At 39.6% G+C, this 72,089-nt stretch overlaps 2 protein-coding genes and 2 long non-coding RNA genes across 6 annotated transcripts; 2 read left to right on the top strand and 2 right to left on the bottom strand.

The window, feature by feature from the left end:
- The first annotated feature begins 13,998 nt into the window (after positions 1-13,998).
- LOC113106810 (uncharacterized) lies at positions 13,999-14,467 on the top strand. The gene is made up of 3 exons (XR_003292581.1): positions 13,999-14,133; positions 14,263-14,264; positions 14,327-14,467. It is a non-coding gene; the product is annotated as an uncharacterized LOC113106810 (long non-coding RNA).
- Positions 14,468-19,472: 5,005 nt separating this feature from the next.
- LOC113106809 (uncharacterized) lies at positions 19,473-22,048 on the top strand. Its single transcript, XR_003292580.1, has 3 exons — positions 19,473-19,510; positions 20,856-20,937; positions 22,005-22,048. It is a non-coding gene; the product is annotated as an uncharacterized LOC113106809 (long non-coding RNA).
- An 8,260-nt stretch (positions 22,049-30,308) lies between these two features.
- Positions 30,309-39,220, bottom strand: LOC113107868 (gastrula zinc finger protein XlCGF8.2DB-like). Of its 3 annotated transcripts, none has more exons than XM_026270658.1 (3): positions 38,782-39,220; positions 38,467-38,523; positions 30,309-31,852 (listed from the first exon to the last, which is right to left on the bottom strand). In XM_026270658.1, exons 1-3 carry the CDS (start codon positions 38,966-38,968, stop codon positions 31,008-31,010), a joined length of 1,089 nt encoding a protein of 362 aa, XP_026126443.1. In that variant the 5' UTR covers positions 38,969-39,220; the 3' UTR covers positions 30,309-31,007. The 3 variants fall into 3 exon arrangements, with proteins under 3 accessions (XP_026126443.1, XP_026126444.1, XP_026126445.1); XM_026270659.1 differs by having other exon boundaries at positions 38,467-38,514; positions 38,782-39,218; XM_026270660.1 differs by lacking the exon at positions 38,467-38,523 and having other exon boundaries at positions 38,782-39,219.
- Positions 39,221-41,409: 2,189 nt separating this feature from the next.
- LOC113107867 (zinc finger BED domain-containing protein 1-like) lies at positions 41,410-44,287 on the bottom strand. Its single transcript, XM_026270657.1, has 3 exons — positions 43,184-44,287; positions 42,344-42,948; positions 41,410-42,253 (listed from the first exon to the last, which is right to left on the bottom strand). The coding sequence occupies exons 1-3, from the start codon at positions 44,034-44,036 to the stop codon at positions 41,798-41,800; spliced, it is 1,914 nt and encodes a 637-aa protein (XP_026126442.1). The 5' UTR covers positions 44,037-44,287; the 3' UTR covers positions 41,410-41,797.
- Positions 44,288-72,089: the final 27,802 nt, after the last annotated feature.

Genomic DNA, 72,089 nt, shown 5'->3' with positions numbered 1-72,089 from the left:
ATTCTCCGGTGTGTTGCAAGAAAATGTGCAGAAGTGTTTAGGTTTTATATATTGACTTGTGTTTATGTTTGCTTTTCATATAGGAACATGGGAGGTGTTGACATGTCTGATGCCCTCATTGGGTATTATACCGTCCTTCGAAAAACAAGAAAGTGGTACCGGTCTCTATTTTACCATTTTGAGGACATCGCTGTTGTAAACGCCTTCATCATTCAACAGCAGCTGGCTAAAATGAAACAAAAGAAGGCAAAAAGTCAGAGGGAGTTTCGAGAAGCTCTGGTCAGTCAGCTTGCTGACTGGATGCCACCACCTGCACCACCTGCATCCTCTGCTACACCTGCTCCTCCTGACTCCCAGCATGCCTGCCACAAGCCAAAGCACATCTCTAATTCAAAACGTGCTTTCAGAAGAAAGTGCAGAATGTGCCACATGAAGACACCAGTCTTCTGCCCTGCCTGTGATGCTGCTCTCTGTTTCCTGCCAGAACGTGATTGCTTCAACAACTGGCATGACAAGAACAGCCTGTAACACCAACAAATGTAGAGTTGTATATAGTTGTGTTATGTAGTAATAATATAAATATGCATGTATATAGTTATTTATAGTAATAGTGATCGTGAGATAGTAGTAATAGTAGTAGTCAAGTCAAAGCTTTTATTGTCGTAAGCACAGTGAGGAAAACAAGTTTCCCTGTACAATGTGGTTTCAGTAGTAGTTGTTTTATTGTATATGGTCATATTAATTTTTTTATATGTCATATTTATGGTTTAAAAAAATCATTTACAACCTATCTAGAATGTTTTATTGCTGTTTGAATAAAAAAAAATTGTAAATCAAATCAGTTGTCCATTACAAATCATACAAGGAGCATGACTACTACCTAGTGGACATTGTTGGTATAGCGACTAAAAATAACACAGAAACCTCATTTTTTGTGATATCAATGTCAAATTTGGAACACAACTTCTTTAGACTTAAGGCTTTTCATTTGACATGAAATTAAATTCAACACATATTTTATTTTATTTTTTTTTAATAAAATATAAATAAATATTAAATTACTTTTTTTATTACAACAAACTTAAACACCTATAACTTTTTTGTTTTAAATTGTATTCAACTTCTTAAAAACGAGCCCAAAATTAGGTTCATATTCCAAACCATTCCAGAATTACATTAATTTGAATCTGGACACCCCCTTTTCAGCTCTACCCCCAAAAAGGGGGGTGACACTTAAGGGGTTAAGAAAAAATAATAATAATATGCAAAATAAACACAGTATAACCACAAGTATAAACAGTAAACAAAATCAAAAAGAAAACAAACAATTTTCTTCTCTCAATAAAACGAGATCGTCATATTCTCCCTGCTGACACAAACAGAAAGCGGTCACTACACCCAATCGGAACCAGACGAACAGTCCCCTTGCAGGAATGTAAGCAAAGGGTCAACAGCACAAAGCGGAAGACAGCAGCAACGCAGCAGATCCGATACAATTTAAATTAGAACGGGATGAAAAGAGAGTGAACGAGAGGGAGAACCCTATAGCGAACACAAAGAGAGACGTTACTAATAATGATACTTGCCCTTCACGAATTATAATTACATTTAAAACACTTAACGTCGAGGTATCACCCCAAATAGAAAATATACAGGCACAGGTCTATTAATCAGCCCACCGACAACAATGGGGTAGAGGAAACCATACCTAGACAGCATGCGGCAGCGTCAACAGCACAACAACGGTAGTACAATATGCGTTCATACAGATGCACATGGACACACTCATACCTGAGAGGCAACCAGTCACTAAATCCACTAACGCAGCACCGAAAACATGCCGACACCCGGACAAAACAACACTAGAAAGTTTTAAAAAAATGCTTTAATAGCCCACCAGTTTGCAGATTACACCCCGTTACAGCACAGCACGCTTACCTGTAACCACCGTAAACACAGGCACAAAGGGGGAAAATTGGACGTGACGCACCACGGCAAACAACAAATCAACCCTTATATTACGGATACTGATCGCTGATAGGCAAATCCGGCTGTCAATCACCTAATCTCATTACACATGGTTTCTGATTTGAGAAGGTCCTTATAATTATTGTATCCGTGGCTTGTTTGGTTAACATATTTATAAAGCTTAATGCTACTTCCGAGAACTTGCTGATGTCAGAGGAACCTGCTCGGAACATGTCCTAGTCTATGCATCAAGAACTGCATGGCGGTGGCATGGTCCAATTTGCCAAAAGCCAGTAGTTAGCGAGCTTTGTAGGCATTTTTAAACTGAGAGTAGCAATAATCCAGTTTATTCCGAACTTTGGTTGGACATGATACATGTTGATAAAAGGTAGGCATAACCTGCCTGAGGTTGACTTTGCTAAAATCCCTTGCGATAATAGAAGCAGCGTCAGTATGATTATTACCAGTTAACATGCACCTGGACATGGGCTTACTGAACTCTCCTTGTTTGCAGGTATCAATGTTTATGAATAGATTAAATGAAATGGGACAAATTTAATCTTAACAAACTATATATCATTATAAATATCTAAGCCTCAAGCATTGATACAGATTGCTGTTTTTCAATTGAAAGCTTATAAAGAATGTATTTGCTACATTTGTGTAAGCAGCACACATCAAAACATGAAGAATCAAAATGCAGTACATACCAGATTCATAGTAATAACGAGTCATAAACACATCCACAGCTGTAAATCCTGTTTCAGTTAGGAAGGTAAGGGTCCACTGAATGACATCTCATGGAGCATGTTTAGTCCAACGAAGCAATAACGTTGTAATATGGATGATAATTCCTTTTTTTACGTTCAGTTCTACAGGGACAGTATTGTTTGTGCCCAATATGGAATAACTCGTACTTAGAAACTGTGTCTTGGTAGTAAAAAAACGGCATGGTTTTGTAGCATACAGTGTCACAAACTGATCCAGTGGAATAGGTGGAAGATTGTTTATTTGATTTATGGCGCTCTTTCGTGACAACTCATGATGCACACTCTGATGCACCTGTCATCTAATGGAGGTGATCTGCTTTTTCTTTATTCTTTTCTTTTTTTTTAACATTCTTTATTTAGACCCTTTGCAAACACATGACTACGACCATGTGACAACTCCATGACGGATGGCAGAATCACCAAAATCACAAGCAAAATAGTAGTAGACGAGCGGGAAGTTTCAATCACTTTAAAATAACACTAAACTTTATGGCTTCTTCTATTGAACAAGCTGTTGTGCCATCATCGGTCGAATTAGGGCATCTGGTAGGTGCTCAAAAAAATGGTATTTGGAGAAGTTGGAGATTGCAGGATTGGATATCGATCCTTACCTTTTTCCTCCGTTTTCACGGACCTCATTCAATCGCTGAGTCTACCCGACTTCATTCCACATGATCTGTACCACTATGTGGTAAACTGGGTAACGTATCCCCATACACTGGTGCTGATGTCAAAGCTTTTAAAAGTCTGGATGCTTATCAGTTCTTTGTAGTTGGCTGGGTTACAGGTACGTGATGCTGGGTTCAGGGTGGTGGGAGGTAACTCATAATGACAAAGGTAAGACATCAATCTAGGGTTTATTTTGTATTAATATCTAAGCTTTACTTAAGTAAAGACTTACTTAAGTAAAGACTTTACTTAAGTAAAAACACGTAACTGTCACACTGTTTGGTCTCTGTTTCCCTAGGTGTCCAATAGTGGGCTCACTTCCCCTTAGGCACCTCACCGTAGGCACTACAATTCCCACTAGCCTTGTCCCTTCATCACAGTAATTGCACTCCTGTTAATTGCACCAGGTTCCTTCACTTATTAGTCATTAGCCTCCCTATATTAACCAGACTTTTCCTGTTGTCTGCATGGAGTCCTTTCCTTCCATTTATGTCCATACCCAGTCCTCTCGTTTTCTGAGTTCCTTTTCCTGTTCTTTCCTTGTTTGTTTGTTTGGATAGATTCTGGTTTTGACCCTGGCTTGTTTACTTCTCTTTGGATTACCCTAATAAACATTACTGAATTTGGATCTCTCGTTCCCTGTGTTTCACTGGGTCCCAAACGTCACAGAAGGACTCCATCAAGACAAGATCCAGCGGTATGTTTTTTGATGTTTCCTCCCCAGCCACTGAGAGGGATAAAAGGAGTGGTTTTGAGGGAACCCGCCTGGTCATTTTTTGTGGGACCAGGGGAGGTCGCAGAGGAGTGAGTGGTCGAGAGGAGGTCCGGCATCGCTCGCCACCATGGCCCCCCTTTGACCCTGGGCTCGTGAGGGACGGATCGGAGCCACCGTCTGCAGACGGAGAGGCGAGAGGAGGCACACGGCCGCCATCCCAGCACTGCTGCACAAGATGGCCACCAGCCCAACCTCACGACGCAAGATGGCCTACAGCCCACGCCACAGCACAAGATGGCCGGCCCAGCGCCACTGCCCAAGATGGCCGCCGGTCCAGAGTCATGGCACAAGATGGCTGCTTGTCCAGCGCCTCTGCACAGAATGACAGCCACAGTTGACCATCCAGAGTGAAGTCAGGTTCCCGTTGACCTTTGTAATGTATTTTTGTCTGCCATGGATCTAAGGGATTAACACAGTCTTGGGGTTTTGTTTCCAGAAGATAGACTTTATTTCAGAGAGAAACAAAGCCGAGATATTCTCTGTGAGAAGATCTCCCGTATCCTAGGTTGCATCTCATTATATACCCTATACAGGGCGTTTCCAAATGGTCAGACTTTCCTTATGCTTGCAATTTTAATACCTCCCTAGAGAGGAGAGGCCCCTACTTGTTTTGGTGTAAAGAAAGGCCCTTTCTGCATGTCTGACCACATGTTTCTCATCAGTTTTGGACATTCCAGCACGTAAGCATATTCCTTTCTATCCTTTACCTTTAGGATTATAATGGAAAAACAACTAGCAACAAAAATAGCTAGATTCACATTATTCTTGGTTGATTAAAATCTTATTAATAAAAATCTTCCACATATTCTCCCCTTTGAGACTTAATAAGTCTCACATTTGATTATTCTTATCCAGAGTGCGACTCCATAATCCAGTCATATTAGTTACACTACCTAGTGACTAAATAAGTCAAATGGATTATCACCAGTGCCTAGATTATGAAATTCCACTCTGAGGGATTACTGGACCAAACATCTCTCTCCTAATTTGACAAGGAGTGAGTAAAAGATCCAGTCTCCCTAATTCCTTCTTTAATAGTAAACATTTTTAAAAGGATGAATGTGCAAATGGTTCAGCATTTGCCTGGTTATCACAGTTATGTATAAAAGGCATAAAAATACATACATCACATCACACATTGAATATCACAAGATTATAAGAGTTGATCTTCAGCTTAGATACCTTATGTATCAATTTCCCATTATCTTGACATCTTTGAATTTAACTTGCTTAGCTGTGGCTTTGACTAGTGACCTCAATATAGGAAGTATACAGTAAAATAGTAAATATCCTGTTAATAATGCAATTCCTAAAAACTTTCCCAATTTAGTTATAAAACATGCTCCTATTTTATTATCTTTTCCAACATTTTCTTTATCTACCATTCTTAGCCTTTTCAATTTGATCATTATTTCATTAAATGCTCCTTCTTGAGCAGTATTATTTGGTATATAAATACAGCATTGTCCCCCAAACATAACACGTACTTTTCCTTCTTCAATTTACAAATAATCTCGAGCTTTTCTATTTTGCTCCTTTCAATTGCTCTATTCTCCCTTCTATCCTTCCTACATCCATATTCCCCTTCTCATAACCTTCAAATTCTTCATCTACCATTACTTGACATTCTCTTTCCACTTCTTCTTTCCTATTTCTTGGCTCATATCTGCACCCAAGTATTTTGATCTCAGTAGCAGTCCCATCACTCTCTCATTCCATCTTCACCAGGGAGACTCTTTGCGAGTCGTTGCAATGGTCTTTCCCTCGTTGTCAAGGGTAGGTCGTTACTAGCAAGCCCTTCATTCCTCACTTCATGCTGTGTGGAGTTGTTGAAGCTGGTTGGCGTCTTTTAAGGTTAGAGATGTGAACTCAGGTGTCACTCTGTAACAATTTTGCTGATTAATGCAAGGCTCTCTCTTGAGATCATAACTGCACCCTCACTGGTTCTCTTTGATGGAGCGAAGCATTCCTTGGCCTTACTGGAACTGCTGTCATCTGTAAAAGGAAAACCTCTGAGATTTTTGTTAGTGTTATCAAGCATGCAATTTTGTTCATCTTGCCATTTGTTCTTCTTGGTGTGACCTGTGGAAATGTAATGTGGGTTGAGGGCTGTCTTGGCCCCTTTTTGAGTTTTCACAATTCCAGTGCTGTCTTTACAATAAGAAAAGGGTGAATACCCATTTTTTATAATATAACAAAGAATTTGGTTTTACTCCGTTTTTGGCATCATTACTATTTGTAATTCATTTCAATTTTATTCTCAACAATTTGCTTATTCAGTTATCTCTTTGTTTTGTAAACTGAGTTCCAGTATATTACTCGATAATTTCCTATCTTGCTCTGTAAAATAGGCCTTTTGACCTGGAAAACACTCAACCCACTTTATTTATTTTAACAGTCAGAAAGACAATATTTTATCCTTTTGACACAATCAGCTCCATCATGATATATGCTGAAAAGAAAGTTAAATGTGGGGTGGACAGAGCAAGCTTGCTTTGGTCTGCTCTGCCTTCCCATGTTATACGCTGCGCATGTGTGGCACTGTTTTTCTTTCTGCCACAACAAAGACCTAGGTACAGACCAGGGAATTTAACCAAATTCATCCATGGTCATTATTTTACTGGGCATAAGTTTGCCCTGTGGGCCCACATTCAAATTTGTATACAGCTGTTTTGGCAAATTGATTGAATTGCCTCAGTGTCTCGTCAGACACTCTCTTTCATGCCATACAACACCATCATTCATACTTTTTCACACACTTTCACTCCCCTTTTTGGCCAAAAACGTATTTCTTTTTATTTTCCATTTCTTTTTCCAAAATCTAATAGATTAATTTGTTTAGAATATTATACCTAGGCATTGGGCATTTGAGAGAGCCAATTATAATTGCTCAAATGTCACTTGTATGTCTAATTTAAAGTTTAGTCAAATACTTTTTTGTTATTGCTCATGAGCAACTCTGAGAAGAAGATTGGAGATCTCTGTAAATCTTGGATCCATGGCCATCAACATTTCCATCTGGTTATCCCCAGTGATGACAGTATATGTGATTTCATGATTTTGGATCTTTGGAATAATTTTTTATTCATTATTATTTTATTCAGTTTTACCTTAGAAAATGACAAAATGGAGTGACCAATATTTCTTTTTTCTCAACAATATATATTTTTTCTATTGTTCATCAAGATACCCTTTTTTATTTATTTCCTTTTTTCCCAAAGAGATCAGCATTGTTGTCAAGTATTCAGTTGTGCATTTTCCCCTAGTTGTTCAATGAAATAGGCCTTACTATGCCAAATCCAGCTCTGTGTTTATCTGATTGGTGAGTCAAGTACTCACTTCTGTCTGTCAAAAAAAAAAAAATTCTTTAAGACATAAGGCTGGACTGGTACCTATTGAAAAGCAGATTGAGAGAGTTAGTTAAAACACAGAATTTAGAGAAGTGCTGTGAGACCAGTGAATAATCAAGATTAAAACATAGTAAATAAGGTAATGAAATAAAAACACGGGTGTGGTGGTCTTCTGCTCCACCCTGGTGGGCTTCTGTCTCGACCACACGGATGTGGTGGGCTTCTGTTTCGACCACATGGATGTGGTGGTCTTCTGCGCCGCCCTGGTGGGCTTCACGTTATGTCCTTCCTGGACTTGTGTTTGTTGTTGTTGTTTTTTTTTTTTTTTTTAGAGTTCCCCGTATTCCGAGTTTCCGTTCCTGTTCCTTCCTTGTTTGTTTGTTTGGATATATTCTGGTTTTGACCCTGGCTTGTTTACTTCTCTTTGGATTACCCTAATAAACATTACTGCATTTGGATCTCTCAGCTTACGTTACTGCTCTGCACAGTTAAAAAACAATGCAGTTTTATTCCTAATAAGAATATTTATTGTTGTCAGCCACTTTAGCATTCTAAATACACAGTATGACCATTAACTTTACACTGAGCTTACATACAAGTAAAAAAAAAAAAAAATTTATTACACAAACGAACACGAACTCATGTCAAGTCACGTGCAAAGGGTCTATATGTACTGTATGTATGTGTTTTATGGGGAATGCCAAATTATTCTTATTGTATTTTTCTAGTGCTCAAATAAATCACTTTAATGATGTCTAAGTTTCTGTCTATTGTTTTATAATTGAAAAAAGTTTTTCAATACAGTTGGCAAATATTTTTTATATTGGGGTTGAGTTGTGGGCTAGACATAGTCTCGGAAAAATGGTTGCAGGATTTACAATTTTTCATGGTATCTTCTTCAGATTTTAAATGTAAACTCATGAGACATATGACTTTCAACCCATTACTTTTCTAGATTACTCCAGGACTGATTATATGTATTTTTATGTCAAATTATAAAAAAGGATCAGTGTGTTTTTTTCAAGGCACTTCAGTGTCTATAACTTTAAATTTTTTTGAGCATTATCAACTCTGGTTGGTAAAAAGTAAAGCCAACTAAAATTATGTGTGTAAGGAACTGTTACAAGTTAGGTAAGGCACTTTCAGCTGTGAGTCCCATAATGGAGGGTCTGGTTCAGTGTTAATTTCGTTGACGAAGACTATGACGAAAAATATTCGTCAACTAACCTTTTTCACGGACGAAAACTAAATAAAAACTAAATAAAAAGTCAGATATGATGACGAAAAACGTGACGAAATATAACTGACACTTTAGTCAACGAATAAAAATGAGACGAAAGTATATGGGAGGGACGAATGGAGAAGAGATCCAATCAGAGCGAATCTTTGAGGGTAGGTTGATCTATTCAGAAGCAGCCGAGCCATTTTAAAAAGCTGTGGCAAATGCAAGCGCAACAGCTAAACAAACGCAGCAGCAGTTACACAGAAAAGAGAACAAAGATGAGTTTGCAGAAATTCGCACAGTTTCGAGGACATTTTCATAACAGTTAAGTTGTTTACACAGGGAACTACACTGCGACCAAAATGGTCGCATATGCGACCTTTTGAAATGCCATTGCGACCCAAATTTTTATGGGGTCGTAAATGTATCACTGATTATTTTTGTACCTACTTATGTGTAATGCTATGTTTTAATATGAGCATTTATTAAAACAGAAATGTGTATTTTAAGAATACGTTTTATAACGTGCTCCGAGCTAGAGTCCTGCACGGGTTCGGGTACCCGACGGGTGACCCGCAAATTTGTCTGAAACGGGTGAAAAATATCCAACTGTGTCGGATATGGGTGCGGGTCGGGTCGGACACAGGGAAACACTGGTCTAAACACGGGTTCAAAACAGTCACGTGCAAACGTAAAAATAGGCCTACGTTCCACGGCGCGAACGGCTGCATGAGTCATAGTTAACAGTAGAGCTGTAGTCAAGTCCGGCCTTGTCGAGTCCAAGTCAAGTCCAAGTCCAGGACTAGTCGAGTCCGAGTCAAGACCGAGTCCAAAGAGGTTCGAGTCCAAGTCAAGTCCAAGTCCAAAAGTTTTGAGTCCAAGTCCAAGACCGAGTCCAAATGAAAGAAAAAAGGGTCCTCTTCAAGACCACATACTTAACTACTGATAATGTTAGTGATGCGAGAGAAAGCATATCTCCTATTCTAAGAAAATCATTTTACATTATTATTTGTAATGATCAAAAAGCATGTGCAAAGTAACAACTCTGTAGGACAGGGGTCTCCAAACTACATCCTGGATGGCCAATGTCCTGAAAAGTTTAGCTCCAACTGGCCTTAAAACACCTGGAAGATTAGTGTGTCTAGTAAGAGCTTGATTAGGTTCAAGTGTGTATAATTAAGGTTAAAGCTAACAGGGGCATTAAACAAGATCCCGGGCCCTATGCATAGGCAGTCCTGATGGGCCCCCATGGCCCCCACCCATGAAAATATCCAGGTAAAAAATATATATTTCAGATTCATACTTTTCAAGGGCCCTCTCTTCCTTTGGGGCCTTGCTACTGGTTTTACCCCCAGTCCGACCCTGGGAGCTAAACTTGGATAAACAAACAAAGTTTGGAACTGTAAGGTCAAATAATTTTTATGTACTTTATTTTTTGTTGACATTATATCTGTGGTCAAAAATGTATATGACAGATGCCTTGGCACAGTGCACAGACACACGCAAAGCTCGGGATATGACAAATGCGCGCAGCAAGGCTAGAATGGATACGTTTGGCTCTACTGGACATGCGCACATAAATACAGCGAAATTTTTGTCATACTGCTCTAGGGCTTGCATAGACTAGTCGAGCTCTGTCGGAAACAATCGACTACTCCAGCATGCATTAACCATAATGCATACAAAGTGTTTGCAAGTGCGACGTGAATTTTAGAATTACAATATTGCGTGGAGCTGTTACTATAATATGACCTTATCTATGTTGCATGTAAAAATAAAATATGTAATGTAATAATTAGGGTTGTGCCTGAAGCCGAATACCTTATTCGGAATGGCACGAATAATGGCTTAAAAAATGAATAACGCTCATGGAATAATTCTGCCTGAATAGGCTGAAGCTGACACAGTCTGGTGTTTGCTAAATAACAGGTGAGCCAGGGCATCAGCGCCAGAAGTGAATGAATGTAAACTTTATGAGTGAAAAGAGCGCAAATCATACACCGCATTGTTGTCGCCTCTCTGTTTATCTCTCAGAAATCAGAGCGTTGCAAGAGTAATTTTACCTATAATAATACATCATAGCTACACGTTATATTATTAATATATATTTAAAAGGCAAATATTGAAAGCTTAGCCATGAGACGAAAATATATGGGAGGGACGAATGGAGAAGAGATCCAATCAGAGCGAATCTTTGAGGGTAGGTTGATCTATTCAGAAGCAGCCGAGCCATTTTAAAAAGCTGTGGCAAATGCAAGCGCAACAGCTAAACAAACGCAGCAGCAGTTACACAGAAAAGAGAACAAAGATGAGTTTGCAGAAATTCGCACAGTTTCGAGGACATTTTCATAACAGTTAAGTTGTTTACACAGGGAACTACATGAAAGCCATGATACGAATGAATTGAATAAGCACAGCGCGCTCACCAATCAAACAGCAGCGTTGCGCGTCTCAGTCTCTTAAAAACCAAATCATTTCTCTCTCAATAGTAGGCTAATAATCAGCTTCGATTCGGATACATTGTCTACTTGTCCTACATGTTTGCATATTTACCTTTTGCTGGTTTGCGCGGAACACACACATCTGTTTAGTGAAGTTCATTAACATTAAGACTCGCTCAAAGTGTTCTGCGTAATGAAAATGTGTGCATTGAATGGATTCAGTCGTGTTCAAATGATCACTAAACGTTTGTCATGACATCTCTCTGCTTGCATGATAAATATTATATTAGAAATTAATAATTATTTCAGTTTAACACGACATACTTGTTCAGTGATAACTACGAAAAAAATATATAAAAAGTCATAACAGTCTTATCAAGTAACTGTACGCGATGTTGTATCCGAATGCAGATAGGAAAAATTTTGTGATTGTTACAGATACAAATACTGGCTGTTACATGAAAATGTAAATATGTAATGTCATATATAAAAATTACATATGTAATTGTTGCATAAGGCTATACATTAATACGCGTTTATTGATAAAAAAAGAGGCTATCTAGGTGTAGACGTAAATAAAACACAATCTAACAGGTAGAAAATTAAATTAGAAACATCTAAACTTTTCAGGTCGCAGTAAGTGCACCGCTGGTCATGCACATCCTTTCCCGGAATAATACTGAAAGCTAAGGCAAGATGGAGAAACAGATGATCATAGTTGTACAAGGATAGCCATTTTTTAAATGAATCTATTAGCAGAGCTACTGCAAGTGATTTTAAGTGCTGGAAATCCATTTATTCTTTGCTGAAACTTCTGCGTCATCACGGAGAGCGGGTCATGGTTGCCCAGCAACAGCAGACGCCACTGGAGCGCGAGCGCAGATTACAGAGTGCTTTGGAAATAAGGAGAGCGGCGCTTCTAGCGTTTTCCACACGTTTTCAGTCGCGACATCATGCAAATGTGGTTTTGTTTTGAAGGAGAAATTTTTTATTTTATTTTTTTGCTGGACTCGGTCGTATGGAAGGCATTTTCTGCCAAATTTAAATAAATAAATTAAATGATTAAAATGAAAATTAAAACCAGATTAACGATTTCATTACAGAAAACTGTACGCAAAATATGTGACAAAATTGAGAATTAAATTAAATGATTTCATTTCCACAGTGACATCCCTGTCAAATTGAAACATAAAATGCAATTGGTGATTTCACATTTGATTTTCAATACAGTCTCGAGGCAAGACTGCCAATATTAAAATGAAAAGCCAAACGTGAAAAATAAACTCCAAACACAGTTACAAAGCTCTTTATTAACGCTCACGCAATAATGGTGACACAATTCAAATTTAAATGTAAATTTTACTTTTCATTTTAACTCCTCTTTTATTTCACAGTTTTCATTTTCGTTTTCATTTTCAAAGACAACCTGCATGCAAATTCTATGTTAATGAGTGGGTGTGGCTCAATTACGCTGTTACGTGGAGGAGCTAAAATGGCGGTTATGGCCAGTATAGCAGCAGAATTAAACCAGCTAGCAAACATTTCGGATGATGATGACTTCATTTTGCTACGAGTTGAATCTATATTGGATACACTTGGACATTTTGCAGCCGTCACAAACTCCGATGTCGATCCTCGAGTTATAAATAGTCTTAGTGAGGTTGTGCAGTGCCTTCAAGTTCGGTAAAACTGGCAAGATATTCACAGATTCGACTTTTCCGGATCAATAACTCGCGAGCCAAACGTTTTTGGTACACGAATTATGCCTCTTTTTACTCGTAGTGATGTAGTAAACGAGCTACAAGCGAGTTTGCCTGAAAACAAGCTTTCCTCCGCTCTGTACAAAATACGTTGATCTCAATGCGCTGGCGTCTGAGAGACAAGTCCTAAGGGACCGTCTGCAAAGTGCGAAACGCGAAAAAGGTTACTAATAAAATACTTAATAACTTCACAGTAACACACTGTAGTGTCACCAAATTCAGTTCACACATCACTGCTCTCCTGCTGCTTATACTACAATGTTGGTTTTAAAAATAGTTGCTTTTGCACAATTTTACGATTTTTTTTATTATGAAAACGTCAATAACGTTACTGTAACACACTGTACTTTCACCAAATTCAGTTCACACATCACTGCTCTCCTACTGGTTATACTACAACACTTATATTGAAAATAGTTGCTTTTGCACCATTTTTATGATTTTTTTTTATTATGAAAAACAGTTAATAACTTTACTGTAACACACTGTACTTCCACCAAATTCAGTTCAAACATCACTGCTCTCCTGCTGGTTATACTACAACACTCATTTTGAAAGTAATTGATTTTGCAAATTTTTATGATTTTTTTATTATGAAAAATAATTAATTACTTCACTGTTATTGAACATAATAGTTAATAACTTTACTGTAACACACCGTACTTCCACCAAATTCAGTTCACACATCACTGCTCTACTGCTGTTTATACCACAACTTTGATTTTAAAAGGAATTGCTTTGGCACATTTTTGATGATTTTTTTTTTATTATGAACAATAGTTAATAAATGTACTGTAACACACTGTACTTCCACCAAATTCAGTTCACACATAACGGTTCTCCTACTGGTTATGCTACAACTTTAATTTTGCAAATAATACCTTTAACAAATGTTTTTTATGAATACTAATTAAGGGAAAAAAAATAATAACTTTACTGTAACACACTGTACTTTCACCAAATTCAGTTCACACATCACTGCTCTCCTGCTGGTTATACAACAACTTTAATTTTGCAAATAATACCTTTAACAAATTGTAGAAAATCCTGCTGTGATCTGATTGGCTGACTGTGTCTTGATAAAGAGCACCTGTGGCCCTTACTAATTATGTTTCAGTCTCCTTTTGTTTGAACCAAAAGCTGTTGTTCAGACATGGCTTGTGTGGAATCGTTGCGTTGTTGATTATGTAAGTTTCCTTCTTGATTTGTTTTAGTTTAAATGATTGTGTTTGATATGATATTGAATTCTAGTTATGTTTAGTAGTTCTTTAATGTTATACTCATTTGATTGTTAAAGCTGATTTCAGATGTATGATTTAAGGTTTGCTATTGTGTTTGTATTTTATTAATGGTTTTGTTTATGGGTTTTAGAAACCAACAATTACCATCAATGCCATCTGTGAAATGTCTACTCCTATATGTCAGCACAAATAAACTGGGAAAAGTACTTGATGACTGAATGAGTTTTAATGGACCCACCATTCCAGTAGCAACAGCCAAATCAGCCTAAATTTCTACACAAATGTTTTTTATGAATACTAATTAAGGAAAAAAAAATTAATAACTTTACTGTAACACACTGTACTTTCACCAAATTCAGTTCACACATCACTGCTCTCCTGCTGGTTATACTACAACTTTCATTTTGAAATTAATTGCTTTTGCACATTTTTTAGGATTTCTTATTATGAAAAATAGTTAATAACTTTACTGTAACACACTTTACTTCCACCAAATTCTGTTCACTCATCACTGCTCTCCTGCTGGCTATACTACTACACTCATATTGAAAATAATTGCTTTGTCACATTTTTTATGATTTTTTTATTATGAAAAAAAAAAAAACCAGCAGGAGAGCAGTGATGTTTGAACTGAATTTGGTGAAAGTACAGTGTGTTACAGTAACGTTATTGACGTTTTCATAATAAAAAAAATCGTAAAATTGTGCAAAAGCAACTATTTTTAAAACCAACATTGTAGTATAAGCAGCAGGAGAGCAGTGATGTGTGAACTGAATTTGGTGACACTACAGTGTGTTACTGTGAAGTTATTGAGTATTTTATTAGTAACCTTTTTCGCATTTCGCACTTTGCAGACGGTCCCTTAGGACTTGTCTCTCAGACGCCAGCGCATTGAGATCAACGTATTTTGTACAGAGCGGAGGAAAGCTTGTTTTCAGGCAAACTGGCTTGTAGCTCGTTTACTACATCACTACGAGTAAAAAGAGGCATAACCCAGCAAACACAGAACGTTGTGAGGACGTCGCCAGTTAGTCGTCATTTGGTCAGCGCGACATTACTTTATGGCAACGTTGTGAGGACGTCGTGGTAAAGTTCCATTTTTTAAAATCTTGGCTAACTTCCCAGAAACGTCGTGGGCACGTCCTCAAAAGACGTCGCTAGTTAGTCCCATTGGGGACGTTGTAGCGACGTGGTCAGCTGGTCTTCAGATAACTTTTAATATTATTGCACTAGATGTATTATTATTAAGATACCATTTGAACAGCATATTCTTTGGGAAATATACAAAAAATTAATCAAGCATGTTAAAATAATTATATATATATATATATATATATATATATATATATATATATATATATATATATATATATATATATATATATATATATATATTATATATATATGCCATCAGTTTAAGAACAATAAAATAAACAATTTACTTAGCAAATGGTGATAATGTTTGTTAATGAAAGAGAGTACGGGACAAATTAACATTTAAACCTTAAACTAGCAGCGCACGTCACTTTCTGAGTGAAGTGCGCAATGTGCGCGTGCCCGTCATTTTGTAACGGTCAACTTCCAGCGGACGGACACGGAGGAAAGGTAAGTCCTATAAATCTACTTTTATTCATAGATTTTAACTGATATAACGTTAAATGCCATCAAAGAGGAGTACTGTTTTGTATTTTTGTAGGTTTTCTCTTTCAATTTAATAAATAAATGCTCTGTTTGGTTAATTAGCTCAAAAGCAGTCTCAGAGGTGGTCTAAGGTAACGTTAACTGTAAAAATCGAATATAACCTTACCTGTTTTAAATTATTTGAAATGTATCACTATAAACTATACAGTATTAACTTTCTAATTATTAAATTTTTAACCGTAGTAACGTTAATTAGTTTGTTTGAATAACGTTACCTGCTGCTCGAGCTTGATGATGCTCATGCTAGCCATGCTGTGAACTTGAATATAAACCGATATAACGTTAAATATAAAGTTTAACGTTAATTAGACCGAGGCTGCCGAAATCATGTTCAGTGTAACGTTATGTGGGATTAATAATTTCCCCTTTTCTCCCTCAAGTGGCAGGCTTGTAAATTCTGTCATCTGTTCATTATTGGTGTTGATGGTGTTTTTCACATGCATGCTTTTTAATGCTAGTTTAATTCTCAAATTGATCTGATACTTTCGTTTCACAAAAAGTAAACAAATTGTTCACTTTTTTTAGGGCCTGACAACCACCAGTTGAGTCCATGATTCAGTGAGTTCCTTATAAGGAAATATATTTGTTACCACCTAGTAATTTAAATGTATTATTTATTGCTTTAAAATGAACACATATATTTATCATCAGGGGAAGAGACAGTCTGGGCAGCAGCAACAAGACAACTATTACAAGTAGAGATGGGTTTCAAGAACTGGTACTAATTTGGTTCCTGACTTGTTCGGTACTGAAAACATTTACATAAGGTACAGGATCAATAGTGCTGCTATCAGTATTCTTGTAACATTGATTCATTACCCTTTAGACACAACCACATATCCTCCAAATCATCTCTGCGTGGATGGCAGCAAGGATCCAGAATCAAGAGATCATTCTTCATGGAGACTGTTCCACAGGAAGCAGTTTATCCTGGGTCAAAAACTAAACCTGGTTGTTTCAGCATCACTCAGGCAAGACTAAATACTTTTAAATTGATTTCAGTTGGTTATGTGTTTCAGGTCATCCTGACCATTCTGCTGTCCTGGATGTAAGGCCGTGCTGGAACTACATTTCTCGTTGTTGAAAGATTTGTGCAGCGGTATCCAGACATATAACGCCCCATCACACGGGGCGTCAACGCCTCTCGTTTACTTTTAAATGAAGTGAAGTCAAGCATGGTGAAATTAATTCTAGAAATTAATTCTAAATAGAAGTTGAAGACTTTTCAAGCGCCAATGCAGCCATCCTCCAGTCAGAACATCTTATGCAAATACCCTAGCGCAGACGCAAGCCAATCGAGTGCATGCAATACCAGAAAACTAATGTGATTGGCTGTCACTATGAGAAGAGACAGTAATTCTGATCCGATATCAGTGTCGTTTTTTGCAAAAAAAAAAAATTTAAATCAATGTAGATTTTTCTATACTTCTGTGTAGGGATGTCAATTTTCAATCATTTCCATGATCGATCGTCATTTAAATTATTGATCAAATAATCGATTAATCGTTAACCTTAATGCTGCAAAGTCTATTGCAGTAACACCCAGTCACTGGTATGACAGGATGTGCAAAAGTGTGTGTGTGTGTGTGTGTGTATATATATATATATATATATATACAGTCTTGTTCAAAATAATAGCAGTACAATGTGACTAACCAGAATAATCAAGGTTTTTCGTATATTTTTTATTGCTACGTGGCAAACAAGTTACCAGTAGGTTCAGTAGATTCTCAGAAAACAAATGAGACCCAGCATTCATGATATGCACGCTCTTAAGGCTGTGCAATTGGGCAATTAGTTGAATTAGTTGAAAGGGGTGTGTTCAAAAAAATAGCAGTGTGGCATTCAATCACTGAGGTCATCAATTTTGTGAAGAAACAGGTGTGAATCAGGTGGCCCCTATTTAAGGATGAAGCCAACACTTGTTGAACATGCATTTGAAAGCTGAGGAAAATGGGTCGTTCAAGACATTGTTCAGAAGAACAGCGTACTTTGATTAAAAAGTTGATTAGAGAGGGGAAAACCTATAAAGAGGTGCAAAAAATGATAGGCTGTTCAGCTAAAATGATCTCCAATGCCTTAAAATGGAGAGCAAAACCAGAGAGACGTGGAAGAAAACGGAAGACAACCATCAAAATGGATAGAAGAATAACCAGAATGGCAAAGGCTCAGCCAATGATCACCTCCAGGATGATCAAAGACAGTCTGGAGTTACCTGTAAGTACTGTGACAGTTAGAAGACGTCTGTGTGAAGCTAATCTATTTTCAAGAATCCCCGCAAAGTCCCTCTGTTAAAAAAAAGGCATGTGCAGAAGAGGTTACAATTTGCCAAAGAACACATCAACTGGCCTAAAGAGAAATGGAGGAACATTTTGTGGACTGATGAGAGTAAAATTGTTCTTTTTGGGTCCAAGGGCCACAGGCAGTTTGTGAGACGACCCCCAAACTCTGAATTCAAGCCACAGTACACAGTGAAGACAGTGAAGCATGGAGGTGCAAGCATCATGATATGGGCATGTTTCTCCTACTATGGTGTTGGGCCTATTTATCGCATACCAGGGATCATGGATCAGTTTGCATATGTTAAAATACTTGAAGAGGTCATGTTGCCCTATGCTGAAGAGGACATGCCCTTGAAATGGTTGTTTCAACAAGACAATGACCCAAAACACACTAGTAAACGGGCAAAGTCTTGGTTCCAAACCAACAAAATTAATGTTATGGAGTGGCCAGCCCAATCTCCAGACCTTAATCCAATTGAGAACTTGTGGGGTGATATCAAAAATGCTGTTTCTGAAGCAAAACCAAGAAATGTGAATGAATTGTGGAATGTTGTTAAAGAATCATGGAGTGGAATAACAGCTGAGAGGTGCCACAAGTTGGTTGACTCCATGCCACACAGATGTCAAGCAGTTTTAAAAAACTGTGGTCATACAACTAAATATTAGTTTAGTGATTCACAGGATTGCTAAATCCCAGAAAAAAAAATGTTTGTATACAAAATAGTTTTGAGTTTGTACAGTCAAAGGTAGACACTGCTATTTTTTTGAACACACCCCTTTCAACTAATTGCCCAATTGCACAGCCTTAAGAGCGTGCATATCATGAATGCTGGGTCTTGTTTGTTTTCTGACAATCTACTGAACCTACTGGTAACTTGTTTGCCACGTAGCAATAAAAAATATACTAAAAACCTTGATTATTCTGGTTAGTCACATTGTACTGCTATTATTTTGAACAAGACTGTATATATATATATATATATATATATATATATATATATATATATATATATATATATATATATATACTGTAAAATATATATTTTACAGTAAAGACCAAAAGTTTAGAAACACCTTCTCATTCAAAGAGTTTTCTTTATTTTCATGACTATGAAAATTGTAGAGTCACACTGAAGGCATCAAGGGCTCTTTGACCAAGAAGGAGAGTGATGGGGTGCTGCTCCAGATGACCTGGCCTCCACAGTCACCGGACCTGAACCCAATCGAGATGGTTTAGGGGTGAGCTGGACCGCAGACAGAAGGCAAAAGGGCCAACAAGTGCTAAGCATCTCTCGGGGAACTCCTTCAAGACTGTTGGAAGACCATTTCAGGTGACTACCTCTTGAAGCTCATCAAGAGAATGCAAAAGGTGGCTACTTTGAAGAACTTACAATATGACATATTTTCAGTTGTTTCACACTATTTTGTTATTTATATAATTCCATATATAATTCCACATGTGTTAATTCATAGTTTTGATGCCTTCAGTGTGAACCTACAATTTTCATAGTCATGAAAATAAAGAAACCTCTTTAAATGAGAAGGTGTGTCCAAACCTTTGGTCTCAAACTGATATATATATATATATTAGACCGTTTCATCGGATGCACGCGCCTGGCCCTAAGTTAACTTCCGGTCTGTGTTGTGTATATCGGTCTGGCTGCGGTGCCTTCTACAAACGCAGTTAAAGTCAAGGTGATGAGTAGACTGAAGTTGGGCTCAGGTGGTTGTGCTGTGGGATGTGTTTCCCATGCATTTATTTATTTTTGGAGACTCGCCACAATTTTAAAACTGATCTTTTTTCAAAAAGGCTTCATTGAATAAACATGAGTAACGTTACGTACTGCACGTTTAATAATTCTTTACATATATATGTTTAAATATCAAAACGAGGCACAGGTGTTTTTATATCGCTGTATTTCTGAAGGAGGACTTGCATGATAAAGCAGTGTGTGAGCGTAGCTCTGCTTTGTTTACAACTGTTACTGGGGAAACCTCTATTTCTCGCGCTTTATGTCTATGCTTTAAAACATCTCCTGCTGGCAAAGGATGAATTTGCATTTTCATCAAGTCCGCCTGATCCACGCAGCAAACATTTTTTGTTTGTTATCAAAAAATATCTACTCTAGAGGGACTTGGCTGTTGTTATTGATTCTATTTGGAAGTCTACCGGTTAGGTTAAGTCCACAAAAGCGCGCATGTGCAGTAACGTGGGACAGAACAATAATCTTTCATTGTGATAATGTATTATAATACGAAAGGGTATGGCTCCTATACAGCGTGCAGCGCGTAAACACAACCAGTGCGCAGAATGATGCACTTGAAGCAACACAGAGTCACAGCGTGTAGCATTACTCATAGAAATGTTCAAAACACCAAAGGAAGAGATATTGTTGTGTATTATATGTGTGCAATATTTTGAGCCTTTTCTTTTAACAGTTTTAAATCTCAGTTATTGTGCGCTCTCGAAGAGAGTTTCATTGTTTTGACTGTAGTAACTAGAGCTGGGATGATATGCTAATCTGCCAATTCAATACTATCCCGATACTTGTGTGCCTATTCAATATATATTTATAATTATATATATATATAATTTAGCATTGTGATTATAGTTATATAACTATTGCAATTCGTGACTTATCCAAATTGTCTATAAAATGATGTTTGTTTCTGTAGATTTCAGGGAAAGATTAAAAACAAGGAGGTCTGGGAACGACTGAAGAAGACAGCAGTGCGGGAAGGAAGTATTCACCAGAATGTAAGTTCTTTGAGAATGTGTGCTTTGTTTATTACAAGTTGAGTTTTCATTTAAATGTGGCAATGTACACAGCTGGTCAAAAGTTTTAAATATATTTTAAAAGTTTAATTTATTTCTATAATGCACAGCTATATTTTCAGCATTAATTACTCCAGTTTTCAGTGTCACATGATCTTCAGAAATCATTCTAAATGATGATTTACTGCTCAATACATTTTTTCTGATTATTATCAGTGTTGAAAACAGTTGTGCTGCCCAAACTTTTTGTCTACACTACAGTTACATTTATTTATTTATTTATTTATTATTTATTTTATTTATTTATTTATTTTATTTTTTTTGGGGGGGGGGGGGTTGGCTAATAGCAAGAATGCATAAAATTGAAAACCAGTGGTAGAGAAGACTTTTGTAATTTTACAAAAGATTACCTTTTTTTCAATGTTTTCAACTTTGTGTTTTATAAAATAATAATGAAGAAAAAATTCAACTTTCCAGAAATGCTAAGTTTTCTTCCCTATTATTTCTAATATGGGGTGCGTTTCCCTAAAACCAACTTTGGTCACAAGTTCCTTCGTTACCAATAGAGTTCAGTGGAACTAAGGACCGTAGTAAGCTAACTGCAGATGTGATTCACATCATGTACGTCATGAGCAGATGTACACTTTGATCATAGCAGCAATAATGTGATTAGGTGCATGTTAATGCACTGATTTGTGATTATCAGCAATGTTTCCTGATCAGCAAATCAGTATATGAAAAAGATCATGTGACACTGAAGACTGGAGTAAAGTTACTGAAAAATTCAGCTTTGCCTCATAATTATTTCAATAAATATGTTTAAGTATATTCAAAAAAAAAAAGAGTATGAAAACTGTTATTTCTTTGTTTTTTTTTTTTTTTTTTTTTTTTTTTTTTTACAATTACTTTACAAAAAAAATTTGATCAAATTAATCTAGCCTTGGTGAGTAGAAGAGACTTCTCTTGAAAACCATAAAAAAAAGATTCCAGATTTTTGACTGGTTGTGAACATACATGAGCAACATTAACAAGATGATCCTCCCTTTCAGCTCAGAGAAGGATGTTGACAGTGCAGGCCCAGGATGAAGAAGAGGAGGAAGAACACATTTAACAATTTTCTCATAAACTTTACATGTGTTATAATAAAAACAATGAACATGACTACAGTAATATGCTAAATGTTATTAAAAGATTCCAGTTTGCAAGAAATCTGAGTGTCTGACTCTACACTAGAGGAACTCTTTTCTGAAGAAGATCAGGTGCTGAGAAGGATCCTTGTTCTACAGCAAAACACTGCATCAAGCCTCCTGTCCTTCCCTCAGAAGAGCCTGTCTTCTGCTGCTGGGGTAAGAAACACCCTCTTCCTCTTCTCTATCAGCTGTCCTGCACCTAACTCTGCCTCCTGAGCACTGTCTGAAAGAGTCTTCTCCACAGTCAGGAATCACAGATCACAGATTCTTCTGAGACAGTCAATACGCTCATTTTCTTAAAAAACTTTGTTTTTTCGGGTGGGACAAATAATACAGGAGAGATGCTAGAAATCTCTATATTGTTCATTTTTCATATCTTTACGCTTTATGAATGTTTTTCTTCTGAGAAGCTCAAGAATTATGGTTCTTTGGTAATTGCTTTATTGTTTAGGTTCATCCTCTGATAGTGAGCACAGAGCCCTGATCATGACATGCAAGAAAAAGAAAGAAATCATGTCCATGATTTACTAATTCGTTCCCTCTATGTACTAAAACGTGCACGATTACTTTTACATTTCATTGATTTGCTAAATCGTATGCACAATTTACTAATTCGTTCTCTTGATGTATAAATAGTGTACACGTTTTAGCAAATCGAGGGAATGAAATAGAAAATCGTGCGCATGAATTAGCCTAAATTTTTTCCTGCATGTCGTGTAATTAAAGCACATCACCACCAGACATTTATACCAGGAGCCTCATATACGACGCTCACAGTTTTACTTTGTGCAGTATCTCTGTGCAGTATCTGCTGAATGGTTTCATATCTATTTATCATGTACTTTTTGGTGCACTAAATTATGTTGTATCAATAAGTTTACTGATAATTATTTATAATTTTCACTAATAACGTCATTAACCATCTCCCCATCTTTAAGACAAAAATTTTCTGTTTATATTGTGTAATCTATGAATTGATGTGTTTAGTTTTCTGTGCTCATAACTTAGTAACATTTGTGTTAGCTGGGAATTCGTGTACCAAAAACGTTTCTCTCGCGAGTTATTGATCCGGAAAAGTAGAATCTGTGAATATCTTGCCAGTTTTACCGAACTGGGCCAGGACGAGACTCCCCGGAAAATCTGATGTCTGAAGGCACTGCACAACCTCACTAAGACTATTTATAACTCGAGGATCGACATCGGAGTTTGTGACGGCTGCAAAATGTCCAAGTGTATCCAATATAGATTCAACTCTTAGCAAAATGAAGTCATCATCATCCGAAATGTTTGCTAGCTGGTTTAATTCTGCTGTTATACTGGCCATAACCGCCATTTTAGCTCCTCCACGTAACAGCGTAATTGAGCCACACCCACTCATTAACATAGAATTTGCATGCAGGTTGTCTTTGAAAATGAAAACGAAAATGAAAACTGTGAAATAAAAGAGGAGTTAAAATGAAAAGTAAAATTTACATTTAAATTTGAATTGTGTCACCATTATTGCGTAAGCGTTAATAAAGAGCTTTGTAAAAACTGTGTTTGGAGTTTATTTTTCACGTTTGGCTTTTCATTTTAATATTGGCAGTCTTGCCTCGAGACTGTATTGAAAATCAAATGTGAAATCACCAATTGCATTTTATGTTTCAATTTGACAGGGATGTCACTGTGAAAATGAAATCATTTAATTCTCAATTTTGTCACATATTTTGCGTACAGTTTTCTGTAATGAAATCGTTAATCTGGTTTTAATTTTCATTTTAATCATTTAATTTATTTATTTAAATTCGGCAGAAAATGCCTTCCATACGGTCGAGACCAACTAGAAGACTTGGCGAGTCCAATGGCCAAGTCCTAGACAAGTCCGAGTGCAAATTCAATGAGTCCGAGACGACAGAAAAATGTCTCGAGTCCGGACTCGAGTACTACAGCCCTAGTTAACAGACGTTAAGATCAGCCAGCTGTTTTTTTTTTTTTTTTCGTTGTGTTTGTTTTCCGTTTATATATATATACCCGGAAATTGGAGGAGGCTGCAGGCGGCAACAAGACAAATAAATAATTATATACACTTATGATTATGTTTAATACTTTTTTAAATATGTATAAAGGTCAGTATTGTATATTATTTGATTTAAAATATTGATCAAATATAAACAAAGAAATAAGATAATTTTGCTAAACGTTAATTTCCAGCTGAATGTTTATGCATGCATGTATCATTGTTTGTGTGAAATAAATGCACACAAACAAATTTATATTTATTTATATACGAGAGTGGCACTTACTGGGTGTATGTTGTATATTTATTATAGGCTATATACACAAATGACTGAAAAGAGAGAAATCTCAGAGACCTTTATTTAAAATCATATTTTGCGGTTATATTTGTAGTATTTCAAGAAACAACTATATATATATATATATATATATATATATATATATATATATATATATATATATATATATATATATATATATATTAGTGCTGTCAAAATTAGCGCGTTAACGCATTCGATTAATTTGAAATATTTAACGCGTTAAAAAAAAATAACGCAATTAACGCGGTTGCAGTTTTTTTTTATTTCCAGTTGTGGCCTATGTGTGTTCAACGTGCAAAGAAATATGGATAAGACCAAGGAAGGACTTTTAGACGGAAAGTTTCTGTATAAAACTCTGCCGGATTACTCTTCAGTCTGCCACAAGAAACAGCAACATTAAAATCATGAACTCAAATGTCATTGTTTAAAAAAAAAAAAAAACAATGACTGTAACAGTGCGTAAATCAGACCTTTCTGTAACGCTAACGTTAATAAGCTTAAACGAAAAATAACGAAATAATTGTGTAGCGGAGTATTTTTTGTACACAGTGCCGCGAACTGTCAATCACTCCTGTACGCGTGCATCACGGTCCTCCTCAGCTGCAGCAACTTGCGCTCTCTCTCTTCATCAAGCTTTAAAACAAAAAGGGGACAAAAAGATCATATTGTCTTTGTGCATAGGCTATAGATTAATTAGATAAATCAATATCTAAATTTGTGCCTTGCCGTCTACGGTATTTTTTTAGAACTTAAAAAAAAGATGCTGCAGCCAATGAACAGCCAGCGGGGGCTGCAGGACGACTCAACCTCCGCAGACAGTTTTTAATGTTTATCAGACAATAAATACTCAAGATTTTGCTTTAGTATAACTCACAACGAGTTTCACACACCTTCTCCGGCCACGTTGAGTTGTTGACACTTAACAGTGGGAAAAGCGACACATGCGCTATTCACTTGTATAACTTAAGGGTGAATGGGTAATGTAGTTTCTGCTCTGGGTGGGATGAATTAGGAAGCTTACATTGTGAAGGGCGCTCTGAAAATCGGCAGTGCAGGTAAAAGATTAAAACCTCTATTAAAACAGATGTCCAAATGAGCGTACCGGTACGCTACAAGCACGTTCTGGGCGCACGGAGAGGTGGCGGTACGCTCAAGAGCTATATTTGGAAGTGGCGGTACTGAGTACTGGTGTGTACCGGCCCACTTAAAGCACTGGCAATGACTATACTTTGGAATTTTTTTGCAGTCCACTTAGAATTCAACATGGAAATAATTTTTGTTTTTTATTGGCGTTGATTGTTTTGAAATTCAAATGGTACTTACATGCCTGTGTTTTTATTTCTGTAATAAATATGGCTTCCAAGCCAACAGTTAATTTGGAGGATATTGATGGTTTATTGCAGGTATGTTGTTTACATGAGAAAATCTGTGTTACAAGTTAAACAAAAATTCCAATAAACAATCATATTTTGAATTTAAATAGTTTCTTTGTCTTGAGTTTACATTAATTATTTACATTTTACATTTACATATTCAAAAAGTTTCAGTAAAGATACACGACAATGTATAAAGGGCTCCATTACCTTCTATGTTACATTATGGCCCTGTAGAAACATTTTTTGTAAAAATAGTCTAACGATTGCGTGATAACCACTCGACTCTCTGTCGCATAGACAGGAGGAGAAGCTTGCAGGCAATTAACTTAATATGGCGTACTGGCGTTACATTTTAAAATACTACACAAAATAATTAATCAGAATACTTAGTCCTGCTCACTCAAGCCAAAGAACTCTCTGCAAGATTAACGATGGCAGTTTGCACACACGGCTACTAGAACATTTACATCTGTCAGACAGGTTGCTGACATCGTCAAGCTTAGTTTGAGTCTGCGCGTCAGAAACGGAAGTGCTAAAAATGGGCTTCACTTGTCTCAGTTGAGTTCCAATGGGGTCGCTGTGTCCATTTCTTTTACTGTCTATGGTGGCACCGGCCCCCCCTGAAATTCGATTGGCCACCCCAGGTGCCCCCCCCCCAAGATGTCTTGTGATCAGTTAATTGTATGGCCAATCATTTTATAGCCTCCGTTAGATGGGAAGTTCGGATCAACCTCCCGACTCGGACTTTTGAGTCGCGTTCAGCAAAATGAACGAATCTTTTTTCGAGTCATTTTATTCATTTTACCAAATTGTAATTAAAATGTTACGTGTTACTTCCCTAACACATCTAGTACTTATGCAAACGTTGATCACACTACAAACAATACAAAACTAAAATGCTATAAAGATACAGAAAAGATTAACCATATCACCCTGGAGCCCAAGATCGGTTGCCCACTGAAGCTAAGCAGGGCTGAGCTGGTCAGTACCTGGATGGGAGACCTCTGAGAAAACTAGGTTGCTGCTGGAAGAGGTGCTAGTGAGGCCAGCAGGGGGTGCTCACCCTGAGGTCTGTGTGGGTCCTAGCGCCCCAGTGTAGTGACGGGGACACTATACTGTCAACAAGCACCGTCCTTCGGATGAGACGTTAAACCGAGGTCCTGACTCTCTGTGGTCATTAAATGCCTCAGATGTAAAGTTATTCGCTGTCAAAGTGACGCCAAAATGAATGGGAGTCAATGGGATGCTAACGCAAGTGAAGTTCTGCTACAAGATGGCGGCACGCAGCCGACTTCAACTTCCGGTTGACTTCCTTGCCGCCAGGGCGCCCCCCCTGGCCACCACGTAGACCCGCCCCTGCCTGGAGATGATCGAGTTTCTTGGATGAGATGCTCCATCACTCCACCTCTTTACTGCCACACTCTGGACCGGATGTTGCTGTGGTCTCTTCATCCTCAGTGACCCCAGAGCCAGTGAGAACATCTAGAACAGTGGTTCTCAATACCAGTCCTCGTACCCCTCTTATCACTTCAGACATTTGTTCTATTAGCACCTAAATACCCTGTAAAGTGGACATCTCAGGATATACCGCCATGATTCCAGTTCTAAGCGAATGTATATGTTCCATTTAGAGTGCATTGAAATGTACAAGATGTGAATTTAAATTGTATTTATTTACAGAGGTATATGATGTCACACTTCTCCATGTGTGAAGACATTGTGCAGCACAAAGCTGTGAGTGAATGTTCTCAAGTGAAGTAAACTTCAACAAACGTTCCCTGTAACGGGTGTAGGGACAAAATCAATGGGAACACTGTTCATGCATGGAGCTTTCTTCTAATGAGCTGATAATCTGAATCGGGTGTGTTAACAAAGAGAGACATGCAAATTATGCAGAGCTGGGGCGTGCAAATACTGCTGATCTAGAGAAAGACTAAAAGACAAGATGTGATTTTTGGTCAAGTTTATCTGGCTGCATTATGTTCATACAACATCAGTCAATGGAGCCCAAATTTCAGAAGCTTTAAAAGCATTATTAAGTAATGTCATGAAGCTTCTGAAAGTCAGGCTCCATTGACTGATATTCTTTTAACAGAATCTAGCAGGACAAACTTTGCCACGATCACCTTTAGTGTGTTCAGAGAAAAAAACACTGCACGGATTGATTAGCGTGGAGGCAAGTAAATAATGACTGAATTTATACGTTTGGGTTTTAAACCCCCCAAATATAATTTTATGAAAGGTATAAAAGCATTAATATTATAGTAGTACCTTAAAGAAATAAACTTTAAGAAATAAGCCACTTTATTGTGCATTTGTGCCCAAGACATAAACTAGTATTTACAAAAATCACACTTTTATCTGAAGTGACTTACAGTGCTTGTATTACAGGGACCCCCAATCCCCTGGAGTAACCTGGAGAAAAGAGCCTTATTCAAGGACACCTGCGGAGATCAGACCAGCAACCTTCTGCTCACCAGTTCAGTGGATCTGCCCACTACACCACACAAGTAATGTAGCTATACATGTTTTGCATGTAATAGTAAACATATGAAATTAAATTATAGAAGAAATGGAAAGCTGACAACATGAGATGTAAAATGCTTTACTCTGTTTAAATGTTTTACAGGTCGTCGTGCTCATGGAGAGCAGAACACAGATGTTTGGAGCAGCAGTCAGTGTCCCTCACATGTTCTCATGCCCTTGTTCAAGATTGTGTGGATCAGGTTCATCATGGTTCCTCATCCTCTCCAATCACTCAGACAAGGACAGCCTCAATATCCCTTTCCCATCCATGATCAGATTCAGTCTGACAGCACACTGAAAAAAAAAGTTGAATTCATCCAATTAAAAACATTTAGAGTAATGATTCCCATCTTGAGCCAATGAAAAATAAATAACTTGCCCTATAAACAATATTTTCTATGTCTATGAAAACAATTTCATAAAACTTAAAACATGTTGATTAGGGCAAATTATGTGATTCATTACCCTAATTTATTTTTAACTGGGTTAAATCTATATCAGTTGTTTTATTTTTCCAATGTTTATTAAACTAGAAAATTAAGGGAAAAAGGCAAACAAATAAAGGAATATTCATGCAATTTTTGTTTTATTTTAATCCAATTCCAAATGTTAATTAAAAAATTATAATAATAATCTGAAAACATTTCCCCATAAAACATGAAAAAAAAAAAAACTAGTTCAACAAACTAACAAAGTTGATCTCAGAATCAAAATAAATGGCATCAAAACTATATGATTTTATTCCTCTCCGAGTTCACAATTTTGGCAGTACTGAATTTCAGGTGTTAACTCACCTTTTCTGAGGTTGAGCATTACCTGCTGAATAAAATATAAAGTGCTTTTCAAAAACTTAGTCAAGTCACCTTTATATAGCGCTTTAAACAAAAAAGATTGTGTCAAAGCAGCTGAACAACATTCATTTGGAAAACAGTGTGTCAATAATGCAAAATGATAGTTAAAGGCAGTTCATCATTGAATTCAGTGATGTCATCTCTGTTCAGTTAAATAGTGTCTGTGCATTTATTTGCAATCAAGTCAACGATATCGCTGTAGATGAAGTGACCCCAACTAAGCAAGCCAGAGGCGACATCGGCAAGGAACCAAAACTCCATCGGTGACAGAATGGAGAAAAAAACCTTGGGAGAAACCAGGCTCAGCTGGGGGCCAGTTCTCCTCTGACCAGACGAAACCAGTAGTTCAATTCCAGGCTGCAGCAAAGTCAGATTGTGCAGAAGAATCATCTGTTTCCTGTGGTCTTGTCCTGGTGCTCCTCTGAGACAAGGTCTTTACAGGGGATCTGTACCTGGGGCTTTAGTTGTCCTGGTCTCCGCTGTCTTTCAGGGCAGTAGAGGTCCTTTCTAGGTGCTGATCCACCATCTGATTTGGATACAGACTGGATCCGGGTGACTGCAGTGACCCTCTGATCTGGCTTCTGGAAGCACCTTTTAGATTCTTTATACATGTTGTTGGTTAAGATGATTTAACAAGTTGATACAATTCTTCTTCTCCTATAATAGAGAATGAGTGGAACTGTTCCTCAGGGATCTTATGAAGGATTCTAATTTGTTGAGATAATTTGGTGGGTTTTTGAGCCTAAATCATCACAATGAAAAGAACCAAAGACTTAAGCTACTACTTTAGTCTGTGTGCATTGAATTTATTTAATACACCAGTCTCACAATTTGAGTTGAATTACTGAAATAAAATAATTTTTCATGACATTCTAATTAACTGAGAAGCACCTGTACTTAGCAACACATCAATTCACTCATTCACTTCAATGCAGAATTTACATCAGTTTTTGTGAATATATTCTGAAAACAACAGTGTTGTTTGCATCATGACATTGTGTTTGAATACACTGCTGATGAAGCATTTAAAGTGTTTTCATTTTAATTCCTCTGTGAAATCAATTCAACACCAAAATAAAACAAAATACAACAAACTTAACTACCAACACTTGCAAATGGCAATATTTATTTGTAAACTCATGATTTTGTATTTACACACACATATTTGAAAATGTCTAAAGTACATTTGGAGAGAGTTTCCTTTAAGCAAGTTCAGTTTACACAACTCTGGTACCAGGGACATATGGACATTATGAAATCACTTTAATAGTACACAATACATTTGTGTTACAATAATGACAAATAATATCTTGAATCAACATGACTATTAAGTAGTCTAATTTGAATTAATTATTTTAGTTTGGCAAGCTATAATTATTTGAGGAAAAATAGGACAATTAAGCCAGTTTTCCACTTTCTGATCATGTGGGACCAATGTACATATTAATATTAAGTTACATAAATCTTCCACAAACAAGACAGGCGTGAGGCTTTTAATTTTTATGAATTGTCTGGTAAGGCATCTCTGTAGTGTGAATTCTCATGTGACGATCAAATCCCTGTTTACAGCTGAAAGTTGCTGAAAGGCTTTTCCCCACTTTGGATTTTCATGCGTTTCATAAGGTATCCTTTATATTTGAAATACTTTCCACACAGAGTAGCTGAAAGGCTTTTAACCAGCATGACTTAACGTGAGTTTCAAGGTATCCTTTCGGTGTAAAACTCCTTCCACACTGAGAGCAGGTAAAAGGCTTAAATTCAGCATGAATTAGCATGCGATTCTTAAGGTTTTCGCTACACATGAAAGGGTTTCCAAACTAAATACAACTGAAAGGCTTTCCCCTCACTACGGATTCTCATGTGATAAATAAGGCTTTGTTTTTGTTTGAAAGACTTTCCACATTGAGAGCAGCTGAAAGGCTTTTCTGAACTGTGACTTAACAAATGATTTCTAAGGTGTCCTCTCTGTGTAAAACTCTTTCCACACAGAGTGCAGGTATAAGGCTTTATTCCAGCATGAATTAGCATGTGATCCTTAAGGTTTTCATTGGTCATGAAAGTGTTTCCACACTGAAGACAGCTGAAAGGCTTTTCCACACTATGGATTCTCATGTGATTCCTAAGGCTTTGTTTATGTTTGAAGGACTTTCCACACTGAGAGCAGCTGAAGGGCTTTTCTGAAGTATGACTAACCAAATGTTCCTTAAGGTTTCCTTTCTGTGTAAAACCCTTTCCACACTGAGAGCAGCTGAAAGGCTTTATCCCAGTATGAATTAACATATGCTTATTAAGGTTTGTTTTACATGGGAAAGTTCTTCCACACTGAGAGCAGCTGAAAGGCTTTACTGAAGAGTGAACCGGCAGATGATCCTCAAGGCCTCTTTTCTGTGTAAAACTCTTTCCACACTGAGAGCAGCTGAAAGGTTTTCGCCCACTATGAATTAACATGTGCTTCTTAAGGGTTTGTTTATGTTTGAAAGCCTTTCCACACTGAGAGCATATGAAAGGACTTTTGACTTCTGTTATTTTGATGCTGCTGCAATTCACAGATTTTTCTTCATTGACATCATGATCTTTTTGATCCCAAAGTTTGTCCACTTCATTCAGATCTCGTCTTTCCTCTTTCACATTCATCAGACCTAAAATGAAAACAGAGGGATGGAAATTAGGGCTGGGCGATATATGCAAAAAAATCTATATATATTGATACTGTAAATCTTTTACGATATTCAATATGTATCTCAATATGTTTGCACTTAAATAATTAAAAAAACTTGGGGAAATATTTAAACTGAGTTAAGTATTTATTTATTTGTGAGTTTTTAGCTAAGAACACAGGTTTGTCTACTGACTGCTTTAAGAGAAGCTCTGTGGCATGAAACCATGTTCCCACTGCCATTAAAAACCCTCTCAAATAGGAAGCTATATAGATAGATAGATATGTATATTAATACTGAAGACTTAGAGACTCTCTCTGCCTATATTATGAAAAATGGTAAAACAAATGAAAAATACTATAAAAGTTAAATTCCTATTAGTAGTTCCACATTGCCATGGCCTATGTTTCTCTATTCACACAGAGTCGAGATCTCATGACCGAACACAAAGATGCTTTCATTAGATGCTAAACTCCAGCTTTGTTTGTTTTTCAGATCATCTGCAGCGGCGCTTCCACAATGAGCGAGCAAGCGTTTGCATACGCAAGGTGGCCAGATTGCTTAAAATAAGCGAAACACCCAGAAGAAAATGTATCTATATAACAGCGAAGGCTCTGATTCAGGGATTTGAACCCGTTATATGCCCACCGCACTCATGAAAGCTTGCGTAGTAGAGGAGTGCAGAGCAGTCCGCAATAACATTTTCCCTTTTTTGGACGTTTGGCACGTTAATTTGGGAAATTATGCTTGAATTTGAAATATTCAATATTCACAATATTTTCAAATTTAATCAAAAATCGTTGTCAAAATTATTCAGATATTATTGCTAATATTTGATATATTGCCCAGCCCCAATGAAAATAAATTAGAACAAAACTGTCCCTGATCCATAAAAATGACACTATTATCCTGACAGGCCAGTAGGGGCTCCCTAGTAAAATAAAAATTGTAACTAACCTATGCTTGCAAGAGCTGCGTCGTCAAATAAAATCATACAATTGATAATAAATAAACACTGTGTAGTGGTAGCTGTTGTGACTGTCACATCTTTTTATTAGTTTAATGTATATGGCCCGTAATCACCCCTTCTGCCCCTTGGTTATCTGATGTTCTACGCGAACACCGTTCTAAGCTTAGAGCTTCTGAAAGGATGTAGCGCAAATCCAAAAATACTACTGATCTTAATGTGTATCAGTTACTCCTATTTTCCTTCTCTGCTAAAAGGACATACTACCACAACAAAATTAACAATTTGTCTCTCACATGCTTTAAAAAAAAAAATTCCTTCCTCTTTTGTCCTACTCCTCCCCCATTAACTACATCAACTAATAGCTTATGACATTGCCACATTTTTCATAAATGAAAATAAATAAAAAAATCAGTCCACAATTTTCCACACCACTCTTCCATCAATTTTCCATCAAGCACATCTCACCAGCAAACATACAATCATTCAGATCTTTCTCTTTACTCTCTGAGCCAGAAGTCTCCAAACTCATCCTTTCTTATCATCCCAATACTTGCCCGCTTGATCCTATTCCATCTCATCTCCTTCAAGCCATTTCTCCTGCAGTTGTACCTGCACTCACTCACATCATCAACACTTCCCTCCACACTGGTGTTTTTCCCTCATCATTTAGACAGGCACGTATAACTCCACTACTTAAGAAACCCAACCTCAACCCATCTCTTTTAGAGAACTACAGACCCGTTTCCCTTCTTCCTTTCATTGCAAAAACACTTAAACCAGCTGTGTTCAACCAAGTCTCTACATTTCTCACACACAACAATCTCCTTGACAGCAACCAATCTGGCTTCAGAAGTGGACATTCAACTGAGACAGCCTTCCTCTCAGTTGCTGAAGCCATAAGGCTGGCAAGAGCATAATCTAAATATTTAATACATATCTTGCTTGATCTGTCCGCTGCTTTTGACACGGTTAACCACCAGATCCTCCTGTCAACCCTTCTGGCAAAGGGCAAGACAGAAAGTTAAATATATAATATATTTTATGACAAGTGACAAGTACACATTTCCATTGCCAAGAGTTAGTGGCAGATACCTTAAAGGGATAGTTCACCCAAAAATGAAAATTCTATCAACGTTTTATCATCAGATTTGCTTTATTCAACATCAAGGCCCTTTTTTCGGAACATGCTGCTCAACTCCTTGTTCAAGATCTTGTTCTGTCCAGGCTGGACTATTGCAATGCCCTCTTGACAGGTCTTCCAACCAATTCTATCAAACCTTTACAATTAATTCAGAATGCGGCAGCAAGACTAATTTTTCATAAGCCGAAAAGAATACACGTCACACCTCTGTTTATCAATTTGCACTGGCTACCAATAGCTGCTCGCATAAAATTCAAGTCATTGATGTTTTTCTACAAAACTACCACTGGCTCTGCTCCCATTTACCTAAACTCATTACTTCAGACTTATGTTCCCTCTAGACGCTTGCGTTTTGCAAGTGAACGTCGCTTGATTGTTCATACCAAAGAAGCACAAAGTCCCTTTTACGGTCTTTTTAATTAAATGATCGCTCCTGGTGGAATTACCTCCCTAACTCAATCATAGTCCTTCAAGAATCGGCTTAAAACACATCTCTTCCATCTTTATTTGACCCTCTAACTTTAGCTCTCACTATTCTGATTATATTCTTAAAAAAACTAGCTTGCTAATCTTTTTGTATTGTTTTCTTTTCATTTATTATACAATCAACAACAACAAAGAACAATAACACTAGCTTGATATATTCTTTTTCTATTCTATCCGTTTTCTTTTTGTTTCTATGTGTACGGTGTTTAAGCTAACTAAGACTTGTTATAGCACTGTATAATAACTCTTGATTTTGATTGCTTCCATTGTCCTCTTTTGTAAGTCGCTTTGGATAAGACCCTAACGCCTGCCGCACCCCACGCAATGGCTCTTCACACAGGATGGGGCAAGCGGCAGAACCGAGGTGCTGTGGTCCCGTGGCAGACGTTACCATAAAAATGCAATGACGTAAAACTTCAGCTTTGTACACCAAAACGGGAACTGGAAAAATTCTTACATCCTCCATTACTGGCAGCAAACTATTTATGTTAGTGATAGTGGATTGTCCTAATGTTAGTATTTCCTGTCACTGCTTAAGTTAAGAGATGAAGACTATCTAGTGGTCGTCATATGAACTGGGAACAAAACAACTGTCATGAATCTTTTATGTATCGCCAAACAAAATATTGTGATCCTTAAGTGTATTAATATTTTCTTACACCCCTATTGGATTGACGAAATAAAAAGTCTATTGCCTCATATTATGCTCTAACGTTTATTTTGTGGTGTCACAAAACCCATTTTACAGTAATACTTTTTCATCATTTGGATGACTGTGATCTTTACATTAATTCACAGATCTCCTTGCTATGATTCTGGACTTGGGAACATTTCAGTTGTGTTGCGGTCTATGCAGGGTCAGACAGCTCCAGATTCCATCAAAAATATCTTAATTTGTGTACTGATGATGAACAAAGTTCTTATGATGGCGAATAATTAATGACAGAATTTTCATTTAAGGGTGAACTGACCCTTTAACGTCATGAAATTTTTTACAATAAAGTCAAAATTATGATAAAAAAATCATATTATATTACATGAAGTCAATGTTAAAATTCCACCTACTTCAAAAAAAAAAAAAAAAAAAAGTTCTTAAAATTAAAGCAGGCTCCAACTCTGTTAGCTGACTGATTTGTCAATAAGAAAATGTTATTTTGTTGGTATTTCTGAGGTAGACTAAATGTTATGACTTTTATGACTATGTCACAAGCTGTTTTATTCATGTTATTGAAACACTGATTGATCGATTACATGAGACATTTGTTTTGTGAAATTGTAAAAAAAAATTGTAACATTTGTTTGCATAATCATTCTTTATGTAGCCTCAACATCATGCTCTAATATCTGTGTAAAATTCTTAACGTGCAAAAAAGTTTGTTTGGGTGCTGCATGCTGATCTTACAGCGGACCTTTAAAAATAAACAGTGTAACTTATGTTTGGTTGACTGCATTTTAGTTTGATTTTGGATGGCTTAAAAGTCAGTGCTAGAATTAATGTTGTTTGTGAGTGTGTGTGAGGCTTTCACGGTTCGATCAGATGGATTTAATCAAAAATATACAAATTATAGCTGCAGGCAGCAATTTCCGGGGGTTCAAGCACATTAAGGCCTTTGGGGTGGTATGTTTTTAGGGTCTAGGCCAACTTAGATGAATGGCTGCCATTAAAAGACACTTAGAATGAATAATAGGCTCACAGATACATACACACAAAAATGAAATGGTTAAACTATTAAATTAATACTCAAGCATGCTTATACATACAGAGAGAGAGAGAGAGAGACAGACATGCACAGACATTTTGTTGCAGATATAGGTATTTGAAATAAATGAAAGGTGAAACAATACTTATTGCAAGTCTTCTTTAAGAGTTTATGTCATTTTCAGATTTCACTGTGATCATAATCTGGCATAATTGTAAAAACGATTGTGTCTGTATTAACACAATGGTAAACTTAGACCTAAAGTGATTTTAAATGTCAGAAAATGGATTTTATAATGTCTAAGCATGAATCCATCAAACCTATGAACAGCACTGTTATAGTTAATTGGATGAGCTCATTGGTGCTCTTCCGCTAGCATCTAACGGTTACAAATGCAATTTCATGCAATGTCTCATACAACACTGTTTAACCTTCATAAATATTTTGCATACTTGATTAGAATAGAATAATGCATAATTTTACACAGTTCTGAGAGACACATTTTGATTATTACTGAACTAGAGAGCCTACAAAACTACACTGATTTGATACACTGAGGACTTGTTCACAAAGTAGGTTTTTCAAATAATTTAAAATATTTAATTAACAGTTTGATTTATAGCATTGGTTCCAGAGGTAAAGCAAGACATCGGTCGACCTCTGTTCATGAGGCAAACTTTGCGAGAGTTAGCCAACTTGCTAAAAAGTACTTGTGCATTCCAGCAACAAGTGCTCCCTCAGAAAGAGCCTTCAGCACTGGTGGCAATAGTGTCACCAGTCAAAGAGCAAATCTCAAGCCAGATAAAGTCAATCAACTGGTTTTCCTCTCAAAAAATATGTGATTGTGATCAGTCTTACTGTTTGTTCTTTTAGAAGATGTTAGTTGTAAGAAGGTAAAAGGTATGTTCTAAAGCTGCTAGTGGTAAGTTTTTACAAGAGTCAGGATTGAGCAATATTTTTGCACCTTTGGTTGATTTGTTTTTTTTTGGTTCTCACATTACACTAAAAAAAAGTAGGGGTTATCGTGTTGTGTGTTTACTTTTTGAAGCCACTGTTTATTTTGGAAGTTATGCAAAAATCTCTGACTGTACTTAAATTTAATTAGAGCAAGTTAAGATCTTTATAGATTTTTTTTTTTTTTTTTTTTTTTACATTTTTTAAATGAGATTTTCATAGTTTAAACCTGATATACATCTCTTTGTTTATTGTATACCTTACGTTAGAAGCTACTACTTTAAAAAGAGGATCTGTGTCTAATAAGCTGTCTGAGTGTTACAGCTGTTGCCAATGTTAGATTTATTTTTAAACCAATGTTTATTTTGTGATGAGGAGTCTTTGGTTTTAATTGAATGCAAGTCTTGTTGAATGCCCTTACATTGAAGAACTGCACTTGCATTAAATCTACACTTGATTAAAATATGCTTGAAAATGTACTTTTTTTCCCCTTATATATTATTTTACCTTGTATAACTGAGTTTTTAAATGGGGGCATCAGTATGGTTTTATTAAGGCTCAGTAATGGCAAAATAGTATTTTTTAAAAAACCAACATGAAAAAGTATAATGATAAAATCGTGAAATCATGATTTTTCCTAAAAAAAAACCTTGATAGATATTTTCCATATCGCCAATGCTGTCTTGAGCCAGAAGATGAACTAATCAAGTCTCTTTCTGGCTCAGACTGCATAAGGTTAAAGATGAAAGAACGACTCAAACATGAAGACTTGTCAGATAAGAACGGAGACGAGATAATCATAGACTGAAGACCAGGTAAACAATGAATTCATCTTTTCTGTTTATTATAGCATTATAGTTGTGTATTGTTTGTAGTGTGATCAAAGTTTGCGTAAATACTAGTAAGACATGTTAGGGAAGTAGCATACAACATTTTAATTATATTTTAATAAAATGAACTAAATGACAAAAAAAAAAAGATGTGTAAATATTGCTGAAATAGACTCAAAGTTCAGAGTCCGTAAAATGATTCACAGTATTCACAGATGAACATAAAATATGATACATACAACTGGTGAACCAGTCAATGTGATGCTTATGTCTTAATGGTCTGACATTACAAAAAATGCAACATGAATGATGTGGTGTCAAGCGTTGTTTGTTTAAATAACTTTGCGCCTTGCATTATAAAAACAATGTTTGGAATACCACAATCAAACTTAGCATATACACAGTTTAATGTTGAATATTCCTCCAAATTATGGTGTATATTTAACAAATTATTTGTGTGTTAAAATAACATTTGTGTGTTCAAACTGTAAACAAATGCTTATTACTTCACTCACCATCCGTGACGTCACACGCGGTGGTACTGCAAAATGACGGAGCACTAGCTGCAGAAGCAGTAACAAAACAAATTTTTTTTTTCTTTAAAACCGTTACATTAATCATGTTTTTTAGATTTTTTTTTTTTTTTTTTTTTATCAAAGTTGAAATCACTTTACTAAATAATAACTGACTGCTTCACTTCCACTTTAAGATATATAATGACAAGGTCTTATTCTTACATTAATGATCTGTGGACAGTCTGTGTCTAAAGCTTTGTTATCTTAATATACCACAAAAAGTCCTGCGAAGATGTATAAAGATTAAAGACCAACCTCCTTGTTCCTCATGTTCTATTCTCCATGTTTCTGGTTCTTGTTTTATTCTGCAGGTGTCTGAATCCTCGTGTTTTATCCTCAGGGGTTCTGGTTCCTCTTGTTTTATTCTGCAGGTTTCTGGTTCCTCGTGTTTAATACTGCATGTTTCTGGTTGACTCATGTTCTCTTCTTTAACAAACACCATCTTCACAGCAGCAGATCTCAGTTCAGCTGATAACTATTCCTCTAGATTCTTGCTTGTTTCAAAACTTAAGTCACGACTATGAAGATGACAATATTGCATGTATTTACTGACCTTCAAAACATTTATTTTTCAATTTACAGAAACAACATTAGCAGCAGTATCAAGACATAACAACAGAGACCGCGGTGACACCAAAGATAGTCTTCGGCAACGGCTCTGGTGTTTGGTGACAAACACCTTCTTCCTCTGAGGTTTAATGGTGTTTGGCCAAACATTTTGGCGCCACCCGCTGGACTGGAGTGCAAAGCGTCGAGAAGAGGGAAATAATATCAAGAGGGGGGAAAATCAGTCTATGGGAAAAGTGCGTTAGATGCACTGATTTATTTTCCTTTATATATATATAAAAAAAAAACGAATCTGCACAAATCAGAAGGACTTAAAATTATAGACTCGCATGATATTCGAACAACACCAACAGTCTTCATGGGTGAGTATTATAACTGAAAATATGAAAGATTTAATTGAAAAAGTTCCCCTAAGAGTTAATGACAATTCCAAAACTCTTCGATTTTTTTATGATGATAATGACAATATATGTATGAAATTATGTTTTTATGATATAATAAATATGATAATAATTATGAATAGTGATATAGGTTAATGCATTTAAAAAAAATTATACTATTTTGTGGGAAAATATTTTTTTCTCGGCCCTATTACCAAAACTCATATCTTAAAAAAAAATAATAATAATAAAAACATATTTCAAAATGTCAACAAAGTCCATAATTTTCCCCAATAGGGCTTGGGCGTTGCGACGTCATTACTTGGCGTGACTGCCATGTTGATGGCCTCCTTTACTGCTACTCGGCAGGGGGGCAGGGTTTTATATTTTATTGAAGCAGCCCTGGGTGCTGCCATTGGCTAGTTGAACCCCATCTGCTGTTAGCATTCTATTGACTCCCATTCATTTTGGCGTCACTTTGACAGCGAATGACTTTACATCTGAGGCATTTAAAGTCTTCATTTGTCAATTAATTATTTGTAAAGAAACACGAAAATGTATAAACGGCTCCATTACCTTGTATCTTACGTTATGGTCCCATAGAAGCAGTTTTTGTAAAAATAGGCTAACGATTGCATCATAACCTGCGACTCTCTGTCGCACAGTAGAGAAATTACCTTATGGACAGGAGTAGGATCTCGTAGGCAATCTTTACTGTCTATGAGATATCGGGGGGACGTGGAGGCATAAAGTCAAGGGAGATAATTAATCAGAATACTTACCAAAATTTTTCTCCTGTTCACGCTCGCCTTCTCTGCAAGATTAGGTGGGCGATTCAGATTTCTCTTGGCACAGCGATTAGAAGACTTACAATTGTCAGACAGGTTGCTCACGTGACATCTACGTCATCAAGCTCAGTTTGAGTCTGCACAGTACGCTCGACCAGGGGGGCAGGGTTTCATATTTTATTGAAGCATCCCTGGGTGACGGCATTGATTAGCGGACCCCCACCTGCTGTTAGCATTCCATTGACTCCCATTCATTTTGGCGTCACTTTGACAGCGAATAACTTTACATCTGAGGCGTTTAAGGACTCCATTTGTCCATTCATTATTTCTAAAGAAACACAAAAATGTATAAAAGGCCCCATTACCTTGTATCTTACGTTGTGGCCCCATAGAAGCAGTTCTTGTAAATAGGCTAAAGATTGCGTCATAACCTGCAACTCTCTGTCGCACAGTAGAGAAATTACAGCATGGACAGGAGGAGAAGCTCGCAGGCAATCTTTTGATGGCAATGAGGCTATCGGGGGGATGTGGAGGCATAAAATCAAGGCAGAAGCCCATAATAGTCCATAATAGCAATGCAACAAAATTATTCAACAACGTCTGCAAGATTCAGTGGGTGATTCAAGTTCAGTTTGAGTCTGCGCAATACGCTTGACCCCCAGTAAGTGCGTGCTTCTAATTGACTTCACTTGTCTCCATCGAATCCAATGGGGTCACTGTGTCCAATTCTTTTACTGTCTATGCTACTCGGTAGTGGTGGAAATTTAGATTCTTTCAAGAGATTTGTTTATTTTCAGTTTGTTCACCATAAAGATTAGTTCAGATTCGTTCACTGATTAGTTCATTGACCATTTCTTTGTATTACACAAAATAAGCCAACAGTTGGCGAAAAAGAGTGTCTTATGTGTTATGTACACAAATGTATTTACTTGTTTCAAAAACTGATTGGCTTTATTAAAATGTGTGCATAATCGCATTCAATAAATCAAGTCTAAATAACTTGTTCATATGAACAAATCATAATGTTTTCTTGTATAATTAACATTTTAATTGTTTTGTCAGACAGTTCATATATTATATATTCACATTAGGGCTGTGCGATATTGAAGAAAAATGCGATATGCGATATCCTGCTAAATAATGCGATATTCGATATGCGATACGATATTTATTTTTTCTAAAATCAATTAAAATTGTGTTAAGAGAAATTATATAACCAAAATTTCAAATTATTTAGGGGAAAGAAATCACTACAACTTTTGAAAGTGAACAACAGCAGTTTTTTTTTATGTTGCATTAACACAAATTACATTTTAACATTACATTTAAATGTTAAAATTACATTTTAAAAATGTAAACAAACAGAAAATAAAAATATCACTAATACTTTGCTCCACTATATAGTTAGGCCTACATCAACCTGAAAACATGAACATTCAAGTAAACAAAAACACTTGAGAAACAGTGGAGTTACTTCTTTGCTCTCTTTTTGTTTTGTTTTTGCCAAGTCAGATTTTAGCATTCATGCAAAAATTGTTAAAGATTTTTGGACAAGAAAACCAGCATGTCCACTTTGTTTGGTTTCAGGGATGCACGCTGACATGTAACTACATTGCCTGATGTGCTGAAAAGTCTTTCAGATGGTGTGCTAGTGGCAGGCACACAAAGATATTTTTCCGCCAGCTTGCTTAAGTGGGGGAAATTTACCTTGTGAATTCCCCACCATGCCAAAGGGTCCTGCTCACTGTGGATTTTGGGGATCAGAATGTAGCTGTTAAATTCTGCTTCAATGGTTGCATGGTCAGAGGATTCAGAGGGAGATGTGACTGAGGTCTGTAAGAGACTTCCTAAAGACTTCTTCATCCTCTTTGTACTTGTGGCTGTGGCACTTTGACATGGCTCAGCCTCAGCACCTGACACAGCAGCACCCACTGATGATGATGATGATGATGATGATGATGATGATGATATGGCAACAGCAGGTTGTGCCTCCTAGAAAAAAAAGAAAAGGAAAATAATGATTAGTACCTCCATATTTTATTAATGAGCTCAAATCATTCTTGCTATATAAAATATTCTTACCTTCATTTCTGATTTTATCCTTAAACTAATTTCTTCCCGTTGTTCCTTAGGAATGTAGTCTTTTTTGAACCTTGGATCTAAAAAAGTGGCAATGTTCAAGAGAGTTTGGGTTGCAGGATCCTCATATTTTGCCTCCATGTAGCCCAGCACTTTGGTTTTAATTGAGCATGTCAGCTCTGTGTCTTCCTCGTCAGCAGCAAGGGTTTGTGTGTTCAGTAAACGAAGAACTGGAAGTAGATAGGAAATGCTCACGTATTCTTCCCCAGACAAAGCATCTGTAAAATCTTGAAGTGGCTGCAATGCCTTGTTTACGGACTCAAGGACCTCAATGTCCTGCCAAGATGGAACCAGATGTCTTGTACTCAGATTTTCAGAGAGAACTTGTGACAGAGCCCTCTGCTGTTCCAGGATCCTTTCCATCATTTGTTGCTTAGTGCCCCATCGTGTAGGGCACTCTGTGATCAGACCATGTTCTGGCAGGTTAAGCTCTCTCTGTGCTTTCTTTAGCGCTTCTTTCTTTTTCCAGCTATGGGAAAAATGTCCCACTAGCTTTTTGCACACTCCTAGAGCACGACTGATGCGTGTGTCACATTTGACTGCATTTTCTGGATAAATAGAAATAAAATAGTTTCAATCGTTTTAATTAAGTTCTGGTTTCATATTTTTTAAACATTAATTTGAATAAATCTTACATCTATAATTTAACGTATAATTCTTTATTAATTTAAATATCATCAACACTAAAATATCTGTGACAGTATACAATAAGATGTGTTTAATAAAGTTATTATATGTTAAGATAACTAATTAAATATTCTGATATAAAAAAGTAAGACTTACCAATAGCAAGGTGCAGTCTGTGCCCGAAGCACTGTAGTCGGGGCCAACCATTTATTTCCGCCGCTTTGATCATATTGGTTGCGTTGTCAGTGGTAAAACACACTAGACGCGCCTCATTCAAATTCCAGCCAGACAAAGCCTCTCGCAGTCCCAGCGCTATGTTTTCCCCACTGTGTTCACTGGGGAAATATGCTGTCTGTAAGCACAGACTTCTCATCTTAAAGGCTTTGTCAATAAAGTGAACCGTTAAACTAATGTACGGCTCTGTTGTCCTACTGGACCAGAGGTCCGTTGTACACGCAAAATGTTCGACATCTCTCAGTTCCAACATGACACGGTCGCGAGTATGCTCGTACATTTGGGGGATAGCAATGCGTGAAAAATAGGTTCGACAGGGAATGTTGTACCGTTTGTTGATGGTATTCATCAGGTGCAAAAACCCTGGTTTCCCGACTGTGGCGATCGGAACCATTTCCTTTGCCAGATAGCGTGTAATGGCCTCGGTTATCTCTCTATGACGGCGGGAACTTACAGGATATGGTGTTATGCTTTCGAAGCTTGATGATATGGATTGTTGCTTGGGTTGGTGAACGAGGGTTGATTCACCTGAGCTTGAAGATTTTTCTGCAGAGCATAGCTGATACAAATCGTTGTGCTTTGCTTTGCGGTGACTGAACAGATTTGAAGTGTTTCCCGTTTTCGTTGCTACACGAGATTTACATGTTTTACATATAACTTCAGTCTGCATGTGGTCATCTCTTTTAAATCCAAAAAACTGCCATATCTTTGAGGTGCTTCTTCGTTTTGGCACTAAATCGTCGGCAGCAGCTGCGGATGTCTCAGGCTGGCTCATTTTATCATATTAGTTTGCTATGAGCGCGTCACTCACTGCGTGCTGGCTTGTTGATGGGCAGACGTCAGAGCAGTGAGCACGCGGGCGCTATGCGCACGCACACACACAACTAACGTCCGCGTGTCAGATGATCTGTGTCGTAAAACTATAAATAGCTTTGTATTACTTTATCATCTATCGCAAATCATTACGATATGCATATCGCGATATGCGAATTTGCGATATTTCGATATTTTCGATATATCGCACAGCCCTAATTCACATTTATAAATGTGGAATTAAACGTGGAGTTATGTTCTGTATGCTTAATATGAAAACAAGCGTAGTACCTGCACAGTACTTAAAACGTCTCCGGTTGCTCACGTAACCCTGAGAGGAGGGAACGAGACATTACGTATGGGGAAATCGCTGTCACAATTAAATGACAATCATTGTCTTTTAAATTGCATGTCCAAGATTTGATTAAAAAACTGAAGTTGAAGTTAGGTTTCTTCTTTAGAATCAAGTATTGTTAATCTTTTGAAGCAAAAAAAAAAAAAAAAAAAACTTAAATGCAACATTATTGTCTGTTTTGGACTATGGTGACATTTTATATATGCATTCAAACTCCCAGTGTCTTCATGCGTTGGACTGGATGTTTCATGGAGGCTTAAGTTTCATCACAAACGTAAAATCTCACACTCATCACTGTCTGTTGTACTCTCGGGTCGAGTGGTTCTCCCTCTCCATTAGGCGTTGGATGCACTGGCATCTTTTTATTTATAAAGCAGTATTAGGATTACTTCCTCCTTATCTGAACGCTTACATCCTCCCGAGGTCTGCAGAGGCATATCACTTGCGTTCACAGGATCTGTTTTTATTGACAGTCCCTAAAGTCCGTCCTGATTTTGGCAAAATGGCTTTTAATTTTGCAGCACCATCTGCATGTAATCAGCTTCAGAATGAACTACAGTTGAAATAGTTGGTCTCACTCTTATTCTTTTAAAGGCTTTTTAAAGGACCTTGCAGAAAGGCAGTCTGTCTGTCATTGGTTTTAAATAGATTTAGGACCCAGGTTTTTTTTAATGATGACATTGTTGTTTGAATATGATGAGTGAAAATGTGCCTATGCATTTACTTGTTATTGTCTATGTATTTATATGTAACCACGTTGCTGCCACTTGCCAGGACACTCTTGTAAGAGAGATTTTTAATCTCAAGAATTTTTAAAGTCCTGGTTAAATAAAGGTTTGAATGAATAATTGAAAAAAAATCTATTTTCCTCAAAATTATGAAGTCTAATTTGAATAAGTCTTTTGCTTGCAAATAGCCAATGGCACACCAAACCCTCAACTGATTGGCTGACAGTCCTCATTATAGGTAACGGCGGTCGCCAAAAAAACTCAGAATCTTTGATTGAACAAGAGTTATGAGGCTGGAAGGCTTTTCCATTACATATGGGGAACAGTAAAACCCGCACCGCATGGGAAACCCATCCAGCCCAGCTCGCATCGAGCCCCAGTAGAGCACAAGCACTAATTATTCAGCTAGCTCTAGGTCAGGTACCATACCTGGTTGAAACACCTTGGCACCGAGCCAAATCGGCTCCTACACCATCGTAACCCAGCACACCCAGTTAAGCAAAACTGAACTGGTGTGATATGGGGGAAATGCAGTAATATGTTGGTGCTTGGGAATACACTGCCAGCTTATAATGCGGGCATAATATATATAAATAATATATAAAATAACTCGCCAAGTGGGGCGTGCTCATAGCCTAGTCCAATGACAACTCTCTCCTCCTGCACTGATAGCATGTGTGATGCGAACGATGGAATGTCCAAGTTATAGAATCTGTTAAACGAGTTGCGAGACGACCAGCCCACTGCAAAACAAACGTCCTGCGTGACCACGCGCTCAGATGGCTCGATACAGGGGGCATTATCAATCAATCAATCACCTTTATTTATATAGTGCTTTAAACAAAATACATTGCATCAAAGCACTGAACAACATTCATTAGGAAAACAGTGTGTTAATAATGAAAAATGATAGTTAAAGGCAGTTCATCATTGTGGCGAGTGGGGCGGGGCCGAGAGGCGTTGGGAACGAGGAGTGAGGCCAGGTGTAGTGATTGGAGATGAGCTACACCTGAGCCCCACCGCTAGTATCGAGTCCCACGTAGGAGATGGAAGGATATAAAACTGGAGTGATGACCGTGAAGGACGAGAGAGGACCAGGCCTGGGACATTATTTTATGTTTTGGCTTTTATTTGTGCGCGTCAGTCGCCGTGAGGGGCTGACGCGCCGTTTTGTGTTTATTTTTGAATATTAAAGTTTCATTTTGATTGTGCGCCGGTTCCCGCCTCCTTCTTCCCGATGTATATGGAATGTTTATCGTTACAGTGGTGCCGAAGCGCGGAAGAAGGAGGCGGGAACCGGCGCACAATCAAAATGAAACTTTAATATTCAAAAATAAACACAAAACGGCGCGTCAGCCCCTCACGGCGACTGACGCGCACAAATAAAAGCCAAAACAAAAAATAATGTCCCAGGCCTGGTCCTCTCTCGTCCTTCACGGTCGTCACTCCAGTTTTATATCCTTCCATCTCCTACGTGGGACTCGATACTAGCGGTGGGGCTCAGGTGTAGCTCATCTCCAATCACTACACCTGGCCTCACTCCTCGTTCCCACGCCTCTCGGCCCCGCCCCACTCGCCACAATCATTGAATTCAGTTATGTCATCTCTGTTCAGTTTAAATAGTGTCTGTGCATTTATTTGCAATCAAGTCAATGATATCGCTGTAGATGAAGTGACCCCAACTAAGCAAGCCAGAGGCGACAGCGGAAAGGAACCGAAACTCCATCGGTGACAGAATGGAGAAAAAAAACCTTGGGATAAACCAGGCTCAGTTGGGGGTCAGTTCTCCTCTGACCAGATGAAACCAGTAGTTCAATTCCAGGCTGCAGCAAAGTCAGATTGAGCAGAAGAATCATCTGTTTCCTGTGGTCTTGTCCTGGTGCTCCTCTGAGACAAGGTCTTTAAAGGGGATCTGGGGCTCATCTATTTGTCCTGGTCTCCGCTGTCTTTCAGGGCAGTAGAGGTCCTTTCTAGGTGCTGATGATGGATACGTATTGAATCCGGGTGACTGCAGTGACACTCTGATCTGGATACAGACTGGATCTGGCGGCTACAGTGACCTCGGAACAAGAGAGAAACAGACAAATATTAGCGGAGATGCCATTCTTCTAATGATGTATAAGGTAAATGTTATGTGAAGTGTTTCCGGTTCCGGTTTATCTTATTAATGCAGCCTAAAAATCCTTTAACGGATTTGGATATTAAAAGCATTAACGCATGTGGCGGCGGGGGCTGCGCGCCAGCCAACACGGAAGCATTGACTGCTACATGAATGGCAGGTGACTCGTCCCCGGCTTCTTGCACAGGAACATACATAGTCAGCTCCTCAGGTTTCCCCGAGCTTTCCGGGGGAGAGTCTTCACTTAAAGAGAAAGCTCTTTTGCTGTGGCATTTAATTCAATTAAATAATTTTATTGAAACCTAACACAGCAGTTTCATTGTAACAACATTTACATTGTCGAACTCTGGGTGGGAACACGCCCTCTTTGCCGCGGGTCCGATGAACATGTCCTGCACTCTCTTCCCCTGGCACGAGCATCAGAAATGCTTCTCCTTCTTGCCCACCGGGCACCCTTGGCTGGTAGAGGCCTGTTTCGCACTAAAACAGGGCTTCCTGAACTGCCTCTGGAGGAATGGCTGCTCTGGCTCACAATGCTCTACTGTCACGGTGGGTAAACCGTGGCCTCAGGTTTTGCACTATGCGGGTTGAGTTGGTGTTTGCCTCGCGTCAGCACAGATTGTTTCATGTGATTGTTCATCTACACCAGCTGCTATTCATTATCCGATCCCTACTTATTGCCCTGTCTTTCGTCTTGTGTTTGTCAGAACATGCAGTCCCAGTGTTGTGTCCTGATCTCTTGTTCCTGTTTCATGTGTTCTTCTCTCTGCTGGATTGTCTTCGTCCTCGGAACCCCATCCACTCCTCACCTTCCACGGACTTCACCTACACGGCTCGGTCATCCCAGTTCCTGTGTCACGCTCTCCTGCTGCCTCTACTCACCACCATGCCCTGGATCACCATTGAACATTGTCACTCCCCGGATCGCTACCAGACCTACAGCACTCAACCAGCCTCCTGTCTTCTTGTTACCTGTTTATTACCTTCTTGTTTGGCTATTTGCAAGCAAAAGAGTTATTCAAATGAGACTTCATAATTTCTAGGAAAATTGATTTCCCCATACGTAATGTTGAGAGATTGACTCGATAAGGGAAATGCGCTTTGCATTTTGTGAGATTGACATGCTAAATGGCCACAGACCTGGTTTACTCTCATTTATTTAATTCACAAATGAGATAAGCTATGTACCAGTTTATTTCATTCACAGACAAGATGTACCAAATCATTAAACTCGTACACGAACAACATCGGTACCATTTCAGTCATTTCGTTCATGAAAGATAAGATCTTTTAATCTCGTTTAAACTCAAGAAACTCATTCAGTGAAGGGCATATTCATCACTACATTGAACAAGTCACATGCTCCGTCACATTTCATACTCAAAGGCTAATAGCGCCGTGCTGATGTGGAGGGAGGAACTTCAGTGAATGAGAAAAATTAGTCAATGGATGACGTGAACGAGAATGATGCATTCACCTAAAAGATACGTTCAAAAAATTATTTGTTCAAGAACGACACATCACTACTACTCGGACTACTGCGCAGTGTTCGACGTACACCCTCTCAGCCATTTGTCTTAATTTGATTCATTAAAAATCTATTTCGACCATGGTAAACCGTTGCTGGACTAAGCGAGTTGTGAAGATAGGTCTAACATAACTTTGCTTACAGATTGGTGTATATCATGCTCGCACAACAACCACGCTGTTATCTTAAAAAGACCAACATCATGCTAAGGTTGCTTTCAAGTTAGCAAAACGATGCTTTGAAAACATCTGTTTTGCTGGAAGGGCAAGGGGGTAGCAACGGGACAATAGTACAGAGACTGACAGGTCCGATGAAAGGGCTAAAGGGATATTTTAATGGAAAATAATACAACTGGAAGACAGCGGGAAAAGAGCTCAAATATGTCAGAGCCCCGAAAAAAAGACAGGAGGCTTGACAGCTACTAACTACAGTTTTAAAACACATAGTTAAAAGTACATGTGTGAATGGCTGTTAGCACTAATGGTTAATAAACTAGCAGCTAGGTGGAGAGCAGCTTGCCTTAGTCCATATTACTGTATTCCTACTGTTGGCTGGCTTTATGATCTTCAGCTCCTGAACCCATCCATTTGTGAACTGCACATGAGACTCCAATGACTTGTAGCTTCGGAACTGTGCTGAAGTGTAGGCACTCACAAAACAAATAAGGTAGCCGAAGATATCTTTAATGCAAAAGTGCGCCAGTTCCATGGAGGGGAACAGGGACAGGAAGCCAGGCCTTGAGGGACAGGGGGCCAGGGCAGATCAGAACGTTCAGGGGGCCAAGACAGATCAGACCATTCAGGGGGCCAGAGCCGATCAGAAAGTTCAGGTGCCCACAGGGGACCAGGCAGTTCAGGTGGCCACGGGGGATCAGGCAGTTCAAGTTGTGCAGACGGCCAGGGAGGAACTCGCCACTTGGGCGGCCATGGTGGAACCTGCCATTCGGGAAGCCAGTGAGGAGCAGGCTGTGCAGATGGCCAGGGAGGAACCAAAAATTCAGGGGACTTGGAAAAGCCTGCAGAGATGTGAAGGTGCTCTGGAAGGCCTGCGGAGATGTGCACAGACTCTGGAAGGCCTGCGAAGATGTGAAGATGCTCTGGAAGGCCTGCAGAGACGTGAAGGGGCTCTGGAAGGCCTGCAGAGACGTGAAGGTACTCTGGAAGATATGCGGAGATGTGAAGGTACTCTGGAAGGCCTGCAGAGACACGAGCAGGCTCAGGAAGACCTGCAGAGACGTGAAGATGCTCTAAAAGGCCTGCGGAGACGTGAAGATGCTCTGGAAGGCCTACAGAGACGTGAAGATGCTCTAGAAGGCCTGCGGAGACGTGAAGATGCTCTGGAAGGCCTGCAGAGATGTGAAGGGGCTCTGGAAGGCCTGCAGGGATGAGAAGGGGCTCAGAAACAGCCACGGGCTGAGGAACAGCCTCGGGCTCAGGAACAACCTTGGGGTCAGGAACAACCTCGGGCTCTGGGTGGCAGTCCATGGCTTGAGGAACTGGAGTGCACTTCCCAGGCACGCAAAAAAGCCAAAACCTGGAAGGTGAAGACCGCCCTCCTTGCCATGGCAGGAATGACAGTGGGGTGCTTGGGGACGGCCTCCAGGACAACAGCGATCTGCTCAGGAACATCCTCCGGGATGGCAGCGGGCTGCTCTGGGATGGCCTCCATATCAGATTGGCAGAAGAATCATCTGTTTCCTGTGGTCTTGACCCCCTGGCTTGGATACAGACTGGATCTGGTGGCTACGGTGACCTCGGAATAAGAGAGAAACAGACTAATATTAGCATAGATGACATTCTTCTAATGATGTAGCAAGTACATTGGTTGTTATTGGAAGTGTTCCTGGTTCCTGTTTACTTAATGCAGCCTAAAAATCCTTTGGATTCGGACATTAGAAACATATTAGTGTGCTATGTGTAAGCCAGGTTAAAGAGATGGGTCTTTAATCAAGATTTAAACTGCAAGAGTGTGTCTGCCTCCCGAACAATTTTAGGAAGGTTATTCCAGAGTTTAGCTGAAAAACAAGAAAAGAATCTGCTGCCCGCCATTGATTCTGATATTCTAGGTATTATAAAATTGCCTGAGTTTTGAGAACACACAGGACATCAATCACCTTTATTTATATAGTGCTTTAAACAAAATACATTGCGCCAAAGCACTGAACAACATTCATTTGGAAAACAGTGTCTCAAAAATGCAAAATGATAGTTAAAGGCAGTTCATCATTGAATTCATTGATGTCATCTCTGTTCAGTTGAAATAGTGTCTGTTTTAATTTGCAATCAAGTCAACGATATCGCTGTAGATGAAGTGACCCCAACTAAGCAAGCCAGAGGCGACAGCGGCAAGGAACCGAAACTCCATCGGTGACAGAATGGAGAAAAAAACCTTGGGAGAAACCAGGCTCAGTTGGGGGGCCAGTTCTCCTCTGACCAGACGAAACCAGTAGTTCAATTCCAGGCTGCAGCAAAGTCAGATTGTGCAGAAGAATCATCTGTTTCCTGTGGTCTTGTCCTGGTGCTCCTCTGAGACAAGGTCTTTACGGGGGATCTGTATCTGGGGCTCTAGTTGTCCTGGTCTCCGCTGTCTTTCAGGGCAGTAGAGGTCCTTTCTAGGTGCTGATCCACCATCTGGTCTGGATACGTACTGGATCCGGGTGACTGCAGTGACCCTCTGATCTGGACACAGACTGGATCTGGTGGCCATGGTGACCTCGGAACAAGAGAGAAACAGACAAATATTAGCGTAGATGCCATTCTTCTAATGATGTAGAAAGTACGGTGTTATGTGAAGTGTTCCGGTTCCAGTTTACCTAATTAATGCAGCCTAAAAATCCTTTAACGGATTTGGATATTAAAAGCATATTAGTATGTTATGTGTATGCCAGGTTAAAGAGATGGGTCTTTAATCTAGATTTAAACTGCAAGAGTGTGTCTGCCTCCCGAACAATGTTAGGTAGGTTATTCCAGAGTTTAGGCGCCAAATAGGAAAAGGATCTGCCGCCCGCAGTTGATTTTGATATTCTAGGTATTATCAAATTGCCTGAGTTTTGAGAACGTAGCGGACGTAGAGGAGTATAATGTAAAAGGAGCTCATTCAAATACTGAGGTGCTAAACCATTCAGGGCTTTATAAGTAATAAGCAATATTTTAAAATCTATACGATGTTTGATAGGGAGCCAGTGCAGTGTGGACAGGACCGGGCTAATATGGTCATACTTCCTGGTTCTAGTAAGAACTCTTGCTGCTGCATTTTGGACTAGCTGTAGTTTGTTTACCAAGCGTGCAGAACAACCACCCAATAAAGCATTACAGTAGTCTAGCCTTGAAGTCATAAATGCATGGATTAACATTTCTGCATTTGACATTGAGAGCATAGGCCGTAATTTAGATATATTTTTGAGATGGAAAAATGCAGTTTTACAAATGCTAGAAACGTGGCTTTCTAAGGAAAGATTGCGATCAAGTAGCACACCTAGGTTCCTAACTGATGACGAAGAATTGACAGAGCAACCATCAAGTCTTAGACAGTGTTCTAGGTTATTACAAGTAGAGTTTTTAGGCCCTATGATTAACACCTCTGTTTTTTCTGAATTTAGCAGTAAGAAATTACTCGTCATCCAATTTTTTATATCGACTATGCATTCCATTAGTTTTTCAAATTGGTGTGTTTCACCGGGCTGCGAGGAAATATAGAGCTGCGTATCATCAGCATAACAGTGAAAGCTAACACCATGTTTCCTGATGATATCTCCCAAGGGTAACATATAAAGCGTGAAGAGTAGCGGCCCTAGAACTGAGCCTTGAGGTACTCCATACTGCACTTGTGATCGATATGATACATCTTCATTCACTGCTACGAACTGATGGCGGTCATATAAGTACGATTTAAACCATGCTAATGCACTTCCACTGATGCCAACAAAGTGTTCAAGTCTATGCAAAAGAATGTTGTGGTCAATTGTGTCAAACGCAGCACTAAGATCCAATAAAACTAATAGAGAGATACACCCACGATCAGATGATAAGAGCAGATCATTTGTAACTCTAAGGAGAGCAGTTTCAGTACTATGATACGGTCTAAATCCTGACTGGAAATCCTCACATATACCATTTTTCTCTAAGAAGGAATATAATTGTGAGGATACCACCTTTTCTAGTATCTTGGACAGAAAAGGGAGATTCGAGATTGGTCTATAATTAACTAGCTCTCTGGGGTCAAGTTGTGGCTTTTTTATGAGAGGCTTAATAACAGCCAGTTTGAAGGTTTTGGGGACATGTCCTAATAACAATGAGGAATTAATAATAGTCAGAAGAGGACCTATGACTTCTGGAAGCACCTCTTTTAAGAGCTTAGATGGTATAGGGTCTAACATACATGTTGTAAGTTTAGATGATTTAACAAGTTTATACAATTCTTCCTCTCCTATAGTAGAGAATGAGTGGAACTGGTCCTCAGGGGGTCTATAGTGCACTGTCTGATGCGAAACTGTAGCTGACGGCTGAATGGTTGCAATTTTATCTCTAATAGTATCGATTTTAGAAGTAAAGTAGTTCATAAAGTCATTACTGCTGTGGTGTTGGGAAATGTCAACACTTGTTGAGGCTTTATTTTTCGTTAATTTAGCCACTGTATTGAATAAATACCTGGGGTTATGTTTGTTTTCTTCTAAAAGAGAAGAAAAGTAATCAGATCTAGCAGTTTTTAATGCTTTTCGGTAGGATATGCTACTTTCCCGCCAAGCAATACGAAATACCTCTAGTTTTGTTTTCCTCCAGCTGCGCTCCATTTTTCGGGCTGCTCTCATTAGGGTGCGAGTATGCTCATTATACCATGGTGTCAAACAGTTTTCCTTAACCTTTCTTAAGCGTAAAGGAGCAACTGTATTTAAAGTGCTAGAAAAGAGAGAGTCCATAGTTTCTGTTACATCATCAAGTTGTTCTGAGGTTTTGGATATGCTAAGGAATTCGGATACATCAGGAAGATAACTTAAAAAGCAGTCTTTTGTGGTAGAAGTGATGGTTCTTCGATACTTGTAACAAGAAGTAGAATTTACAATTTTGGCTATATGAAGTTTACACAGAACTAAATAATGATCTGAGATATCATCACTTGGCTGAATAATTTCAACACTATCAACATCAATTCCATGTGACAGTATTAAATCTAGAGTATGATTTCGACAATGAGTAGGTCCTGAAACGTGTTGTCTAACACCAATAGAGTTCAGAATGTCTATAAATGCTGATCCCAATACATCTTTTTCATTATCGACATGGATATTAAAATCACCAACTATTAAGACTTTATCTGCAGCCAGAACTAACTCGGATGTAAAATCACCAAACTCTTTAATAAAGTCTGTATGGTGCCCTGGTGGCCTGTATACAGTAGCCAGTACAAACATAACAGGGGATTTATCATTAACATTGGTTTCTCTGGATAATGTTATATGAAGCACCATTACTTCAAACGAGTTATACTTGAAGCCTGCCCTTTGAGAAATCCTGAAAACGTTATTATAAATTGAAGCAACACCTCCCCCTTTGCCTTTTAGACGCGGCTCGTGTTTATAACAATAATCTTGGGGGGTGGACTCATTTAAAATAATGTAATCATCAGGTTTTAGCCAGGTTTCTGTCAAGCAGAGCACATCTATATTATGATCAGTTATCATATTATTTACAAAAAGTGTTTTCGTAGAAATGGATCTGATATTCAATAAGCCAATCTTTATCATTTGTTTATCCATATTGCATTTGTTTTTTATTTGTTGAACCTCAATTAAATTGTTAACCTTAACTTGGTTTGGACGTTTTTTGTATTTTCTAGTTCGTGGAACAGACACAGTCTCTATAGTGTGATATCTAGGTGAAAGAGTCTCTATGTGCTGAGAATTAACTGACCTCTGTGACGGGAGGCAGCTAGCAGACAGTCGGTTTAGCCAGTCTGTCTGCTTCCTGACCTGGGCCCCAGTTAGTCAAGTATAAACACTAAGACTAATTGCCATATTTCTAGACAGAAGAGTGGCGCCACCCCAGGAGGGATGAAGACCATCTCTTTTAAACAGGTCAGGTCTGCCCCAAAAGCTCGTCCAATTGTCTATATAACCTATGTTATTCTGTGGGCACCACTTAGACATCCAGCCATTGAGTGATGACAATCTGCTATGCATCTCATCACCACGGTAAGCAGGGAGGGGACCAGAGCATATTACAGTGTCTGACATCGTGCTTGCAAGTTCACACACCTCTTTAAAGTTATTTTTAGTGATCTCCGACTGGCGAAGTCGAACATCATTAGCGCCGGCATGAATAACAATCTTACTGTATTTACGTTTAGCATTAGCCAGCACTTTTAAATTTGCCAAGATGTCAGGCGCTCTGGCTCCCGGTAAACATTTGACTATGGTGGCTGGTGTCTCTATATTCACGTTCCGTACAATAGAATCGCCAATAACTAGAGCACTTTCATCAGGTTTCTCAGTGGGTGCATCACTGAGTGGGGAGAACCTGTTTAATGTTTTGATCGGAACAGAAGAGCGGTGTTTTGACCCACGACTACGCTGCCTCACCGTCACCCAGTTGCCCTGCTGCAGGGGCTCTGCTGGAACCGGACAATGTACAGGAATCCCTAAGCTAGACGCATCCAAAGCCATATCTAGAGCCATAACATTCTTACTGTCCTCAATTAAAGTTTGGATGCGTGTCTCTAATTCTGAAATCTTCTCTGTCAGCCTAACTGTTTCCCTGCATTTATCACATGTGAATCCCTCATCAGCGACAGAGATAGATAAACTGTACATGTGGCAAGAGGTGCAAATAACAATTGTAGGAGAAGCCATTACTCACCGTGCTTGATGAAATATTCTTACTGCGGTTGTTTGATGAACTTGTGGAAAACTGCAGCGTGAGAGAGGAGAGGACATGGGGGATTATAATGTAACAAGAGCTCATTCAAATACTGAGGTGCTAAACAAAACAGGGCTTTATAAGTAATAAGCAAGATTTTAAAATCTATACGATGTTTAATAGGGACCCAGTGCAGTGTGGACAGAACAGGGCTAATATGTTCATACATCCTGGATCTAGTAAGAATTCAAGCTGTGCAGAACAACCACCCAATAAAGCATTACAATAATTTAACCTTGAGGTCATAAATGCATGGATTAACACATCTGCATTTGACATTGAGAGCATAGGCCATAATTTTGATATATTTTTGAGATGGAAAAAATGCAGTTTTACAAATGCTAGAAATGTGGCTTTCTAAGAAAGATTGCTGTCAAATAGCACAGCTAGGTTCCTAACTGATGATGAAGAATTGACAGAGCAGCCATCAAGTCTTAGACAGTGTTCTAGGTTATTACATGCAGAGTTTTTAGGTCCTATAATTAACACCTCTGTTTAAAATTACTCGTCATCCAGTTTTTTATATCAATTTTGCATTCCGTTTTTCAAATTGGTGTGTTTTGCCGGGCCGTGAAGAAATATAGAGCTGAGTATCATCAGCATAACAGTGAAAGCTAACGCCATGTTTCCTGATGATATCTCCCAAGGGTAAAATGCAAAGCATGAAAAGTAATGGCCCTTGTACTGAGCCTTGAGGTACTCCATACTGGACTCGTGATCGATAGGACACCTCTTCATTCACTGCTACGAATTGTTGGCGGTCATATAAGTACGATTTAAACCATGCTAATGTACTTCCATTAATGCAAACAAAGTGTTCTAGTCTATGCAAAGGAATGCTGTGGTCAATAGTGTTGAACGCAGCACTAAAATCCAATAGCACTATTGGAGAGATACAACCACGATCAGATGATATGAGCAGGTCATTTGTAACTCTAAGGAGAGCAGTCTCAGTACTATGATACGGTCTAAATCCTGACTGAAAATCCTCACATATACCATTTTTCTCTAAGAAGGAATATAATTATGAGGATACCACCTTTTCTAGTATCTTGGACAGAAAAGGGAGATTCGAGATTGGTCTATAATTAACTAGTTCTTTGGGGTCAAGTTGTGGTTTTTTGATGAGAGGCTTATTACAGCCAGTTTGAAGGTTTTGGGGACATATCATAATGACAATGAGGAATTAATAATAGTCAGAAGAGGATCTATGACTTCTGGAAGCACCTCTTCTATGAGCTTAGATGGTATAGGGTCTAACATACATGTTGTTGGTTATATGATTTAACAAATTTATACAATTCTTCCTCTCCTATAGTAGAGAATGAGTGGAACTGTTCCTCAGGGGGTCTATAGTGCACTGTGGTTGCAATTTTATCTCTAATAGTATAGATTTTAGAAGTAAAGTAGTTCATAAAGTCATCACTGCTGTGGTGTTGGGAAATGTCAACACCTGTAGAGGCTTTATTTTTTGTTAATTTAGACAGTGTATTGAATAAATACCTGGGGTTACGTTTGTTTTCTTCTGAAAGAGAAGAAAAGTAATCGGATCTAGAAGTTTTTAATGCTTTTCTGTAGGATAGGTTACTTTCCCGCCAAGCAATACGAAATACCTCTAGTTTTGTTTTCCTCCAGCTGCGCTCCATTTTTCGGGCTGCTCTCTTTAGGGTGCGAGTATGCTCATTATACCATGGTGTCAAACTTTTTTCCTTAACCTTCCTTAAGCGTAAAGGAGCAACTTTATTTAAAGTGCTAGAAAAGAGAGAGTCCATAGTTTCTGTTACATCAAGTTGTTCTGAGGTTTTGGAAGATAACTTAAAAAGCAGTCTTTTGTGGTAGAAGTGATGGTTCTTCCATACTTGTAACAAAAAGTAGAATTTACAATTTTGGCTATATGAAGCAGTGTTGAGTACTCAAGACTCGGACTTGGTCTTGGACTCGGTCTCGAGACCGTTCTTGACATGGACTTGTGTGCATTTTGACTCGGTATTGACTCTGACTCGAACATATTAGGAATCGGACTTATGCCCGAGTCCACTCGAGTCCCAATCAAAATATTTCATGATTATTACTGTATGTTAATGTTTATTTAAATTGATGTATGTTTGAGACATCCAATGACTGGTGATTTTCTTTTGACGTGAGACGTTAGGCCAGCGACACACTGGATGCGTGGCGCAAGCGTCTCAGCTGCGTGGCGTGTCTGTTTTTAATTCGGCTCCCATGTTAACAGGTTAGATCTTGCAGACTGCCTGCGTGAGATGCGCGGAAAACCCGTGCATGCTAGAAATAGAACCGACGCCTATTTTTCACGCGACACGCGTGCATGTTGGAAGCGTTTCCAGGCAAAAAAGTAAAATATGTTTATATGTCATTTTGTACACAAATACATATTAATTCATGACATTTTGATATTTGAAAGTCTATAGGTTGGCATAAATTCAGATATAAATGTAATTTAAAAAATAAATTAATAATGAACGTTTTTCAAATATTGCACCTGTCAAACATACTCTATTGTGCCGTCAATACTGTTGACGGTGTCCTATCAGTAGGTGTGTAAAAAAAAAGTTGATATTGTTGTCATGAAGACAAGAGCCCGGTCTGTCGGCGGCCTCCCTCTATGTCTCCTACAGCAGCAGCAGTGCGCCAAGCGCCGCGTGCAGGCACGCTTCTGGTGTGTAAAGACACAGAAAACGCGAAGCAGCCACCACGTTTCTGGCACGCAGCAGAGACGCCACGCAGCCAGTGTGTCACCGGCCTTAAGTTACCCTCCTGCCATCCGCCTGTAGTGATCCCGCTTTCCAGAAAGCCACATTGCTACATTATTTCTCTCAACTGTGTTATTTTTACAAAGTAGGACAAAATGGTCACAGAAAAAAACCAAATATCGTTTAATAAACTTATATAATGAATACAGACACAGACTGACTGTCTCAACACTAATCATCTCCCCCCAAAAACATGTCTGACAGAATGCATTGAACTTATATGGCATTTCATCCAGCTTTCTTCCCCTGGCACATACACACTTTTGCATGAAATTTTCCTGGACAGTCAGTCGGCTCTTGTGTGTATGCCCTTCGTAACTAAAAAAAAAACTTGGACTAGTGTGTATTTTACCCTGCATTAAAATGCACCATCCAGTGAAATTAGCATTAGATTATCCGTTGCTGTTACAGAAAGTGATGAAATGGTAACTTTTGTCAGTCCCCGCTTCCTCTGCACCAGTAGAGAGTGTTTTTAGTTGGGGTGGATTGATCATGAGACCACATCGTGCTTGGTTGGGTAGCAGGATGGTCTCCTCACTTATTTTTTTGAAAGGTAATTATGCCCATCTGTAATCATCTAAAGTGCACATAATCCAAGACATTGTAAGGATATTAGCAGTCATTAGTTAAGCTTCAAGGTTAAAAGTTATGTAAAAGCTGTTACAGTTGAACATTTACAGGTATAGTGGTACAGTAATGTTACTTGTACTAGAAAGGTTATATGGATGTGTATAGTGGTACAACGATGTTATGTGAAAATGAGCACTTAATATTGAAAAGTTACAATTCATAATACTAATAAAATTACCTTTACACCACATACTATGTGGCCCTTTTACCCTTTATTGTTTCCACCAAACATTTTACATACTCTTGAAGATTTCTTTTGGTCTTGTCTCAGACCCAATCTCTCTGGTCTCGGTCTTGACTCGGACTCGACCCTTTCTGAACTCGGTCTTGACTCGGACTCGACCCTTTCTGAACTCGGTCTTGTCTCGGACTCGACCCTCTCTGGACTCGATCTGGACTCGGACTCGAATGAGCTGGTCTCGACTACAACACTGATATGAAGTTTGCACAGAACTAAATAATGATCTGAATAACAATCTTACTGTATTTACGTTTAGCATTAGCCAGCACTTTTAAATTTTCCAAGATGTCAGGCGCTCTGGCTCCCGGTAAACATTTGACTAAGGTGGCTGGTGTCTCTATATTAATGTTCCGTACAATAGAATCACCAATAACTAGAGCCCTTTCATCAGGTTTCTCAGTGGGTGCATCACTGAGTGGGGAGAACCTGTTTAATGTTTTGATCGAGTCCATAGTTTCTGTTACATCATCAAGTTGTTCTGAGGCTTTGGATATGCTAAGGAATTCAGATACATCAGGAAGATTACTTACAAAGCAATCTTTTGTGGTAGAAGTGATAGTTCTACCATACTTGTAACAAAGTAGAATTTACAGTTTTAGCTATATGAAGTTTGCACAAAACATCACTTGGCTGCATAATTTCAACACCATCAGCATCAATTCTATGTGACAGTATTAAATCTAGAGTATGAATTCAACAATGAGTAGGTCCTGAGATGTGTTGTCTAACTCCAGTAGAGTTAAGAATTTCTTTAAATGCTGATCCCAATGCACCTTTTTCATTATCAACATGGATATTAAAATTACCAACTATTAAAACTTTATCTGCAGCCAGCACTAACTCGGATGTAAAATTAGCAAACTCTTTAACAAAGTCTGTATGGTGCCCTGGTGGCCTGTATACAGTAGCCAGTACAAACATCACAGTGGATTTATCATTAACATTTGTTTCTCTGGACATTTATGGTGTTTGAAGCACCATTACTTCAAACGAGTTATACTTGAAGCCTTCCCTCTGAGAAATCCTAAAAAAACATTGTTATAAATTGAAGCAACACCTACCTCTTTACCTTTTGGACATGGCTCATGATTATAACGGTTATCTTGGGGGGCAGACTCATTTAAAATAATTTTATCATCAGGTTTTAGCCTGGTTTCTGTCAAACAGAGCACATCTAGATTAGGATGTTGGGAGATTAGGAGCTGACTGCTACCAATCACGTCCATCGGTGGCGGATAATGGACTTTCCTTCAGATATGAAGGTAAGCTACGAAATAAGCTGGGGGCTCCGTACGGTGGTCCCCAGACGAATAAGTAGTCGTGGACCAACAGCGGAGGTTTATCAGGTATGGAGGGACAAGTTGAGTGGCATCACTCGATCCGTTGCAAAAACTCCGTTTATGCCAATGATACTCCTCGACATGGCGAGTACAGTCCGCCATAAACTAAGACTGCTGCCTCCACTGCTCTGTGGGTAGTCTTCCGTGAACATTTTGTCTCCTCAAGACAAGGCCGCGTTGGGGACACGCGAGAGGCAGGCTCAACAGACAGAGACCTGGCAGCCCCCTGCAACTCCACCGTCCATCTGGTTGTCTAGAGTTCATCTCCTGCCACTGGATATTGGATTGTGGAGTGAAGTTGTGGAGATAGGGTTTGCGCACCTCTCTCTTCACATTAATCCACTCTCTGCGTATGCTATCACTTCACCGTACAAGTCCTTCGGCGATAGGGTAAATGTGACGGAGGCAGGTCTTGGATCAGACTGGCAGCCTTTAGCATGAGCCCTGCACGGAGTCGGCACAAGCGTGATGGTCGTTGTGTGGATTGGTTGGAACAGCATCCACCTTCGGTAGCTTCTTGTGTGACTGAGCAGCCCTCTTTAGGGTCCGCACTGCTCACCCCCAATCTGGGGGAGGGTCTAGAAAAGGTGACCCAAACATTGCCTGTTCACTACACTCCTGGGCGGCCCACTGCTGTCGTCAAGGCATCCCATTACGTGGTCGAAAATATAAAACGAAACTATTAATTTTGGCTACATGGAACGTACACACACTTCTTGATGTGCAGATTGGAACTGACTGACCCCGCAGGCGCACTGCCCTGGTTGCGAGCGAGCTTAACAAATACAACATCGACATTGCAGCTTTGAGTGAGACCCGACTCGCAGGAGAGGACTCGCTAATAGAAGTCAGGCAAGGATACACCTTCTTTTGGAAGGGCCTTCCAGAAGATTCCCGCCGTCTACATGGAGTAGGCTTTGCCATTAAAAGCAGACTGCTACAGAACATCCCAGAGTCTCCTGTGGGAATCAGTGAGCGGCTGATGACTTGGCGCATTCCCCTTGTGAAGGGTCGCTATGCAACCTTGATAAGCACTTATGCACCAACTCTGGATGCTGAAGAAAGCATCAAATACGGCTTTTACGAGTCTCTTGACAGAGCTCTCTTCACAAAGTTCCTCAAACTGATAAACTTATACTTTTGGGAGATTTCAATGCCAGAGTAGGCACCAGCAACATGCTCTGGCCTGGGGTAATTGGGAAACATGGTTTAGGCAACATGAACAAGAATGGCCTGCGACTCCTCTCCCTCTGCTCTGAGCATAAACTGGTCATAACCAATACAACTTTTCAAATGAAAAATAAATACAAAGCATCATGGATGCACCCCAGATCAAAACACTGGCACCTACTGGACTACATTATAACCCGGCAACAAGATCTACATGAAATCTCCATCACCCGAGCAATGCGTGGGGCGGAGTGCTGGACAGACCATCGGCTGATCAGATCCAAGATACATCTAAAGGTCCGACCTCAACACACCAGGCAACAACCCTCAAGACGGCTCAACGTTCGAGCTTTAAAATCCCCTGACATTAATGCATCGTACCGTCCCTGCTTGGCTAATAACCTTTCCTCCACCATCACTCATCCCCTATGCAATACAGCTGAATGCGCATTGGCTAACCTTAGCTCAGCTATACAACAAGCCGCTTCCGATACAATTGGTTTCACCTCCAAATGTCACCAGGACTGGTTTGACGACAGCTCTCTTGAAATACACAACCTTCTGGAGGAGAAGCGCAAAGCCCTCTATGCCCACCTCTCCAACCCGCAATCTCCCTCTCTACACTCACAATGGAGTAAGATCCGTGCTGAGGTGCAATGATGACTTCGCATAATGGAAAATGACTGGTGGCTTAGAAAAGCCCATGAAATTCAAGGTTATGCGGACACCAACAACTCTCTAGCTTTTTACAATGCAATAAAATCACTATATGGACCCCAAAAACGCAGAAGCACCCCTATCAGATCTGCAGACGGCACAATTCTGCACAAGGACAAACAAGAAATTCTTGAGCGTTGGGCTGAACATTTTACACCCTTCTTAACCAATACAATCTGACGGACCCCACTGTCCTGCAGCGCCTTCCAAAGCTCCCACCTGTGCATGAGCTAGATGACCCTCCGAGATTCTCAAAAGTCCTGGCAGCAGTACGAAGTCTCAAGGACAATAAGTCTGCTGGTCCTGATGGAATCCCTGCAGAGGCTCTAAAGAAAATCTCCACCAACTTATCCAGATAATATGGGCACAAAAAGCGGTTCCACAAGGCTGGAAAGACTCTCACATTGTTACTATCGACAAGAAAAAGGGCGACAAGTCCATCTGTGGAAACAGTCGTGGGATATCCCTGCTCTCTGTGGCGGGGAAAGTATTAACAAAGGTAATGCTGTTTCGTCTTACTAAGCACATCACAGAGAGAATCCTTCCCGAGTCACAGTGTGGCTTCAGAAAGGATCGGTCCACCTCCGACATGATCTTTGTTCCACGCCAATTGCAGGAGAAGGCTAGAGAACAGAACAAAGATCTGTTCATTGCCTTCATCGACCTGGCAAAGGATTTTGACACCATTGACCGCCAAGTCCTTTGGGTCATTCTGGAGAAGTTTGGAGTGCCTCCAAGGTTTCTGGAAATCCTACAGCAGTTTCATGATGGCATGCAGGCTCGTGTGATTGTGGGTACATCTCAATCCCCCTCCTTTCCTGTGCAGGTAGGAGTGAAACAGGGATATGTACTGGCTCCAGTGATCTTCAATCTTTTCCTGGCAGCAGTCACCCTCCTCTCCCGCAATTCCCTTAGCCCCGACAATGGTGTCTGCCTACAGTTTAGTCTGGACGGGAACCTCTTTAACCTTCGCCTCCTGCAAGCCATCACCAAGACCACCACCACCACAATTCAAGAACTGCAATACGCTGATGACTGTGCCCTCCTAGCCCATAGCCCTACTGCACTGCAGCACACATTGGATTATGTATGCGCAGTCTACCAAGCTTGTGGCCTACGAGTCAACATCCAAAAGACTGAGATCATTGCACAGACCAAAGCCTTACACCTCCTGAATTCTACATCCATGGCACACCAGTAAAGGTTGTTCAGCACTTTTGTTACCTCGGAAGTATCCTAACACCCACCTGTCTCATAGACAATGAGGTCCAGGCACGCATAAATCTTGCCTCCTCTGCCTTTGGTAGACTTCGATCTAGAGTCTTTGCTAATAAAGATCTCCGTACCTTCACCAAAGCGGCCGTCTACCAGGCAGTCTGTGTTTCCACCCTGCTATTCAGTGCGGAAGCTTGGACTTCCTACCGCAGGCATATTCAGTGCCTTGAGGGCTTTCACAACAGATGCCTCCAGCTCATACTAGGTGTCACATGGAAAGACAAAATCCCCCATGCGGACATCCTACATCGCACTAACTCCAGCAGCATAGAGGCAACCATTGCTAGGTGGAAACTGCGATGGGTTGGACACGTTATCCGCATGCCCTCCCACTGCCTACCCCGGCAGGTCCTCTATTGGCAGATATACGCAGCCAACAGGAGACCTGGGGGTCAGAAGCGTCGCTACAAGGACCACCTCAAGTCGACCCTGAAAAGCTGCAGCATTAACCCTGGAGTCCTAGAAATAACTGCTGCCGACCGCCAGGCATGGAGCTCTGCATGTGGTCTGGGGGTCCAACTGATCGAATCACAGCGTACCCAACACAGAACTGTGCTAAGTCAATGCAGACACCAACGCGCTCAGCCACAACTACACCCATTATCAGACTCTGCACTCACATGTCCCGACTGCGGCAGGACATGTGGCTCTCGGATTGGGCTTTATAGCCACCTTCAATGGCACAGCAGACAGCAGCGGCTGCCTCAACACTCCAACAACGCATCCTAGAAGTGACGTCATCTTCGAAATCGATGGACTGAATAAGAAGATTAGGATCAGTGTTCATATTATTTACAAAAAGTGATTTCGTAGAAAGGGACCTGATATTCAGTAAACCAAGCTGTGGCAGGGGGGGCATGGTTTAGCGAAGTCTGCAGCGGTTCATCACTCGCCTCCCCAAAAAGACGGCCGAGTGGGTCCAGTGCCACCGCCCCGCGTCGCTGGACTCGGCCATCCACCTGGCGGAGGACCACATGTTGGCGTGCCCAGGGGTCGGCACACCCCCGCCTACTAACTCTCTCTCCCCTTCTCTCTCTCCCCCTTCTCTCTCTCGCCCTGTCCCTCTCCCTAGGACCCGTCCACCTGGCCCTCCTCGTGTCCCGCCCCGAGGGCGGAGCGGGACTGACCAAGGCCGCTTCGCGAGTTCAAGGGGTGCGGGGCTTGGGGCTGCCGGAGAGGACAGTGCTTCCGTCTCGCTGGCTCTCTCCACAATGTCAATGTCAATGTCAATTTTATTTATATAGCACCATTTCCACAACACATGGTTGACCAAAGTGCTTTTCATATAACACACACCACATTTGCACAATAAAGATAAAAGTAAAAGTTAAAAATTAAATTTAAAGTTAAAAAGTACCACAACCATTTAAAATAATTTATAAGAAATAAAAAACTATAAATAAAATAATGGTAAAACACAGTGCTTCAGCCAGAAATGAAAGCTTTGTCAAACAGATAGGTTTTTAATCTTGACTTAAAAATGAACACAGAGGGAGCTAATCGAATAGAAGAGGGCAACTCATTCCAAAGTCTTGGGGCGATAGATGAAAACGCACGACCGCCCCTGGACTTCAGCCTTGTCTTTGGTGTAAACAATAGTCTCTGGTTTGATGACCGGAGAGATCTTGTTTCACTGCGTTCAATTAAAAGTTCAGATATATACGAAGGGGCCATACCATGTAGTGACTTAAACACGATTAACAAAATTTTAAAATCAACTCTATAGCGTACAGGCAACCAGTGTAAAGACTGTAAAACTGGAGTGATATGATCCCGCTTACGAGCCCTGGTCAGAAATCTTGCTGCTGCGTTCTGAACCAGCTGTAAACGAGAAAGAGCTGTTTGACTAATCCCAGCGTACAGTGAGTTACAGTAATCTAATCTGGAGGTAATGAAAGCATGTATCACTTTTTCAAGGTTTTTAAAAGATAGGAAAGGTTTTACTTTAGCAAGAAGCCGCAGTTGGAAAAAGGAAGATTTAACCACAGTATTAATCTGTCTTTCAAAATTCATTTGCTCATCGAATACAACACCCAAATTTTTTACATGTTGCTTAACATACGGTGATAACTCACCCAGATTTGGAATTGTAGAAGTCACAGACACAGAGGGTTTAAAAACAATCAATTCTGTTTTGCTCTCATTGAAATTTAAAAAGTTTAGAGACAACCATTTCTTTACATCACTCAAACAAAGCAATAGTGCATTCAGTCCATCCAGTGCATTCCGTTTTAGAGGCAGATAAACTTGTGTATCGTCCGCATAGCAATGGAACGATAGCCCATACTTTCTGAAAATAGAGCCAAGAGGGAGCATATAGAGTGAAAAAAGAAAGGGAGCTAAAATTGATCCTTGAGGAACTCCACTGGTTATCGCAGCTTTACTTGAGGTATGATCTCCTAACTTCACTGAAAAGGTCCTATTTGTCAGATAGGATCTAAACCACTGCAGGGCACTGCCAGAAATGCCAGCACAATATTCCAGTCGATCGAGAAGTACAGCGTGATCGACAGTATCAAATGCAGCGGTGAGATCTAAAAGGAGTAAAACCGCATAATTACCTGAGTCACATGTTAACAGTATATCATTTGAAACTTTCAGCAGTGCAGTCTCAGTAGAGTGATGTTTTCTAAACCCAGATTGGAAAACCTCAAAGATCAAATTTTCAGCCATAAAAGATTGTATTTGATCAAGAACTGATTTCTCAATAATTTTTGAAATGAAAGACAAATTAGAGATGGGCCTAAAATTTGTCAGAATAGTAGGATCCATACCCTGTTTTTTAAGCAGAGGGCGAACAGTTGCATGTTTAAGCGACTCTGGAAAAGTACCTGTTTGTAAACAGAGATTTATCAAAGACAGAAGATTTTGAACAACCACATCTATAACTTGCTTAAAGAAGAGAGGGGGCATTACATCAGTTGGGGAACCAGATGCTTTCAGGTGATCCACTATTTCTATCAGATGGTTATCTGTAATAGGACTAAAACAACTAAAGACAGCAGTACATCTAGAGCAGGGGTTTTCAAAGTCTAAGACAGAGGGCCTCCCTTTTGACACAGCTTACCCAGTGGCCCCCCCCCCCCACCCAAAACACACACACACACACACAAAGATAAACACACAATGACAGGCTGTTTACTCGCTTTTATTATTATTTGTGTTAACATTGCACATGTGCAGTTATTTTTAGAGTAATAACAAGTAGGTTAATATAACTTTTTAAAACTAGGAAATGAAACAAAAACCACGATGGATATTTTTTTAGCAATTTAAAATTGCAATAACTGTCCACCCCAGTCAAAACAGACAGATTACCTGTAACAGAGTGTGGAAAGAACTTTAAACAACGCCAAAATGTAAACATCTCTAATACTGATGAATATGCTTACATAATTATATCCCTACCTTAGTGAGCGGTATGCATTTGTTTCCTTGCTGCCCAGAGAAGACTAATTCGTGGTTGCAGTGACGTCAGAAACAGACGAAGGTCATCCTCCACTTGAAGACGTGAACGATATTTGTTCTTGATGAATGTCAGAACAGAAAATCCTGATTCGCACAAATACGTTGAAACGAATGGTAAAATTTTCCTCAGTGCCCTTTGTGTAAGTTCAGGATATTCATTTTGAATAGAGAGCCAGAAATGTCCAATCATTTGCTCCAGTAATGATTACTAGTCAGATCAATCAAAGCCTCTTCATCTTGTATAGAGAGTGCGTCACTTTCTGCTGGCTTGAATTTGAATGTATCGCGAATCCACTCGTGCTGGATTGTCTCGTTGGAAAAATAGTGTCTGAATTGCAAATTCAAAGCTACGGCCTTCTGGGTGAAAAATGTTTTCTCATATTTTTTTATTTTTTTAGTATCATTTAAGTAAAAACATTCAAATATAATAAAAAATACTTATAATAATTAAACTCAATTATATTTTTAATTTATTATAATTTTTCCCGCGCCTCCCCTGACATGCTCTGGCGCCCCCCAGGGGAGGCGCGCCCCACACTTTGAAAACCCCTGATCTAGAGAGAGTTGAAGGGTCAGATGAAACTGGGTTTAGCCCCATTCTTAAGTCATGTGTCTTCTGTACAAAGAAACAAAGAAAGTCTTCACAGGAAACTAATGACACTTCTATATCAAGACCAGTGGAGGGGTTGATGGTGGAATTTATAACATTAAACAGAGTTTTCGGTTTATGACAGTTCTTGTTTATAATGTCTGTGAAATAAATCGATCTTGCCGTTTTCACTGCTTTCTGATATTGAGTTAGTGAGTCTCTGAACATTTGCATTGAAACCTGAAGTCTGTCCTTCCTCCATTTTCGTTCAAATCTTCTGCAAATACGCCTAAGAGTACGAGTTGTGTCATTAAGCCAAGGCTCAGATTTTGGTTTATGGAGATGAGACTTTAAAGGTGCCACTTGGTCTAGAGCATAAACACAGGTGGAGTTAAAACTGTGAAGTAGTTCTTCAGCACTTGAATCGGTGTTTAGAGTGTCATTTTGTAGCAAACCTTCACTAAAGGCTGAGCGAAAAGCTTCTCTGGTAGCTGATGTGATAAGCCGAGACTGACGAGCCGAATACATCGGCGTAACAGTTTTGTTAAAAGATGGAAACGTAAACATAATAGTCTTGTGGTCAGAGAAACCATTTTCACACACCTCTAGTTCATTCAGAGAGCAGCCGTAAGTTAGCACTAAATCCAGTGTATGGCCATGCTGATGAGTGGGTACACTGATCTGAAGCATCAGATCAAATGCATTTAGCAGATTGATAAATTCCTTTGCTAAGGAATCTGCTGCACAACAGACATGAACATTAAAGTCCCCAACAATCATTAGTTTGTCATATTTTGCAATGAAATCTCCCAAAAAGTCAGCAAAATCCTTCAGAAAATTCGAATTAGGTTTTGGGGGACGATAAATCAGTGCAAACAGAACAGGGTCGCATAGCTCCAGAGTAAACAACTGTAACTCAAAGCTTTGGTATTCCTTTGAAACTACAGGACGGCAGGAAAAAATGTCTTTATAAATAGAGGCCAGACCACCACCTCGTCCCGTTGTACGCGGTGAATTTAAGAACAGAGAGTTTGACGGAACCATTTCAGAAAAGGCACTAATATCCCCCGGAGTAATCCATGTTTCAGTCAAAAAGAGAAGGTCTAGGTGGCGAGTAGAGAAAAAGTCATTTATAATGAAAGTCTTGTTTACTACCGACCTGGCGTTAATCAAAGCCATTCTGAGCAGCGCTGGAAGTTCAGGAGAGGCCGCAGGTTGTTTCGCCCGAGGCAGCAGCCGAAGATTCCCCGGACACACTCCTCCCCGCGCAGGGCGAGGCGCGCGAAAAACCGGGAGCGGCTCCAGCGAGGTGGGAAACACGGGAACAGTCCGACCATGCACTGGCTCCAGAGAACGCCAGCGCGGGTAACATATCCCGAAGTCCTTCATAAAGCTCCCTGGGGAAGAACGCGACTCCCGATGGAATCGCAGGTAGCATTTTAGCTTAACAGCTAAGCCACCCCGTCTTCCGCGTCGTCTCTTTCGCCTTCTGCCCGGCAGGGAGCAAGGCCAACGGCGTATACAGTCCGGAATTGACTTCAGAAAGGGAGGTGGAGCACCATGAAAACTGATGAGTTGTTTATATGAAATTTCTTCCAACTTTAAAAGAGTACATCGGTCATATGTTAAAACTGGTGAAGCACACTGTGTTAAACACTTCATAAATGAGCTTAAAACAAACAGACTCAGGACTATGCTGAGCGATAGACGGCATGCCAACCACAACGGCGCCATCTTCGTCCAAATAAATGTCTCCACGCCAATTCCCCTCTCCACTCCCTGCCATTGGGTCGGTGGGTAGGTCTGGGCTGGCCTGTTGGCGTTGCGGGGACCCGGACCATTTTGTGGACAGGTGTCCAGTAATGGAGGTGGAGATGATGATCCGGGTCCCGGACGACCCACAGGCTACCCCCGGTCGGGCTGGCGAGTACCAAATTCCCATGAGTATCAAGGGGGGTACATATCCGGCCTTGGTGGATTCAGGATATAACCAGACCACAATCCATCAAAGCCTGGTTCAACCGGGGGCATTGGATACAAGCCGCGTGGTTAAGGTGCGGTGCGTACACGGGGATGTGGTGGAATATCCGGTCGTCCCAATTTTGATTCAATTTCGGGGACAAAAGCATAGTGTGGAGGTGGTGGTTAGTCCCCGCCTCCGGCATCCAATAATTTTGGGGACGAATTGGCCCGCGTTTACGGTTTTATTGGGGTCGTTATGTGCGGATGCCTCTTGGGGAAATAAGGCACGGAAGGAGACCGCACTGGTTCAGGTGGGGGAAACTGAGCCAGGACCGCTGAGGTCTGCTTCAGGGGAACCGAGTGGAATCGGGAGACTAATTCTCTCGGAGCACGATGACTTTCCTCTGGAGCAGTCTCAGGATGAGACGCTAAAACATGCGTTTCAACAGGTCCGCACCATCGATGGCCAGTCTCTCCAACCTGTCCTCCCGCTCTCCTATCCATATTTTGCCATTTTAAAAGACCGGTTGTATCGAGTGACCCAAAACGCTCAGACAAAAGTAAATACAACCCAGTTGTTAATTCCAAAGAGCCGCAGGGAAATGCTTTTCCATGCGGCTCATTCTAATCCTATGGCAGGCCATTTGGGACAGGCAGCAACACTAAATCGCCTCATGACCCGATTCTTCTGGCCGGGCATTCATGACAACGTGCGCAGGTGGTGCGCGTCTTTCGTCTTATCTCCCGGGTGGGGGTTCTGAAAGAAATCCTTACTGATCAGGGCACGGCGTTTATGTCACGTACGTTACGCGAACTATACGGATTGTTGGGCATTAAATCGATTCGAACTAGCGTCTATCACCCACAAACTGACGGCCTGGTCGAACGATTTAATCGCACTCTTAAATCCATGATCCGGAAGTTCGTCCAAAAATTGGGATAGGTGGCTAGAGCCCTTGTTATTTCGCCGTACGAGAGGTCCCACAAGCCTCCACGGGGTTTTCCCCCTTCAAGCTTCTCTATGGACGCCAGCCCCGGGGGGTGCTTGACATTCTGAGAGAAACTTGGGAGGAGGGACCGTCTCAGGGCAAAAACGAAATTCAATACGTACTGGACTTGAGAACAAAACTCCACACATTGGGGCGGCTATCAATGGAGAATTTGTTGCAAGCCCAGGACCGCCAGAGCCGGCTGTATGACAGGGGAAGTAGGTTACACAAATTTGCACCGGGAGAGAAAGTACTTGTATTACTCCCAACGTCGAGCTCTAAATTATTGGCTAAGTGGCAGGGGCCGTTTGAGGTCGCACGCCAAGTCGGGGATCTCGATTATGAGGTAATACGGTCCGATAGGAACGGGGCTCGTCAGGTTACCACCTCAATCTCCTCAAAAAATGGAATGAGGCGGAATCAGTGATGTTGGCAACGGTGATTGGGGGGGAGGGTGATCTCGGTCCAGAGGTGAACGTCAAACCACAATCCCTCGCCCTGGCTCCAGGTGGAGATCACCTCTCGCCGTGCCAACTCACTGATTTAACGAAGTTACAGGCAGAGTTTGCCGACGTCTTTTCGCCCCTACCGGGCCGTACTAACCTAATTCAGCACCATATCGTGACTGAGCCGGGTGTGGTAGTTCGCAGCCGGCCGTACCGCTTACCTGAGCACAAGAAAAAAGTAGTTCAGGCTGAATTAGGCGCTATGCTTGACATGGGGGTGATAGAAGAATCCAACAGTAACTGGGCGAGCCCGATAGTTTTAGCTCCGAAAACGGACGGCTCAGTCCGGTTCTGTGTGGATTATCGTAAGGTGAATGCTGTGTCGAAATTCGACGCGTATCCAATGCCGCGGGTTGACGAGTTGCTTGATCGGTTAGGCACGGCTCGCTTTTATTCGACATTGGACTTAACGAAGGGTTATTGGCAGATCCCCTTGTCTCCATTATCCCAAGAAAAAACAGCAAATAAACCATGCCTTTTAACTATAACACAATGAATTTCTATGTCTATTAACTTGCTTTGTATTTTTTAAGTCTTCCCCAGCAGGCTCATTTTCTCTAGAATAGTACTAAAACGAGAAAATTCATACACTTTATATATATATATATATATATATATATATACTGTGAGCCGTGTCCTGGGCACCTATCAGCGTCGCCCTGGCAACGAGGGAGATTCACCTGCACGCAATCACAGCGGGCTGATCGGTCCCAGCT

The sequence above is a fragment of the Carassius auratus genome, chromosome 8, assembly GCF_003368295.1.
Source record: "Carassius auratus strain Wakin chromosome 8, ASM336829v1, whole genome shotgun sequence".
NCBI lineage: Eukaryota > Metazoa > Chordata > Actinopteri > Cypriniformes > Cyprinidae > Carassius > Carassius auratus.
The sequence above is the reverse complement of the archived record's forward strand: the minus strand, read 5'-3'. Positions and strand labels throughout refer to the sequence as shown.

Coding starts and splice junctions, on each gene's coding strand:
- LOC113107868 (XM_026270658.1), bottom strand. CDS start 38,968: ATGGTGTTTGTTAAAGAAGAGAACATGAGTCAACCAGAAACATGCAGT. Junction 38,524..38,781: donor AGAACATGAGGAACAAGGAG/GTTGGTCTTTAA, acceptor GTTTTGTTACTG/CTTCTGCAGCTAGTGCTCCG. Junction 31,853..38,466: donor CGCGTGTGACGTCACGGATG/GTGAGTGAAGTA, acceptor TTTTCATTTTAG/GTCTGATGAATGTGAAAGAG.
- LOC113107867 (XM_026270657.1), bottom strand. CDS start 44,036: ATGAGCCAGCCTGAGACATCCGCAGCTGCTGCCGACGATTTAGTGCCA. Junction 42,949..43,183: donor CAGACTGCACCTTGCTATTG/GTAAGTCTTACT, acceptor CTATTTATCCAG/AAAATGCAGTCAAATGTGAC. Junction 42,254..42,343: donor GGATAAAATCAGAAATGAAG/GTAAGAATATTT, acceptor TTTTTTTTCTAG/GAGGCACAACCTGCTGTTGC.